Here is a 72,089-nt window from a genome sequence, read left to right on the forward strand (position 1 = left end):
CGCTCTTGCCAAATGACCTCTGCCTCTCTTACTTGACAGGAAAAGTAAGGACCCTCCTGAGTAAAGAGTCTCTCAACTTTATCCCCAACTTTCCCCCAAACACAGAGCACATCCACCTGCTGATGCCTTCTCTTCTGCAGTCCCCCCTCCATCTGTGCTACTAATTTCATCAGCTCCATGAAGCGTGCATTACCTCTGAATTCCTATTATGTAATTCAGGAATCCGCATACGTTGGCACCTCCGTACTAGCCATTCCAAAGCCACTTTCTGTTGGCTTTCCGTGGCTTTTATCACAAAGCATCCTAATTTTCATGTGGCTCCACTGGACTGCATTTTTCCTTTCTTATTCAGTCCTCTGCCTGCCCCACCTTATAACTCCCACAGAAATAACTCTGGCTAAGATCACCAGTGAATTTTTATAAGTCCTAGATTGGCTATTGTTTGTTTTTCTATTAACTGATTTCTTATCAACACTTCTTGCTTCTTGAAATACTGCTTCCTATTGGAATTTTTGGTAATATATTTCCTGGTTCTTTTCTTAACCTTAAAATTGTTGTTTTTCCTAAGCAATTCTGTAGCACAACACTCAGACCAAAGTCCAAGTCCATAAATCCATTTTTTTTTTTCCATTTGGTTTTTCTCCTTGGATGATTCTCTGTATCCTAAAGTTGTCATGTCAAAAGTTGAATTTGTCATGCTTCCCTCCTCACTCTGGCTCTCGGATTTATCTTTCTTTTTTTCTTTTTTTTAAATATATCTTTATTGATTTCAGAGAGAGGAAAGGAGAGGGAGAGAGAGAGATAGAAACATCAATGATGAGAGAGTCATTGATCGAGCCCACAAACCAGGCATGTGCCCTGACCGGGAATCGAACCCCAATCTCCTGGATCCTAGGTCGATGCTCAACGCCCGGCTGGGCCAGATTTATCTTTCTGTGTTAGTCTCCCATAGTTCATTATTTTATTACCCACTCAATTACATGTGATGGAAACCTGTCATTCTAGATTTCTCTCTCCCTCTTGTTTCCAGAATCTTAGCTACCCAGAGGAATTCAATGCTTCTCAAGCCAATTCAATTATCTTTATCCTGCCTATTTCTTCAAGATAAAACTTTGTGTATCTCTTCCCTAGACTGTTACAGTGACCTCTAACTAGATCCCAGCATCTGTTCTTATGCCTCTTAAAACTATCTTTTATCATTTTTCCAGCCAGAATAAATTTTATAAATTAGAATATAATTGTTAGCCCCTTGCCTCTAAAAATGTCCATTTTCTATAGTATAGAGTAAATATTTCCCCAATGACACATGCGTTGCCATTATTGTTGACTGGGCTCAGTTTCTGTTCCCTACATACCTTGGCACCTCCATGCTAGCCATTCTGAAGTATCCACATTGATGCTTTACTCGTCCTCAGTCCAACTCATAAAATCTTTCTCGTATCTAATTTTACTTCTGTGAAGTCTTCCTCTAAGCCTCTTTGATCTCTCCTTTCTTTGGATCATCTCTGTTAATTATACATATCTACAGAATAGCATTTAACGCACTGTATCACATGTAATTATTTATGTCTTCTTTTGTACTTGACTTTAAATTCCCCCAGGACAGAACCAGCCTTACTCATCAATGCATCTTCCCCATATTTTTTGTAAGTAAACGGCATACGGGTTTAGTTTCTTTACAACCATTCCATTAAACTCAGTAATTCCAAAGTCTTCATCTACAATATCTTCAAAATGAGGAAAGCACTTTTATCTCACAGACCAATTATAATCAATACAGTGTAGCAGCTGCATAGAACCCTCTATTGAGAAGGAACTTTGAAGCTACACCCATGTTCAGCTGGAGGGCATCGTGGTCAATTAGCATGAGCCTGGGAACTCTCTTTTGTTCTAAAAATCATTGAAATTCAGTATCAGTTTAAAAACTCTTGTGTCTTACCCACCAAGAGAAGCAGAGTGGAGTTGCCTCATGGACAGTTTATAGCAGGTGATCATAACAGACACTGAAATATTTACCAATGTGGAAAAATGCCAAGTTAACAACCATTATCAGGTGAACTTGACTCAATGAGCAGTGAAAAATCCCTGAGGCAAAAACGGTCCATTTCCTCATCATTGATTTTCAATGTCTATTGAACCAAGGTTTAAAATTTTCTATTGCACTTTCCTGGTGTGGGTAGATTCCCTCATCCAGCAGATTCCATGCTGACGTCAATTACTCCAGAATTCTAGAGAACTACTGAGGGATACTATTGGATTCTGTAAATTATGTATAAAATATACACATAGATTCCAGCTACGTCTGGAAAAGAACTCTCTTCCTCTCCTCGGAACAAGTCCCAGATGCCATATTGACATTATGTGAACTGTTTCCAAAGGAAATATGTTTATTTTATGTTCTGAAGGTGGCCTATTTTAGCATCACATGATACTGACTGGATTTTTTTCTCATGGAGTTTGCTATGTTCATAGTGCTATTCTCATCAATAGGCCACGTAAAACCTTAGGGAGCCCTACATACTGCTAATCACTTGGTCATCAAACATAAAAGCTAATGCATCTCCAGTAGCTAGGTTAGAAAGGAAGGGAAAAATTGAACATTTCATTTTGTTACATGGAGTGAAATTCCAAAGGGTTAGTAAAAGCAAGAGACAGAGAAGCAAAAGTGGTTGTCATCTTTAAGTAATCATTATTACTGATCTCAAATTGGAAGACTTCTATGGTGACATCGCAATGACTATATATACTGCTAGTCTGTAAGACTGTAGGATACTAATATTTCTTTATTACTTATGGTGGTCAACAGTGCTAAGAACAATGCCCAGAATGTATTGCTTCTCACCTAATACTAATGGAATGCATGAATAGAATCATTCACCTGTGCATATCTGATTGGACTAGAGTCAAACTTGAATTGTAAAGCCATTTGAACAGTTATTTGTCAGTAAAGATAAAAACAACAAAAAAGGGAAATTCATCTGAATTAAATCCATAGCATTTATTTAGTGCTGATATTTTAGCCCAGAAATAATTTGCAATCATGAGGAACACACACAGATTCATTCTTGAAATATAGGTACATACACATATACACATGCAAATGAAACTTACCTTTTGCTTTGAAGCTTTATATTTCATCCCGTTTTTTTTCTTGAATTCTCTCATTGAGAAACAGAACCCTCTTTATGTGTTTACGTTTCTTGATTTCACCAAAGAGATGAAGTCCTGTTCAAAATCATGTACAGCCTAGGGATTATAGTCAATAATATTGTAATAACTTTGTAAGGTGACAGATGGTAACTAGACTTATCCTGGGGATCATTTCATAATGTATAACACATATTGAATCCCTATGATGTACACCTGAAACTAATAAGATATTGTATATTAATTATAGGCCAATAAAAAGAATCATGTTTGCTGAATATATCAGAAAACCACTGAAATTCAGACCTGATAATGCTTAAACCATTTTCTTCTTTATAGGCTTTCACCATAAACTAATATTGATAGGAACTGCATTAATCACAGTGGAGGCTTTAGTGTGGTTTTGCTAAGTCACCTACACCCATTGCTTTCATATATTAAATGGTGATACTTTAAACATTTTTATTTACATCAGTGTGCCTAAAAAGGAAAGAGAATCTCATAATAAACAGTATAGTTTGGAGGATTCACTTGACAATGGTTCAAGTGAAGTTAAAATAGAATGTTAGAAAAACCAGCTCAAGTCATTATATTATATTATATTATGCCCTAACAAAGTTAGTGTTTAGATAGAGGGGAAAAAGTCCCTCTGAATTCTCTTAATAAAGATTAATCCTGTAATTAGCTCTTCTTAATGCCTGCAGAGTTGATAGTCGCAAACAGTGGCTCTTAACCAGAAACACGGGCAATGTCTAAATGGGTCTATGGGCATCCAGTGAGTACAGGCCAGAGATGCTGCTAAACAAACTGCAATGCATAGGACAGTTTCCCACAGTCAAGAATTTTCCAGCCCAAAATGTGAATTGTGCTGAGTATGAAAAGCATTGGTCTCAAATATAGGTTGGCGAACTGCAGCTGTAGGATTAAATCTGGCCCACCTCCTGTTTTGAAAAGACCCATCAGCTAAAAATGGCTTTATAATATTTAAATGGCTGAAAAATTACATAGTATTTATGACACATGAAATGTATATAAATACAAATTTCAGATTCTATAAATGAAGTTATAGTTTAACAGAACCACACAGAAATTTTGACAGGAAGTCGACAGCCCACAGAGCATAAAATATTTACTCTCTGGCCCTTTACAGAGTAAGTTTGCCAACCCCTCTTCTACAAAGTGCAAAAAAAGATTCTTCAGAGTAAAGCCACCAGAGTGTTCAGGGGTCTGGAGGCTATGAGGTAGTGAGATGTTATATTGCTTTTACTTTAACCTTGATTTTATTGGTAAAGTGAAAACAAAACTTTTTATATCCATACTTTCTTCAGTCTCCATTCTTAAGCTTTCCATACAAGTGAAATCGGCGCTCACAGCCCGTCCGGAGGTCGTCGTCTTGGTCTATGCACGACTGGGTCTTTCAAGCATGGTTTGTTGGTCATGTTTCCTCCTGTCTTTTGTCTGTCTGTCTGCTTTTTTACTTTTGAGGAAACCTAATTTCTGTTTCTGCTAACATTCGTTGGCTATGGTAGGACTGTATCACGCTTTCTAGCAAAATGCTATGTTGAACTCTGAAGCTGGGGCTGCTTCACCCCCACCCTGCCTGGGCCTTGTGAGTTGAAGGCCTTGTTTTCTCTTCAGGAACATTGCCTAAAACTTACTCATGAAACCTTGATGTTGAATGAATCATTGTGATGCTGACCGTTCTACATAAAATGTTCCTGGTGTACATGTGTGATGCTGATCTTCAGATTCACGCTTTTTGCCCTTCATTTCTGTTATACTTTCTGGTGGTTCTAACTCTTTGGCTTTCCTCTTCATTTACTAAAAATTTAAGCTTTCCTTTCAATTATTGGAGTTTCCATACCTGTCTACCATATTTTGTGTGTATTTCTAATTCAGTGGTTCTCAATTCCGGCTGCACGCTCGCATCACCTGGGAAGGTTTGGAAGATCTCAGGGTGCAGGCTGTACCCCAGAACTGGTAAATCAATACGGAGCGAGGCAACCAAGGCACTGATATTTTTAAAGCTGCTGCGGTCCTTGCAGTGAAATCTACAATTTTCATCTAATTCGATACATTAGTATTTTGGTTTGTTTTCATGGGGACTCAGGCTCCCTTTGCACATTCTGTTGTTCTGCCTTCTTGTCATTTAACGCTGTCTTATGAAATTACATTCTTATTAAACTCTTCCGGAGCTTGGAGCTCACCTGGGTGACTCCTTTCTGATATTTGGATGGAAATACGGAAGTTGGCGTGAACCTGTTAGGGGACAGAGAAGGAAAGGGGTGGGTGCTGTTTCAGAAGTGTTGTGAAGGGAGAGAAGGAAGCGTCACTGTGGAAGTTATGTCCGAGCACTTGGACGTAGACATCTGAAGCTTACATCAGGTCCTGGGCGCAGATGGGAGAGTCATCTGTCTTCCTATAATTTGAAGCTCAGAATGAGATTAATTTACAAAAGCTCTCCTTCTCTAGTCAGAACTTTTTCATCCCAAACTCCTAGCCACTCTGGGCCTTAGAGGTTCCAGCCTTGTCCAATAATACAGTAACTGATTTATACTTATATGTGCGTGCAGGCTCACACACACACACACACTCTCACACACGCACACTCACACACACACATACTCTCACACTCACACACGCATACACACGCACAAGCACACAAACACAAATGCTTATTTCTAAAGATACACCTACTTTATGAAGAAGCTTCATGGGGATAACACACGAAGTGAGTTCAGAGTCGCCTCCCCCACTTTTCTCCCTGTGTTCATTTTCACGTCTGGAAAATCATCGGCATCCCTCACACCCAGCTCTGGGGAGGCTGCTCGGCTGGCAGAAGGCGGTTGTCCAGCAGTAAAGGCTTAAGCAGAAGACGGCTGGAGCAGGCCGCATGGCGCAGCAGCTACCAATCAGCCGTCTTCCACTGCAGATGCTCCCTGGCCTCTTCCCTCCTGCGCAAACAAGCCTGTCGTTCTACCAAATAAACACAGGGCAGAGGTCTGAAAACATAAAAAAGGAGACATCTCAATTTATAAATGGGAAATCCAGGCCTTCTCTAAATGGGTTAACCCATAAAGTATATTAGGTTTATGAAAAAATGATTAGAAAGATAACCTGCAATCTTTTATGAGTAGATACAGTAAAACTGCATTTATTTTACGACTGTCATATCAAGAGTGACATGTTTGCATTTATTGGATGAAGCTACAAATTGATGAGCCATTTTTATTTATGGAGTATTTTACATACTCTTTCCTATTGTGATTTTGTTTCCTTTCCATTAGCTTCTTGCTCTTACACAGGTCTCTTAACTAACATTGATTGAGTAACATCCACTATGGCCAACTCCTGGAGTAAAGGCTCCAGAGAAACAAAGAACATAGCAGTGCTTCTACCCTTAGGGAAATTATATTTTGTTAACTTCATTTACATATTGGCGATACTTTTATTTATTTGTAAGCTAAAGGTCTTTTCTTGTTATATTTAAAAGACACTATATATTAATATAAACCTTCAGATACATAAGAATTTTAAAAAACAGCATTTCCATTGAACTATGTTTCAATTTCCCCCAAAAAATTGATCATATAAGTTTATTGAATTATCTAAAATTCAGGTATTATATTTCATCCTATTTTTCCCCTCGGGATAGTATAGTGGCAGATGAGATTCTAGTCAGTCCTAACTTCTGTTACATAAGATTTTGTTAAGGTTAAGAATTACCTTTAAGGTAGCAAAAGACATTATTTTATATTTTCAGTGAGTTTAAATTAAGAAAGCATCCACCATTTCTGAACCTGAAGTCCTATGCATTACAAATTTAGTAATTTGATATAGTATAAATGAAGCAGGGGATGGTAAAGAGCATAAACATTTATTTTAATAAATTCATGAATCTTTGGGGGGAATAGAGGGAATAGTTATTTTATTTGAATTCTTATCTTGGCTTTCATGCATTTGCCTAAATTATTAAACATACGTTTTAACATAAACCAGAGAAGTGTTTAAAATTACATAGGAATGCTAATCATGGAAAAAATTACCTTTCAAAGCCAAGACGATAAACACAGTATCTGAGAATTGCTTTTTAAAATTTTATGTCATGTTTCTCATAACAAGTGTTGTAATAAAGTTTTTATTGCTAAAACTTAATACAGAATTAGGTCATTCATAAATCTGATGCAATTAATGTTTCAGGACAAAATAAAAATAAAGATCTGTTATTCTTTTAATAAATACACAAAGTATAAAACACTTCTGTTATAGCTCTGATCCTAATGGCAAGATCCTTTGTAAATCTATGAACTGCCTCAATAACATTTTACACTTTTTCCCCTAAAAGCTACATTTACTAAAGTTTTATACATTTTTTCATAAAATCTCTTAGATAACTAAAGTAAAATTGGACATTTACTCAACATAAAGTGTGATAAGAAGTTTGATAAAAAACCCATTAGATTAGAAGCACTGAATAACATATACCATCCCTGTTTTCCCCATTAGCAGAATAACAGAGATATTAGTTACTAAGCTAATGTTTTTGGATGAATTAATGAATGAAAAACTATATGCATCTACTGTCTAAAAATGAAAAGATTTCACTGCACTGGTGTAGTTAAGAGACATGCGCTTATTTTTTCAACTGAGAAACCAATCTTCCATTGGCATGTATATAAAACCAAAGATTATACACTGAAATATTATTCACATGATTCTGATCAGCTAACTAGAATTTGCAGTTTATGATAAACTTTTCCTTGAATCAGCAGAAGAAACTCACCTAAACTATGACATTATACCATTTTTCAAAGTTTTTCCAATTCAGATTTTTGATTTCTGTGAAAAGTAATATTCCTATCTAGATCAGCAGTCAATAACTTTCCCTTCATGAATCAAATTGTGCAGTATTAGTATATTTTAGAAATCATATTTTATTTTGTCAAATTTCTGATTGAACCATAGCATTCCCAGGTTTTCATGTTCCCAGTTCCTGTCATTGGAAGGCCATGTGAGAAAAACATCCTATGGGGCCATCTATAAATATAAGAGCTGACTTTGGGCTCTAGCTTGGTTAGGAAACATGTTGGATGGGTCATGAGGGATTTTATGGGTTGTAAATATAATGAAGACTCATAAGACCAAGAAATATTATTTTGTGTCAACATTTTAAGTAGAAAGAACCAAAAAATTTTCATCTGAAATATATCAAGCAAAATATACCATCTCTGTTTGTTTTGGTTTTGCCTCAGAAGAAAACTCTGACATAAAAATTTGAGTGCAAGTAGTTTATTGGGAGGCGGTCTGTGATGCCAGGAATTAACAGTGCAGGGGTGAGGAAGGAAGACGGGAGAGAAGGGAGCAAAGGCTGTGTTCTCAAGCAAGTGGCATTGTGGACAACTGGAATCTGCCTGGATGGGGAATTCTGGGAGGTAGAACCCACCTCAGATTTATTTTAAACAATCCCAAACCACTGGAATATTTACCCACTAACTCTGTAGCCGCCTTTGGTTGAGGGCTGCTAACAATCTGGCAGTGCTGACTTTCAGCAGCCAGGAAATAAATATGACCGGGGCAGTGTCGCCAGCGTCCACAATAGCTGTCCTCACTGTGTGCAGGTGATTCTGAGGGGTCCGGGGTGGGCATTGATGCTACAGGCTACACAAACCTTGAAAACCTCTGGTGATCTTGCTGCCAACCTGATGGCGTTCCTCCTTCAGCCTCAATCACAAAGTCTAAAAGGAAACGTCCCGCTCTTCTTCACCTGAGTTAGCTCTGTGTCATGTCTCTCCTTCCTCCCATGTTACGGCATCTGTCTTTTAGCAGGTTCAATGAAAATATATTTGGGTAAAGAATTTAAAGGCTTAATAATTTTTGAAGGAATGCTTTAGATGATTTATCTTACTTTGTAACCTTAGAAGGATGTATGAGTTTACCATAGTTATTTTATCTAAGTTAGCTGCAATACATCTTATATGCTTGGAACTATCAGATCGGGTCTCCCCGCTTTCAACAAAAAGCTGCCTCTCTTATTGACGAAACATTTCATTGATTTTTAAACAGCTTAGGGATGGGGAGTTCATATGACTTAATTTCCACTCTCAGTAAGTCTAAAATTTAGGTGAAGGGGGAAAAGTCTTATTTATTCAACCAAAATGCCATACAGTGCATAGTAGGCACATGTAGGTGAGGACTGTGCGCTGTAAAAATGTTAAAGAGACAATTTATTAATACAAAATCAAGGCAAGATAATTGAGACGGTCGTACTGGATCTTAGTGTGAAAGTGTAGGTAGGCACAGATACATGCTGGAGGGAAAGCTTTCTGGTAGAGCCAATAGAATCAGCGAAATCACAGAGACGCACTCCAGGAGCTGTTACACCTGAAATAGCATCACTTGGGGTCCTCCTTTCCAGGTCATCATGATGGAGTTTCCTTGTGGTTGCTCATGTTAGACTTGTTTTCTATGTGTGTGTTAAGTAATTCTTTTTCTTACCAATGATTTCCTCATGAAAGTGATTTAGGTTTGAACAAAAAGAAGTAAAGAAATCAAATCATGAATAAAATCTCTCCCACAATAGAGATTAAAACTACATGCACAGTCATCAAGGCATCTTCAAGTGATGCTCACTTATCACTAGACCTGAATCCCAGTCCTGACTCTGCTAACTAATCCATTTAACCTTCTGGGCCTCAGCTTCCTACTGTGGAAAACTAGAGTGTCTGACTATGTCCTGAAAGTTTACGTAATCTAAAATCTCTAACAAATTAGATTATATTTGCAGTGCGTATAAAGAAAAATATAGAGGCATTTCTATTTACTGCAAGTCAAAATATTTGTCTGATAGGCAAGAAATAAAGAAGGCAAAGTAAAGTCAATACAGAGGATTTAACGTTGGTAACGTGCATCAGTAAATAAGCAATAAATATAGAAGACCTAGAGAAATTGCGAATGATGTTTATATTCACGTATATTTCCTGGTTCACATGCCATCCCTTTTCTACTAAAAATTGCTTTCTTTAATTTTGTTTTTGATGTAACAATGTTGTTTTCTGTTGGGAAGGAAAAAAACCTCATATACATAAAACATTTTTTTTAATATATTTTTATTGATTTCAGAGAGAGAAAAGGAGAGGGAGAGAGAAAGAGAAACATCAATAATGAGAGAGTCATTGATCGGCTGCCTCCTGCATGCCTCCCACTGGGAATTGAGCCTGCAACCAGGGCATGTGCCCTGACCAGAAATCGAACCTCAGTTTCCTGGGTCCTAGGTTGCCGCTTAACTGCTGAGCCACACCTGGCCGAACCATAAAACATTTCTAATGTTGCTGTTGTAATTTTATAGTGATATAGGGGAAGATATATTATCTAATTTACCTATGCCCCATTCAAAAAATTCTATTTTCTAAAATCACGAATAATTTATAAAATATTATATATAGGATTATATGAATATGTTTCATATAGGTCAAAGCAATATTAAAAATATATAATCAACACTCTACTAAGTAGACCTGAGTTGTTACAGAAAAGGGGGGTGTATATTTTTTACAGATAAAGAACACAGACCATAAGGAAGTGAAGTTATTACTTAAACACGTTCCTTACAATAATTTCATGTTTTATATTTTGTTTAAACATATATGATATTACTGCATTTCATTTAGAATTAAGGAAATGCCAGAGGACCCTAGAATAACATTTAACAAGGAGAAGTGTAGGAAATATGGTCACTGGCCTTCCAAGTTAGGTTTCAGAGATGCTGTGGTTCAGTGAGGGGAAAAAACGGTGACGTAGGAGGGAAGAGGGGAGAGTGAGTTCCAGCGGATGCACTTCACTGACCAACAGGGCGACCTTCAAAACTGAGCCTAACCACTCTAATTCTCACTCGCCTCAAATGGGGAGAAATGTGTGAATGACATCTAAGATTCCATTCAGCTCAAACATGTTATAACCCTGTTTCAGTATATCGAACGGTTTGGGGCTTACCAGCACCATATGTCAAATTCAAAACTGTTTTATATATGGAGACTTATTCTTTAGAAACAGTTTCATTTTGCCCAGGCTGGGTGGCTCAGTTGGTTGGAGCAGTGTCCTGGACATCAAAAGGTTGCAAGCTCGATTCCCAGTCGGGGCACATACCCTGGTTGTGGGTTCATTCCCCAGTCTGGGTGCGTATGGGAGACAACGGATCGGTGTTTCTCGCTCACATTGATGTTTCTCTCTCTTCCTCTCTCTCCCTTCCTTTCTCTCTAAAAATCAATAAAAACATATCTTCAGGTAAGGGTTAAAATAAGCAAGCAAACAGACAAAAACAGTGATAGTTTAAATCTTGTTCCAGAGCTACATATCCAGCCAGGATTTGCAGTTACAAAAACTGATACCTGACTTAATACCACCCAGAATCCTCCTGCCTATTGCTCGCAAGGCACCATTCCACACAAAAAATTTACAGTTTTGTTTTTTTGATATAGAAAAAAGCCAGCTGTCTCCCTGGCATAACTATGGCACACACTGCTGCCCAGTTACATCAACGTTGTAATTTACTCTCCAAATCTTTGACCAAGCATTTATTGAGCCAGAACTGTGCTCAGTTTTATGCAGGTGTCATCACATTTTCCCCCTCACAGCAACACTGAAAGTACTGAATCACTGTCACCATTTTATACCCAGAAATGAAGGCTGAGAGATGGGAAATAAATGGCCTGTAGTCGCAGAACCCAGTTCTGTGACCTAAAGCTCATGATTTGTGAGGAAAGGGCTAAAAGATGACTCTGACTTTAAGCCTGAGTAATTAGAAAGATGATCACGTAATTAACAAGTATAGGGAGTGCCAAGTGGAACATTTTGGTGTCTGTTAAACATGTTAAAATGGAGCTGCTAAGGGGATGTTCAAGAGAAGGGCTCTTCCAGTGAGCTGGAAATGAAGAATTATATTCTGACTGGAGAAGCGATCAGTTGTAGATACAGTGTTCAGTCCATCCTTACCTCCAGATTAAATAGATCTGGATACAAGCTGGAAGGTTTCATTAATGGCTTCATTCATAAGCCAATATACATGTGTACATACATGTAACATAACTATGAACATACATAAAATGAAGAGCAGTGAATTACAGTGCTCATTCTTGGTAAATTACTGTTGGTAGGTTGCCAAAGTAAATAAAAGTTTATTTACCAAGGGGTCTATTCCTCAGTTTTTTAAGGCTGAAAATCTTGATTATATCCACACAATGAGATACATCCTATCATTCAAAACTGGATTCTCATTATCTAAAGCTTATCAGAGAGAGATTGATGTATAAACTAACATAATATATTATTGATTTTAGTTCACCACTGTCATACATACCAGAAAGCTCCTATCTATGTTAAAAAATATATAGTTTTCCTTTGGGCCAAATTACATGGAAAAACATATTTTTAAATCAGGTAGTTGCTTGTTCAGAATGGTATTAAGGCAAGGAGAGCGAACCACATAATATAACTATATAATAACTCTAATCCATCTCCACAATGAGGTATACTTGCCACAGTGTCCTAAGTGCTCAAGTTCATTTAGTAGGACAGACATATCCCTAGACAGTTTTTGAATGGACATTGTAAAAGTATCCCTCACACACTCTTACATTCAGATCTTGAATGTCTGGAGGTTCCCGAAGTAGGGCCCTGTGTCCCCATATTCTATTAACTGAATAGAGCCCCCTCCCTTTAACTGAGACATTCCTTTCTTTTAACCAATGATTTAATTTATTGGGGGAACAATTTAGACTAGTCACATTTAGATAACTATAATCTCCATCACACAGCGGGTGGTAAATATTATAGCCAGCGAACCTCACAGGCATCCACTTTCATTCTCGCTTTTACTCTGTGTCATGAGGACAAATACTCCCAACACATTCCTGATGGTTAGTGTTGGGAGGAAGAATTTTTCCTCTGCCCTTCTAGGTTCTTTGGCTGGTCTATAAGCAAATCATCATAAGACAGATTCACAGGGGGGGAAAATGAGTTACGTATGTACGGGGAACCCATAAGAATATGAGACCCACAGGCGGTCAAGCTATTTGAGGCTTGTGTGCCGTCCTGAGCTAAGGAGAAGGCAGTAAGGTTCTAGGGCTTCAAAGGGAGGAAGACAATTGACGGGGATGGGAGGAGCCAGTGTTTGTCATGTCATGCAGACATGATGAGACACTGAGAGGACACCCATCTCCAGGCTCTGCCGCCTACCATCACCAGCCCATAGTCTTTGTAGTTGTCTTTGCTGATAGATCTTTTCTTGGAACAGACCCTCCATCTAAATTATTTTAAGCAGGTAAGGGAGAGGTAAATATTTTTCTTGAATCTGATGGGTCTCGATTAACTTCAACTCAAAATTGTCCAAATTAAAAAATGGCGCATTTTGGAGAGAGATATGTTGAACACCTTTATGATTAGTAGTACTAATGGGGATTTTTGTTTTTCATCTCAATTCTCACTCTTTCCTGTTATTCATTCTATTTTTAAGTATATTTTGCAAATTTATGGTCTAGCCAGTGTGTGTGTTTGATTCCGTGTCTGGAAGAGTTCTGTCTCAGAGCCACTTTTCTCTCTTCCCCGAAATGGTCCAAGTACTAAGAGAGTGATGCTAAGTGGTGATATCCAATCTTGAGTGTATGTAGGAAAAATATTGCTCATCTTTTGGCATGTTCATTTATTCCTATAAAATAAATTGCATGCTTGCCTAAAATTTAATAAGAAAATGGTCTGACTTGTTCATTCCATGTTTTATACCTTATATGTAGAAAATATTTTTAAATGTGCTATGCATCTGCTATCATATCTGCAGATAAAGGAGAAATCATGGGATAAAAATAAGAAAAATAAACATATCACAATTATCGTATTTAAGCAGTTCCTGTGTTTAAGGTCAAACATGAACAGAATGAAAGGATATATATAATGTGAACTATAATTTTGCTGTAAATAATTCAAGAAGTAGGTAGGTTAATGGGCCAAAAGGAAGAAAGAGCAGCTTAGCTCAAAATTGCCATGGAAGACGTAATGGGTAAAATGAAAATAATATTTTTTTCTTGCTGTTTGAATTCTGGTTAATTGAGGTATTGAAAATTATAAGGCATAGAATTCCATCACTTTTCTCTGTCTTTAATAGTGTGGGTGTGTTTGTAATGATTTTAAAATAAGAGCTCAGTGGTGGTTTTTCGATACAAAATTAAATGCAAGCAACGTTAAAATAATTTATGTAAATCAAATAAATGCAGTTCATGATGCTGTTTCATTATTTTCTTAGTATAGGTTTTCAAAAAAAGATTGCACTTTTATCACCATGCTTTGTTCTTGAATAATTATAATTATTGAGAAATTAATTTTAAAGGAATGTAATTGAATTTAAATTTGAAATACTAGTTTTAATATATGAAATAAGAAAGTGACCACATAGACTAGCATATTTTCATTGTAGCTAAATAAGCGTGTTCCTTCCAATCTGTTATTCATTTATTTCCTTCCATCCCTTTAACGTGTGAGCTATCATGACAGAAGTATCAAGAAGAAAATGTATAGTCAGTTTTAGGGGGCTCTAAGGGTTTTAGTAATAAACACTTTCTATATAAAATTATCATGCAGGTGGGAAAAAAAGGAATTCATCTCTATTCATTATCTCATCATTTTTAAAAATTTACTATGCAGGTTGTGGAAATAAGCTATAAAATTTTACATGTTTGCAATTGTTAAAATGTTTTATTGGGACATATAGTTGGCAGGCTCCCCCATTTCCCTTTAGTGACTGAGGCTGTTGCTTAAAAGAACAGCCTGTTTCTCTAACGATGAGTAGTTTCCAGTCATTTCCTAAGTAGTAATGGAGAGACATTGCCCCCAGCAGGGAAAGAAGAGAATAGAAATACAGATCTGTGCTAGCAATTCTCCTAAAAGGTGATGGATGTGAGTAGGGGAACTGCACACATTGGCAAGAACTGATCTTATGAATAAATATGTAATAGCACCAGCTATCGAGTCAGAGCTTTTTAAATCATCCGCATTTTTAAGATCAAAAACATCTTAAACTCATTTTAGATAGATATATTGAAAATTAAAGTTAATGTAAAATAATAGCACATAGTTAACATTATGCATTTATTTATATATGGAGACATATTCTTTAGAAACAGTTACAGTTCGCCCAGGCCGGGTGGCCCATTTGGTTGGAGCAGTGTTCTGTACATCAAAAGGTTGCAAGTTCGATTCCCAGTCAGGGCACATACCCAGGAAAAACATTGCCAATATTTTATAGTAATTAAAACTGTTACAAAACTGTTCTAGTTTTGTTACATATCAGAACTTGGTATAAACTCATAGATGCTAAAATAAGTTAATTTTTTGGTCAGTAAACTTTATGAAATCAGAAGTAACTGTGCTTATTTACACATTTTAGGAATTATCTCACTCCTAAAATGTTGATAGGTTGCTTTAATTTAAATCTGTGGTGTCCTTTTTCCTCAATTATAAAGAAATTATATCGTGAACATATGAATAAGTGGATTTGATGTTTCCTGCTCTGTGACGTTGTTTTCAAACATTGTGCCACAATTACAATGAGAATTAAAAATTAATTATGCATTGCATAATTTATTGCCACATTTTAGGGTGTGTGTGTTTTTTGTTTTTTTTTTTCCCCTAACTTGCAAAAGGAATGAATGTTTCAAGGCATATTTGATAGGGTCTTTTAAAGTTTTCTCTCTCTCTCTGGCCTGATTTTTCCCACCCTCTGTCTAAAATTGAGAACTTTTGAACATCTCAGTGTCTGAGACAGGATTGAATTTATGTATGGTTGACATTTAAAATAAAATGTTATTGCAGAAAATGTCAGAAAGTGTAGAAGTTAAGTCATCTCTTAGAGAACTTAATATGCTTTATAACCCTGTAATTTTTATCAGATTTAAAAGATTCATTCTGTCATAAATAAATGATGTTATCCATAAACTTGAACTTTCTCCTGGAGTAAACAGTCATTGAAAAATAGTAAGTTGAGAGGTAAAGAATTTAAATGGTCTATTTAAATACTTTAGGATAAATAATAGGTGTACTACTTTTGTTTGAAAAAAATTTGAAGGCTCCACTATAGGGCAGTGTACACTTGTGCTTAGAATATCAAATCATACATATATCTTCTAAACATAGGAAATCTCTCTGATGGATTGAAAAATATGTACTCTCATTAGAAAGCCATTTATATTTTTATGGTTGAGTTTTTGAATTGGAAGGAGACAGTGTAAAATTACTATACTAACGTTCAAATGGAGAAACTCACTATTTCTGTCACCCTTGGCTCATGGGAGATATAAAAGAATACATATCCTTGTTCTCAAATTACTTACAAATCTAATTGGGAGGATTAAACACACACATGAAGGAAACTGCTCAAGATTCACAGAAAATCAAAAGTAAAATACTACAGCTCCAATGCCTAGACACCAAAGAAGTACTGATAAACATGTAGGATTTAAATTTATAAACATTGCCAACAATATCTCTATCTTTTCTTATTTGAAACTGCAAATTTCATAAAGGAGGTCTTTGCATATTTCATTTACTTGTTAACTCTTTTGAGTATTTTGTGTGGTAGTAAGAATAAACTTGTGCATTTTATTATAAACTTCAACAGACAATATTTTGTAAATATTTTGACTAATGTAACCATCACATTATTTAAATATTTTTAAAATATTCAAATAGCATTTGTTACTGCTTAATATTTTTTTTTGGGGGGGGGGGGCTGGAAATTACGACTTCAAGTTTCCTTAAAGTTGTTACATTTATACTTAATATAAAGCTATGTGAAGATGTCTGTCTATTTACATTTTATTCCATGGGAGATCAGTAAAATGACTGCATCTATAGAAGACAAACAGCATTGGGTCAGTTTCTTTTTTACTCTGATAAGTTTCCCCTAATGATACTCAGATTCTTCAACATAGCTGAGCTGAATATCAGGTACTTCTGGTCCTATTAATCTGGGAGCTTGGAGATTTGGAGCAAAGTATGTCTCTCAGTGTCTTCACTCGGTGTCTTCATTTCCTCTAATGTTGTACTAAAGTTGCTAAAGTTTATTTTAAATATTGGGAACTGTTATGATTCTCTATGTGGACAGAAAGAGTTTTGACATTCTTCTAGCTAGAGAGCAAATGATTGATCTTAAATACCAGCAGGCCAACAAACAGAAGGCCTAAATATGTTTGTGAGAACATAGACAAGGCTATTCCTCAGACACTGTCCAGGTAGTTGTTAGGGATCATAAATGAGGCAGCTTTAATCCTGGCATCCACTGTAGTCCTTTGGGACTATCTGCTTCACCGTGTGGAGCCTTCTACTTGAGAGTAAAGCTTGGTTTCCTGTGGATGCACAGATCTGGGAGGAGTGTGATTTCTGTAGGATATTGGGAAGGAGGGAACAAGCAAAAGCTATGTAGCAAAAGTGATTTAACATGAAATGATCCAAGATATAGAAAATAAATGAAAATAAAATTGAGCTCTAGAGAAAATCTCAGCACTTTGAACTGAATTTCTTAGGCTTCCAGGCTCCCTACCCCCAACACCAATCATTAGCCAATGAAGACATTTGTACATGAAGTCTCCTCTTGTTTTTCTCTTTTGCCACTGTCCCCCTTACCTATAACATACTCAAAAGATTTTGTGTCTCTTTTTAAAGTAAATTTTAGATTTTTAAAATGATAGTAAGGATATCATTTAGCCACCCATAAACACTTTATATATAACCCAAAGTGTTAAATTCTTACACCTCCTAGGGCACCAATTCAGCTATGTGTTAAGAAGAAAAAAAGACAAGTGAGAATAAGTTTTGTAAGTCATCATGCAACAACATAGCACACTTAATTAAATGAGAAAGTTCCCTTAGCAGTGATACATTTGTGGTGAAGAGAACTTTGCCCCCTGGTGAATGAAAAATGTTTGAATTAGGATACCACAGCCACAGTCTGTGAAACCTGAAAGTGTCCAAATAAATTTCTAATTATAGAAAGATTCTCATTAAATAGTGAACAGGTATAATTACAGAAAGGTTTTCACTTAATTAGAATCTCATCAGAGCTTCCATCTGCATTGAGATTTTGATAATAGAGGTCAGGACCTTTTGGTGTTGTTGGGGGAAAGTAGGTCAAAAAAGTGATGGAGTTATGGATCTGTCATGAAGTTTTGGGCATAAATAATTTCTATTGAGTTCTGGAAAAATCAGACAGAGAATGAATGTGGTCATAAAATGTAAAGGGTAGGTGCCAGCATGAATCACACTGAGGATACCTGATGAGCAATTATGCTCTTAGCATTACAAATTAAATATGACCTGGCATGCACATTGTTGAATTGTGTATATTTCAGGGTGAGGAAATTGCAGTACTGAAAGGAGACAAATATGTTGAACTTAGAGCAGCAAATTTGCTGTTTAATGCAAGATTCTGTGTATGGAATCATAGTCATCCTGCCGATAAACTTCCAACAGCAGTTCCCCAGGAAACCATAAAACAATTTAATTTGAGAAGAAAGCTTAAATTGAACACTGTAAGTTGATATTTCATGTTAATTATAGCAGTGCATGGGGATCTACTTATTATAACATGGACAGTAGACAGACAACCTTATTTCATGCTTGCTTGTTTTTGCATATAATAAAAAATTTACCATTCTAAATAGCATACCCTTTACTTTTATAGTGTTTTAAATGAGTGATTGTTGTTTAGATGGCTTAATTTAAGTAACCATTTCTACAAAGGTAATTTCTTAAACATCAATGCTTGCAAAGGAATAAAAACCTGGCTGAATACCAGGCATTCATCTAGGCAATGGAAATATAATCATACATAAGCTATAGTTTTTACCCAGAGGAGCTCACAGACACATGTACAAGCGATTTTAATACAGCATTATATATCATATTAAAAAAAGAATATGTAAGGTACTAGGGAATCACAGAATAGGAAGAGAGTGAGACTTATCTTGGCCAACTATACAAAAATGGAGAACACAGTTGTTCATTCAAAAATATTTGTTTGTTGAGACAGTACTATTTATCAAGCCCAATGCCTTCCTGCCATCAATTCATAATAGGCACCCCTTCTTTTGATATCAGGTCTCTGAGTTAATTTTAAGTAATAGAGACCTCATTTGATGGCCCAATATCATCTAAAAGAACTAGGGGGAAAGGGTCAAGCTAGACACAGTACATGGTATTAACTCCTGAGGATTAAATTCCATTTCTCATGAATAATAAGGACCCCCACCCAAACCTTTGATCACTTATTTCTCTTTGTAAATGTGTTGGTACATTTTTATGAAATCAAATGCATATAAACTTATTCAGCAAGTAGCTTGTTCAAGGCATTGCACTCATCTCTGAAGAAAAACACAACTGGACCCCGGCCGGGTGTGGCTCAGTGGTTGAGCATTGACCCAGGATCCAGGTGATCAGGGTTCCTGGTCAGGGCACATGCCTGGGTTGCGGGCTTGATGCCCAGTCAGGGGCGTGCAGGAGGCAGGTGATCAATGACTGTCTCATCATTGATGTTTCTATCTCTCTCCCTCTCCCTTTCCTTTCTTCTCTATGAAATCAATAAAGATATATTTTTTTAAAAAAAGAAAAACACAACTGGAAAGTGTCATCCTTTCCCTCAAGGAATTTAAGATTGAATGGGGAAAACAGACACATGAATAATAAATCCTGACACACACCAAAATGTATTAAGTGCTGAATCAAGGTACCAGTAATTGGTTGTGGTAGAAAAAATGCTTCCCATTTTAGCTCCATCTCCCTGGCCACTAACTTTGTTTAGGCGCCTATATGTCTAGAGAACTGTCCTGCAGTAGAATTCCAACTGCCTCTCTTGCTTCTTCTGGCTTAATTCTCCCCCCGTATAATCCACGCTTAGGATGACCACACAATTTGCTGCCCAAACCAGGGCATTTTTGAGAATGGGGGGGGGGGGGGAGGTTAATAATTACACCAGTAGAGCAAGCATGAGCCAGGACTATCGCAGGCAAATCAGCCTGAAAGATGACCCTGCTCATACTTCACCCTAGAGCCAAAGTGAGCATTTGAAATGTTATCCGGTGATGTTTCACTCACTTAAAATCACTCACTAGTTCTTCCCCCTTTTTGAAGAATGCCAGCCTTTCTCCTGGGCCAGAAGGTGTCTTCTTGACCTGGCATCTCTTCCTGTTTCAGTAGAATCTCTCCTAATCACATCCCCCAAACTTGATCAATGGCTCGTGGATCTCCTGTGTCCTTCTGAGTTTCCCATTTGCAATGATGTATTTGGAAACTATTTTTATTGGTTGGGCAATGGTTACTATACTTATTTGTAATTATTCCTAGACAATAAGGTTTGTTTTTAGGACAAAGATATGTTCTATTCACAAATAAGTATTTAATTAATATTTCTGGACAAAAACAAACGCATGCATGTTTTATGATGTAGGTTGAGAGACAAAGGTGATATTCCAAATCTCATCGACAGGGTAGTGTTAGAACTGAGCTTAAAGAAAAAACTTTTCACAGGGTAAAAATGAGTAAAAGGAGATTTTTGAAACCAGAATAATTGAAAGGACAGGCTACAGAAGGATTTATTCACTTAGAAACATTTTTACATTGAAGTAAGTTTTGAAAACATTTGTAACTGTATAGGCAGAAATAGAGTTTTCAGTAAGAGGTTCTGAGAAAGGATGAGGTCTGTGAATGCAGAAGCCATTTACCCCCTTTCCAATATGCCTGGAGGTGCAGCTCAAGAATGGTCTGCAGGGATCTCATAGTGACTTTTCCCTTAATCCTAAAGGGTAATTGTTTTGTAATCCTGCGCACAATGCAACGTAAGTAGCTCTGGTCATCTAGTGGTAGCGCCAAATGCTGAGACCTCCCAAGGAGTTTTTGGCCTACCAGCAACTTCATAGGATTAGGAATAATATGTAATCTGACTCTACACCCTCAACTGAGTGGCTCTATCTTGTGATCCCATGAGGGTTTCAATTTACAGGTGCTGAAAAGGAGACACACTGTCTTTCCTCTAAATCAGTTCTGTCTACTTTACTTGCTACTTAGGAGAATGGCATCCAGGCTATTGCCACACAAACAATTCTAGAGACCATGCCTCACCCCTTCCTTACTTTTATATGTGTTATGCTCTTTGAGGGCAGTAAATTAGGAAAAATAGGAATCATACAAAAACTGCTGCTGACATCTGCTGTTGCCCTAACTCCCTGAGAAACAACTTCTGATATCTGGGGAAATACATGTATTGATTTAATATAAAACAAAAAACACTGAGAGAGTTTCCAGGGCAAATTCTATTTACACATACTGTGTCAACAGATAATTTTTAAAATAAAAATAGCCAAAATCTATCCATGTGTATGATATAATCAAAAATGTGTGCAGGCACATGCATAGTTATATACAAAAATATACTTAACATCTTTCATGCACATTGTATTTCTATAGGACTTTACACTAATGTTTGGATCTATGTTTTTTGTTGTTTATTATTATTATTATTTTTTAATTTTGTTTCTTTATCTATATTGTTGAAAATATTACAGATGTCTCCTTTTTAACCCCATTTATCCCCTCCACCCCACATCCATCCCATTTCCAGGCCTTCCCCAGAGCAGTGTCTGTGTCCATGGGTTATGCTTACAAACATATAAGTTCTTTGATTAGTCTCTCCCCCACACACACTCCCCCCATCCCCACCTTCCCTCTGAGATCCCTCAGCCTGTTCCATGCTTCTATGTCTCTGTATCCATTTTGTTCATCTTTATTTATTTATTTATTACATTCCACATATAAGTGTAATCATGTGGTACTTATCTTTCTCTGACTGGAGTGTTTCACTTAGCATAATACTTTCTAGTTCCCTCCATGCTGCGCCAAAGGATAAAAGATCCTTCTTCTTTATAGCTGCATAGTATTCCATGGTGTGAATGTCCCACAGCTTTTTATCCACTCATCTACTGATGGGCACGTGGGCTGTTTCCAGATCTCAGCTATTGTAAATTGTGCTGCTATGAACATAGGGGAGCATAAGTTCTTTGTGATTGGTGTTTTGGGTTTCTTAGGATATATTCCTAGAAGTGGGATCACTGGGTCAAATGGCAGCTCCATTTTTAATTTTTTGAGGAAACTCCATACCGCTTTCCATGGTGGCTGCACCAGTCTGCATTCCCACCAGCAGTGTACCAGGATTCCTTTTCTCCACACCCTCATCAGGACTTGTAGTTTGTTGATTTGTTGATGGTACCATTCTGACAGGTGTGAAGTGATACCTCACTGTGGTTTTAATTTGCATCTCTCTGATGATTAGTGATTAGCGAAGTTGAGTATTTTTTCCTATTTCTCTAAGCCATTTGCATGTCCTCTTTGGAGATGTGTCTATTTAGGTCCTTTGCCCATTTTTTAATTGGATTGTTTGTCTTCCTTTTGTTAAGTTGCATGAGTTCCTTATATATTGTGGATGTTAATCCTTAATTCAATGTGTAATTGGCAAATACATTCTCTCACACAGTGGGCTCCCTTTTTGTTTTGTTGATGGTTTCTTTTGCTGTGCAGAAGATTTGTATTTTGATGCAGTCCCATTTGTTTATTTTCTCCTTAGTTTCTCTTGCCCTAGGAGATATATCAGCAAACATATTGCTATGAGCAATGTCTGAGATTTTTGCTGTCTACGTTTTCCTCTAGGATTTTTATGGTTTCATGTCTTACATTTAAGTCTTCTATCCATTTTGAATTTTCTTGTGTGTATGGTGTAAATTGGTGGTCTAGTTTCATTTCTTTTCATGTACCTGTCCAATTTTCCCAACACCATTTATTGAAGAGACTGTCTTTACTCCATGTTATGTTGTTGCCTCCCTTGTCAAATATTAACTGACCATAATGGCATGGGTCAATTTCTGTGTTCTCTGTTCTTTTCCACTGATCTATATTTCTGTTCTTGTGCCGGTACCAGGCTGTTTTGGTTACAGTGGCTTTGTAGTATAACTTGATATCTGGTATTATGATCCCTCCAACTTTGTTCTTCTTTCTCAAGATTGCCGTGGCTATTCGGGGTGTTTTTTGGTTCCATATAAATTTTTGAAGCGTTTGTTCTAGATCTGTGAAATATGCTGTCAGTATTTTAATAGGGGTTGCATTGAATTTATAGATTTCTTTGGGTAGTATGGACATTTTAATGATGTTAGTTCTTCCAATCCATGAACATGGTATATTTTTCCATTTGTTTATATCTTCCTCTATTTCTTTTTTCAGTGTCCTGTAGTTTTCTGAGTAAAGGTCTTTTACATCTTTGGTTAAGTTTATTCCTAAGAATCTTATTTTTTCGTTGCAATGGTAAATGGGATTTTTTTTTTAGTTTCTCTTTCTGAGAGTTCATTATTAGTGTATAAAAATGCCATCAATTTCTGGGTGTTAATTTTGTATCCTGCTACCTTGCTGAATTCATTTATTAAATCTAGTAGTTTTTTGATGGAATTTTTAGGATTCTCTATGTACAATATGTCATCTGCAAATAATGGGCAATTTTGTTTCCTCCTTTCCAATTTGGATGCCTTTTATGTTTTTATTCTTGTCTGATTGCTGTAGCTAGGACTTCCAGTACTATGTTGAATAAGAGTGGTGAAAGCTGACACCCCTGTCTTGTTCCTGTTCTTAGGGGAAATAGTTTTAATTTTTGCCCATTGAGTATGATGTTGGCTGTAGGTTGTTGTCTATGACCTTTATTATGTTGAGGTATGATCCCTCTATTCCCACTTTGCTGAGAGTTTAATAAAAATAGATGCTGGATTTATGGTATACTTTTTCTTCATCTATTCATATGATCATGTGATTTTTGTCTTTCAATTTGTTTATCAAATGTGTATCACGTTTATTGATTTGTGAATATTATACCAGCCTTGCATCCCTGGAATAAATCCCACTTGGTTATGGTGTATGATCTTTTTAATATATTGCTGGATTCAATTTGCTAGTATTTTGTTGAGGATTTTAGCGTCTATGTTCATCAAGGATATTGGCCTATAATTCTCTTTTTTTGTAGTGTTTTTATCTGGTTTTGGAATTAGGCTGATGCTGGCCTCATAAAAAGAGTTTGGAAGTGTTCCTTCCTCTTGGACTTTTTGAAGTAGTTTGAGGAGGATAGGTGTTAATTCTTCTTTGAATCTTTGGTAAAACTCCCCTGTGAAGGTAGGCTTGTAGTGCTATGACCTTCCCTCTCAGGACTGCTTTCATTGTGTCCCAGATTCTCGGTTTCAGATCCTTGATTTGGAGTTGTGTTTTCATTTTCATTTGTTTCCAGAATTTTTATTTATTTATTTCTTGATCTCTTTGGTAACCCCTTCAATGTTTAAAACATGCTTTCCAGCCTCTATGTGTTTAAATGTTTTTTATTGTTTTTATTGTAGTTGATTACTAATTTCATGCCACTGTGGTCTGAGAAGATGCTTGATATGATTTCAAACTTCTTGAACTTTTAGAGACTTGTTATGTGTCCTAACATGTGGTCTATCTTTGAGAATGTCCCATGTGCACTTGAGAATAATGTATATTCTGCAGTTTTGGGGTAGAATGTTCTTTAAATGTTACTTAAGTCCATCTGATCTAGTGTGTCATTTAGGGTCACTGTTTCCTTGTTGATTTTTTTTCCTGGAAGACCTAACCAGTAAAGTCAGTGGGCTGTTAAAGTCCCCTAGTATGACAGTATTACTGTTGATCCCTCCCTTAAGGTTCTCTAGAAGTTTTTTTAATAATTTTTTTATAAATTTTATATGCTCTTATATTGGGTGCATATATGTTTATTGGGGTTATATCCTCTTGTTGGATTGATCCCTTTAGTGTTATGTAATGACCTTTCTTGTCTCCCATTATGGTCTTCATTTTGAAATCTATTTTGTCCAATACGAGTATTGCTACCCCAGCTCTTTCTCCATTTCCATTTGCATGGAATTTTTTTTCCATCCCTTCACTCTCATCCTGTGTGAGGTTTTTTTTCTGAGGTGGGTCTTTTGTAGACAGCATATATTTGGGTCATGTTTTCTTATCCTTTCAGCCACCCTATATCTTTTTATTGGGGCATTTAATCCATTTACATTTAAGGTTATTATTGAAACATACTTATCTCCTGCCATTTTGTTTCTTTATGCCTATGTTTCTCATTCTCTTTATTTCTACTTCTAATTATAGCAGTCCCTTTAACATTTCCTGTAGTGCTGGTTCTGTAGTGATGAACTCCTTTAGCCTTTTTTTGTCTGGGAAGCTCTTTATTTCACCATCTATCTTGATTGATAATCTTGCTGAATAGATTAGCCTTGGTTTCAGATCCTTGTTTTGCATTACCTTGAGTACTTCATGCCATTCCCTCTGCCTGTAGAGTTTCTGATGAGAAGTCAGCTGACAGCCTTATGAGGGCTCCTTTGTAGATAACAGATTGCTTTTCTCTAGCTTCCTTTAAGATTCTCTCTTTGTCTTGAATTCTTAGTGCTTTAATTATGATGTGTCTGGGTGTGGGCCTCTTTGGGTTCTTGCTTGGGACTCTGTGCCTCTTGAACTTGTGTCACTTTTTCCTTGACCAGGTTAGGGAAGTTTTCTGCCATTATTTCATCAAACAGGTTCTCTAACCCCTGCTTACTTTCAACCTCCTCTGGCACTCCTATAATACAAATATTGTCACGTTTCATGTTGTCCCACAACTCTCTTAGACTGTCCTCCTGTTTTTTAACTGTTTTTTTGTTTTTAGGTCTCTGATTGAGTGATTTTTTCTACCCTATCTTCTAATTCACTGTTCCGCTCCTCAGCTTCCTCTAATCTGCTATTTATTCCTTCTAGTGTATTCTTTATTTCTGCTATGTCATTCTTCATTTCTGACTGGTCATTTTTCATAGTTTCCATATCTTTTTTCATGCTGTGGAGCATCCTTACAATCCGTATTTTGAACTCTGTATCTGAGACATTGCTTATCTCCATTTCATTTAGCTCTTTTTCTACAGACTTCTCTTGTTCTTTCATTTGGGGCTTTTTTTTTTTTTTTTTTACCTCCCCATTTTGGCTACTTTTGTTTCTAAGTGTTAGGTAGATCTGCCAGGACACTCAGTCTTTTTGGAGGGTCTCTGGTACACGCCAGTGTCAGACACAGTTTGTGACTGGCCCTGAGTGCCCTGTTTGGAGCTATCAACAACCCTAGGCTTGACGTCTCCACTGCTGGGGCTGGGTGTATTTGGACAGGACCAAGATACACACCAAAGTCTGCTTTTCTAAGGCCGGGTCCTAAACAGATCAGACAAAGACTCAGAGAACCCTGAGGTCTGCCTCTGCCTGCAGACTGATTAATCTGATTCCTTAATGAGCCGCAGGCTGTAGAAACTCCACAGGTTGGGGAGGTTGGTTGTTATCAGTCTCTTAACAAGTCTCAGGCTGTAGAAACTCCTATGGGCAGGGCGAGAGGCTTTCCAGCAGGGTGGGGCAATTTCCTTTCCCCCTAGGCAGAAGCAGCAAATTGTCTGCCCGAGAAAGATGTCCTTCACAGCCTGGGGGAATGACTCCGCACAGGAATCCAGAGGGGCGTCCCCTGATCTCACTCTCCAGAGCCCACAACCCCCAACTCTCCCTACACAGCTCCAGTCTACTCTCCTCCCCCTCCGCTGGAGCCCAAGGTGAGTGGCTGCACAGGAAGCTTTGTTTGTTGGCCCTTTAGGAGGGTGCCTGCAGTTCCAGCTGCCTCTCCCTGGCAGACAGAAACACAGCTGCTTTTCACAGCCAGATGTTATGTGGGCACCTTTCTCAGGTCTGGTGCACTTCGCTGGGAAGCTCAGCCTGGGTTTTGGGCCCTAGTGTCCTCAGTGAGAACCCCCCACAGCTGAGATCTCCCTTGGGACCTTCAGCTGCTTCCTGTGGGAGCCCAGCTTGTGGTTTAGGCCCCAGAGTCCTTAGTGGGGACCCCCCACAGCTGAGATCTCCCTCGGGACCTTCAGCTGCTGCCTGTGGGAACCCAGTCAGCCCTCTTGTGTCTGCATGTCCTACCAGTCTCTGTTTGGTCTCTCCTTTTTCTCCTTGGTTATGAGGGTGCTCCCCAGCTCGTCTTCATTTGGTTTTCAGGACGGTTTTTCTATGTTTTAGTTGCAAATCCACATTGGTCCCTGGAGAGTGTCAGTATAGCTCCCACTCAGTCTGCTGCCATCTTGGGTCTTTGGATCTGTGTTGATACCAACAAGAGAAATAAGCCTCTTTAAAATTATGTTTGTAACAGCAATAATTATTTTAATGTGTAAACATGAGAGCTACGTTGGTTTACTATTATATGGTTGTTAGTGAAAGTTAAGTTCATGAAGAGAGGACAAGGCAGTTCTGTTTTCAAAGTCAACATGTCCCCTCGAGAACTGAGGTCTAAATGCGCTTCCGTGATTATAGAAGCAAAATGTATGCAAGAAACCAAACATGTACTTTGTGTGATACAAAGATTCCTTTCAAACAAAATTATTTTTTCAAAGATAAGCAGCATAGTGTTGATAACTTTTGATTGCCACTTTAAATGTCCTGAACACTTTCCCCTTCCCCCCAAAAAGATTCATTTTTTACATTATGTTGGAGGTTGATTAAATCACTAAATCTAACTACAGCAGGAATAAATGCACAATAGTAAACCTGGGAAAGAACTCAGGAAGTTAGCTGTTTCCTATACTCACATCAGAGATGTCTAATCTAAGACAGGATAGACAGTGAGTGTTCACTTATTTAAAAATCACTCAAGGTTAAAAATCCAGAACTTTTCGGTAGCACGCATGCTTCCTCACCACACTGTGCTTAGAGGTGGCTCTGGAGCTGGTCAGAGTGAATGAATGTCCCCTGTAGCATTTCTAGTTAGACAACTGGGAGCACCTGGCTTGACTTTTTAAGTATCTGTTACCCAGTGTATACAAGGAGGCGTGATTCCTACCACATAGGTTGTGGAGTCCGCTCTCTCATAGTACCTGCCACTCACTACACACTCAACAGTGAAGCCAAATTTAGTCTTTAGGAAAATGTTTTTGCAGGTTTTGTGACAGTAGTTTTTAGAAACTCCTAATATCGGCTAATTTTTATTTATTAAAACTTTTCTTTGGAAATATTTCCATCCCATTTTTATGTATTCTTATTTTTCTTTTACTGCTAAAAACCATTATGTGCTCGATGTAGTTTATCTTATACTTGCTTTTTTCCATTGGTCAAACCTGATAGTTTAGTAACTGTTCATTTTTCACTCATCCACTCACTCATTCTTTCATTCTTCCATTCATTCATTTAATGAATCCACTCTAGACCCACTGCTCTTGATTTACAACAACGAATAATACTTATCCTTGTATCTCTTTAGTTACTTAAATTATCCCTAAGACACTTGAAATTAAATTTATATTTAGTTTTTATTCATATTTATTCAAACTACCCATCACCAGATTTTTTTGCAAATTATGCTTACGTTGTATTAGTTGGCTTTCTCTGGAGAAACATACCGACAAGGGTGTGTGTGTGTGTGTGTGTGTGTGTGTGTGTGTGTGTGTGTGTGTGTGCATGTGCATGCATGTCTAAAGGGACACATAGAGAGAGATGGAAAGACAGAGAGAGAGAGAGATACAGAGAGAGACCAAGAGACAGAGATTTATTTTAAGGAATTGGCTCACGAGATTGCGGAGTTCTTGGTAAATTCAAAATCTGTGGGGTAGACTGGCAGGCTGGAGGCCCAGGGAAGAGTTATAGTTCAAATGCAAAGGCAGTCGGCTGGCAGAGTTCCTTCTTGCTCAGAGAGATTAATCTTTGCTCTGTTAAGGTCTTCAACTGATGGGATGAGGCTCATCCACATTATTAAGGATTACCTGCTTTATTCAAAGTCCGCTGATGTAAATATTGATCTCATCCCCAAAACACTGTCACAGAAACATCTAAAATAATACTTGTCCAAATATCTGGTCATAATTTCCCAGCCAAGTTGACATATAATATTAACCACAAAAATGGCCTTTTGTAAAAACTAATAAATAATCTTCATGTTTATTATTGAACATATTCTGTCTTCATAATTATAGAAAGGTCCTTCCTATGTTTGTTCATAAATATAGAGGGACTAGTTGTTTATTTTCAAATAATACTTTATAGAAATAAAAATCATTCTGATTCAATATAGTTTGTACCAGAAAAAGTTTTCATTCATTACCAATTTTAACTTTAAGTACAACAGATATAGACTGATGCACACATACTTTATTATTTTTTTTTCAAGTATACTTTAAATAAATGAAATTTTATTTCTGTTCTTCAGCATTTCCTTAGTGTAACAACAACTTAACTTTCTCTCTCGTTAAATCATTCATTCTCTTGTGGGAGAATTTTAATGTTGAGAAATTATATTCTGAATAAAAATGCAAAATATATCTGAGTAATTATTGAGTACACTAATAATTATTGAAAACAATAAAACCAAGTTTGACATTTGCTATCCTAACAGATTTCTACATATTGGTATGGAAGATAGAGCTGGGTTGAAATTCAGATTTCATAACTTTTAGTTATAGATTTAAAATAACATTTTAAAGAGACATGTAGCCTTCCCAGCTCAGTTGTATTCGAAGTTCTTCTCTCCTTAGTCATGGAAACGTTGGATAAGACACCTTTCAGAGGGAAGTTTGGTCATGTCCCTGGCGAAATGATCTATTAAATCATGTGGATCCCCACTCAGCTGGCTGCAAAAGGAAGTACAATTCACTGTAATCTTGAGTTAAGAGGGATATATTTTAGAGATTTTTCTTCAAGGATATGTAGTCCATTTATTCTAAAATATTGTAGGAGGCAGCCTATCAATGACTCTCTCATCATTGATGTTTCTCTCTCTCTCTCTCTCTCTCCCTCCCTCCCTCTCTTTTCCTTTCTCTGAAATCAATACAGATATATTAAAAAAAAAAAAAAAAAAGTAAAATATTGTAAAAATCTACCTCTTAAACAACTGAGGGAGCTGAGTAACACAGTTAATTTTGCTGCATCCTCACATATGACTAGAGTCCCTTGGTATCTTTCAGTAGTTTGAGGAGTGTTATGAAAAGCATGTAATCATTGTGGGTCTGAAATAAGAGTGATGCCATGGTTTTAATCAACCACTTGAGCAATGGGAGAAATTTCAGTGTAGTCTTACATCAGAAATACTTGTGGTGCTTTTCTGGGCTGATTTGGTGCTTTTCTAGTTTCTTTTACTAAATAAAGCTTTTAAAATGTTTGACTTGTTTGCCTGGCTGGGTGTGGCTCAGTGGTTGAGCCTGGACCTAGGATCCAGGCGATCAGGGTTCGATTCCCGGTCAGGGCACATGCCCAGGTTGCGGGCTAGGCAGGTGATCAATGACTCTCTCATCATTGATGTTTCTCTGTCTCTCTCTCCCCCCCTCCTTTCCTCTCTTTGAAATCCCCCTCCTTTCCTCTCTTTGAAATCAATAAAGATACCTTTAAAAAAAAAAAAAGTTTGACTTCTTAGATTTATCTTTTCGCACTGACTATCTGAGAATCCATAGCCAAATGTGAGCTCCATATATACTTATGCTAATACTATTACTAATATGCATTGCTGAAAAATCTCCCTAAAAATCTTTTTAAATAATGCAGATTATAACAAAATTATACCTAGTGTTATTCCTGGCTCCTTGTTAAATCTAGGTTTTTCTTTTGTACCATTTTTTTTTTTTTTTTAACCCTCACTGGAGGATATTTTTTTCATTGCTTTTCGTGGGGGGTGAGAGAACCATCGATGTGAAAGATATACATCGATTGGTTGCTTCCCGAATGAGCCCCGAACCAGGGCAGGGACCGAGCCTGCAACCGAGGTAACTGCCCTTGGCTGGAATTGAACCCGGGACCCTTCAGCCTGTGGGCCGATGCTCTAACCGCTGAGCCAATGGTTAGGCTCTTTTTCACCATTTTTAATTACTGCTGTTTGGTTACAGGTAAGGTAATTTTGTACTGCTTAAATCCCTTTGTGAATGCAGCTCCCACTAGAATGGAAATTCAAATGAGGGTAAGTGCTTTGTCTGTTTTACTCACCATTGTATTTCCAGTATTTAACCCAGGTGCTCAAAAATATTTACTGAATCACTGACTATAAAAGTGCAGGTATAAATGAATATATACAGTTACCTTCATACACACACAACTGCACGATAGAGACTAGCCAATGTAATATTCCTATAAGGATATTGAGATATACGCCTATCTAGCAGTGTCGCAAGGGTTACATATGTAGGTGGGGGTGACGCAACAAGTGTTCTATAAAGTGTAAGGATTATATTCTGACAATAATTAGACAAGATTCATTAAAAAACATTGTTCTGTAGTATGTCACTCAATGGAAAATGAAACTACAGGGCAGAAAGGGAAGTGAGTTTCTATTAAATCATTTTTTTTAAATGTTAGCAGTATCAGTAATACAAGAGAACAAAACAATCCTGACGTAGTAAACAGAGATGAACAAGCTAAGAGAACATAACTGATGCAATGGCGAATGTGTTTTCTTGACTTTTAAAATAGATGATTTGTCCTGATAGAATGGGATTGTTGTCACTAGCAAGATGCAAATTTAAAAACATTCTAAGGCTGCACTAACAATAGCTGAAATGTATTAAGCATTTTACAACTCACAAGATACTCAATCATAGCAAAATGCTTTCACGGTGATTATCTACACTCTGCAATTAGGATAAGCCATATGAGTCTACTGATATTTGACTTTTTTGATTAACAAGCCAAAACACAATAAATAATAATTTTACACCAGTGTAAAAGTTCTCAAAACTTTCATAAAGTCCATAACTTTTTGACACTTTATTTTTAATGTAAGCTATAAAATCTTGGGTCCAAGAATGTAATGTTTACCACTGTCTTTAGTAGACGGCCTATGTTATATATTTGCTAAATGTTTACTGAAAAAGTAATCTCATTTGAATTTTTGCAATAACCATAAGCAAAATAATGCAGATATGATTTTTCCCAATGTCCTTTGTTTAGTTTTGCTTAATAGGCTATTATACACATAACTCTTTGTTTTCATGTTGGCTGGTTGTGAGTTTAAGCATTTTTATTCCATTGATGATGCACATAGAACTGGAAACCCATTGACACTGCTTTGTTGAAAAAAGCAAGTAAAACTGACTGATTTCAGAACTCAGACACCTTCCTGATATATATGTATATTCTACAAGCAATGCCTTCAAGATCATATCACAAAGCAGGGTTACTTTACCTCTTAGGGAGAATGTATCTGAAAAAAAATTACATTGGATTAACTGTGAGCTTAGTCACCAGGCATGAGACTCACAGCCCTCCTCTCGGGCAGCCTCTGAGTTAGAAATCTTTTGCAGCAGATAACTGCCCTAGCAACAGATGTATTTTGTGAGAGGAAAATCAATCACTCGGATTGAAAGTAATTTTTCTAAGAGAAATGGAATTGAGATACTGAAATTCAAGCAGACTTGTAAAAACAAGATTTTCCAACAGACACCGTGTGAGGGATGGAAGCGGATCTCCCGTTAATGTGCATTTGGTTTTATCTGTGGCGGGCAGAAGGGGATTATTTAGTGAACAGTGCCCTCTGCGTGTGCGATCCCCGATGTGACAGCATCGGGCCCTCTGGGAAAACAGGGATCCGGAGGAAGGGACACTCAGACAGATTAGTTTATATCTGCTAAGCATTTTTATGAAGGAAAAGTAAATCTGGGGTGGGGAGAGGCACAGTGTAATTAGTCTCTCTAATGGAAAAGTGGGGGCTGATGAGAGTCTTCTGTTAATGCACTCGAGTTAGTTATAACCGAATTACTGCGAATGCGCAACAAGCCCTTCTATTATTACTTGCCTGGCTTTGTCTCCTTCGTCAAAGGCTCCGGCAGCCTTTTCTTGCTGAGCAAAGGTCCCTTTGGCAGCCCCCTTTCCCTGCGGCCTGAATTCCCGGGCCCTGCCCGACCGCCCAGCAGGCACAATTAAGCCTGTGCATTAGCCCTTCAGTGGGCGGTGGAAGCTCTTGGGGAGCTTTCTGTAGGGGTCTGCACGGCGAATTTCTCTATTTTAAGTAAGCTGGAGCCACTGTTTAACAACCCGAACAGCCTGAGTAACTTGAAATCACAGAAACACAACAAAATCAGAGGAGGAAAGAGGGAAAGACCGCGTTGGCGCGGTTTTGATGGGCCCTCCTGCTCCTGTTCCTTCCGTGCGCCTGGAGGAAGAGAAGGTCCCCCAGCAGGGGCAGGGCGGGTGTCGGCGCACAGCCCCGGTGGGACCGGCTGGCGGTGCTTAGTTTCTCTCTTTGACCAGAATAACTACACTGGCAAGGGAGGGCGAACAGGGACCGGGAGCGATGTATCGATGCTGGGAAAGAAAATTCCGATCATTTGGCAAACGCCACCTGCTTGTAATGATGAGTGTAGTTTGAAGAAATGGTTTGTGAATGCATAGCATGGTAGTCAGTCTTCATTTAGCTAGCACCTAGGTACTTGGCAGGGCTACAATTTAGTTGCAGGGATATGAAATCTCATAGAAAACGTGATAAGGTCTCTGTGTTTTGTGTTTTCCATGACTCATCAACCACACACTGACTGCATCACTATATTGGGATGGGATAGGGGAGATTTGCATTCTAGAAAGAACTATAGATGATGACTCTTTTCTGTGATAAAATTTGGAAGGGAAAACCGTTGATCTGCATGTTATCTACTTGGTTAAATGTAATTATTAGTGAGGACATGGCTTTAGGGTCAGAGGGTTTGGAATTCATAGGTTCCTGATGCAAACCTATTTGACAAAATAAGCAGATATTCAAATGAATCCGTCAAACTTTCCTAAGCCCTTTTCTTTCTTTTTCAATATTCACTCTTGAGTTCCAATTATTGTGCAAAGCCCTGGAGATACGTAGACAAATGTCACTTGGTCCTTGCCAATAAGGAGCCTGGAGTCCAGTGTCAGAGGCAAGGGAGTGACAGACTGTGGCGTTTTCTGGCTGGTGGTAAGGAGCATGGGCTGCATGGGGAAAGAGCTGATAGGCCCCCTAGAACCCACGAGTGCTGACTTGCATGGCATCGAGGGGACGGGGGTCGGGATCAAGCTGTGTCCCGCAGAGCAGGTAAGAGCAAGACCATGAAGAGCCTGGTGTTTCAGCCCAGTGATGGCAGATTCCTCCCAGGGGGCAGTAGGGCAAGCCCGCAACTATTTAAAATGCTAGACCTGCATTTTAGAGAGATCATTTGAGTGACTGTGTATAGATCAGAAGGGGAAAATATAAGCATTGCTTATATATATATATATATCCTCACTTATTGGTAATTTGTACATATCAGAGTGAATGGATCACATTTTAAGAGACTACATTTTACAAATGAAGGTCATTAGAATATTTTAAAATATTCATTATCCAAAATTGTTAATTATATGATGTAAGTTTAAATATCCTTGATGATTGACCTATAAAACAGTATATACATTATTTGGTCCAAAATGTACTGTATTGTTTATTTTCATAGCATTTTTAATAAAGGTCAAGAAATCAATTCATTGAGATTCCAAGCTAGGCTCTTGTTCTGTTGCTGTAATAGAGATAAGGCAACATAGAACAAGACATAAAATGAGACCAATGCCAGCCACATCGCCCATATTTCAAGTGGGTACCAATATCACTTAAAAAAAATAAGTATAATAAATTCTACATTTTTCATAGGCAGTAAAAATAAAAGGAAAAATTGTAAAGACTACCAATCAGGAGACTTGGATTGTAGATCATACATGAACAAAACAACGGTATAACTTTGAACGGTTCCAAATCTACCTGAGTTTCAGTTACTTTAACTCTAAAAACCCCTCTTGGAAATGATGACAGAGTTATATTTAGTTCTCTAATAGTAATGGGATCTATGCAATTAAATCTGCTTATAGATTCGATATGCCCGAGTAGTGTTTAATTATCTCAGAATCAGAAATAAAGATGATTTTCAATTACAATTCCACCTAGAATGAACATTTCCCTCAATTTTAAGTAAAACATTAAGTATAATAAATACTAGCACTATCTTTTCTGAATATTTGGGTTCATGTGCAGTTTAGAAGGCACTTATCTTTGGCAGGAATTTTCTTGTGTGGGAGTTTTCAGACCCATCTGAAACTTCAGTGGAAAACGTAGCACAATAAATCTTCACTTAATTGCTTTTCTTTAGTGTGAAAATATGCTCAGTTCTTACCCAGAAAATCTATATTTCCTTGCCCAAATCATCCTAATGTTTAGCATCCTGACTTGAATAGGGGAAGTACCTGTGGCTCGCATGAGTGCATGTGGACGAACCTTTGACTACTGTTCCATATCTAAAGACCACTGCTCGGGAATCACTTTGAGCAAGGAAAGGCTATGTTCTAGCATAGGATATTTCAAAATTACAATTGCTCAAGTAACCTGGAAATATCCCATTAATTTTGAAAATGTAATTTTGACAGTTCTACAAAATCCCTTGATTGAAGTGATAATTAAGAATAAACATTAGTACTATTACTAGACTCTACTGGAAGCTCTTTTGAAAGCATTTTAAGGTAATGTCATGGCATAATTAACAATTTTTGTGTAGATTATGTTGTATATATAAATAATACTGACAGGAGATTACCTATCATGTGCTTTGTTTCGAAAATGCTAACTCAGTCTTCATAGAACTGATTACAGCAACATCTGAATGCCTCATGCAGGGGAAAATAAACCAACAGAAATTAAACACATGCACATGCAAATAGGTATATCGGTTTAACAATATCTTAAGTGTTATAAGTAGTGTGACAACTATAGAAATTTTGGAAATAGTAGGTAAATAATAAGAAATATAGAAGAAAATTTATCTATTATCCCAACTTGCAGATATAATACACTTTAGTATATATTTGAGCGCAGTGTTCAACCATCAAACAAACATACACACATAGACATTTTAAAAATCAAACGTAGACCCTGTGCTTTGGACATTGTAGGCCCTATGCTATGCATGTTATTTATCACCTGCTTTTGTTTATTTATCAGTATATTTCCAAATCAGTATATGTTCTGGTACTACAGCATGCTAAATAGCTTCGGAGTTTCCTATTATATGGGTTCACTATAATTAACCTAAACAATAATTCATTATGCATTCACTTTATTTCTGAATTTTTTTACTGCATGATGCCATGAACATATTTGTAGTTGGATCTTTGCACATGATCATAATTTTCTTAGAATAAAATTTTAAATGTTAAAAAATATCTAGCCCAGCCGGTGTCACTCAGCAATTGAGTATAGACTTATGATCCAGGCCGATCACGGTTTGATTCCTAATCAGGGCACATGCCCGGGTTACGGGCTTGATCCCCAGTAGGGGGTGTGCAGGAGGCAGCTGATCAATGACTCTCTCATCATTAATGTTTCTCTCTCTCTCTCCCTCTCCTTTCTCTCTGAAATCAATAAAGATATACTTAAAAAAAAAAAAAGACAAAATCATAGAGAAATAGTAAGCAGAAAGGGGAATTGGGGATTTGGAGCATTTGAGTAACTACTGGAGGGGAATGAGGGACTGAGTCTCATAGGCATCTGTGGAAAGAGCTCTTCAGGTAGGTAGCAGCTGTGGTGAGACTGGTGTGGTTAGAGCCCATGGTAGGCGGCCAGCCATGTAGCATCAAGTGAGATCAGAAGCCATCAGAGAGTCTGAAATGGTGGGGAAATAGCCACCTAAGTTGCATGTGGCTGGAAATTGCACTGTCTCTAACCTTGAGGATAGATTGAAGGAGTAGGGTAACCACAGGTCCGGGCTTTTTGGGAACCCCACTCAAAGAGCCCTCTTCTGCTGCCTCATTGGAGATGGCTGATTCACAGAAATGCTGACCATTCTCCATTCGCATCAGTAAACAGTAACCTGGGAATGTTGCTTGCACTGAGGACTCATTTCACTGTTTGTTTGTTTGTTTGTTTGTTTGCTTTGTCTGGCACGTATATTAACTATGAGATGAATCAGAAACTTACCTCAGTCTACGGAGGAAGTGTTTCTGCTGCCAAATCCAGAAGCTCACATGCGAAACTAAAAACAGGCCCCCTACAATGTGGGGACTACCTGTTTCTGGAAAATAGCATAGGAATCTATCATTTCCCCACAGCATAAAGCGCATGGTCTGGTGCAGAAGGCATGCTCAACAATTGACCTGTTAGGCTCTCCCCCGAACCAAGCCGGGGGAGTTAAGGAGGCCCTGGCAGAAGCAGCCTTAGCCCTTGTTTGGTGAGTACTGTAGAGCAAGATGTGAGCTCAGCCAGAGGCCCGCTTTGATGGCTGACACGAGGAGGTCCAACTGGGCAGCCCCCCTGAGACATGCTTCGGCAGCTTTTTGGTGAAAGGTAGACAGACTATTACACCCAATTGGCTTTTGTCTACACAGGCCGGGGCCACTGCCCTTAAACTCAGAGACAGTTTCAGACAAGAAAAGAAGACACAGTGCAAATCACAGCTTATCTTTGGAAGCCTAACTAGAGATTTGTTCAGGTTGAGAAATCCTTACAGAATTCTTCGGTTTATCTGAATTATTTTTCCTCTTGGTACAAGATACATGGCTACAATTATTAGTAAAGTGTTTGTTACTATAGTACGTAGGACATAATTGTCAAACATTTTGCTTAAAGTCACTGAATAACTTGTACTTGCAGTTTTGACCACTAGCAAGGAAGTCAACTCTCTTAGCAATTTGTAGGAACTGCAGACATATGAGCCCTGGATCCTGAGAAGGATTTAAACTGGCAGGTATTGGATTGATTCTGCTGCTAATCATATATCACCCTTTGTTTTGATAGCCAACAAATCCATTAACCTATCTGAATTGAGGCAGTTAAGTTATAATTACATTCTTTATTAGATTTCTTTGTCTAGATTCAAACAGAAATGACTGTAAGGGCACTGTCTTCTCCAACTAAAATGTAATTTCCGGAGGTTCTCTGCCCCAGCCCTTAGCAGAGTTTTGGCTCATGAAGGGTATCTGGTAACATTTAAATTGTGTATTGTGGTATAAAGATATTACTGAAGTAGCTTTGAAATCATTTGGCATGATGTACTAACCAGTGAACTGGTTACTACTGCTGTAGTTCACCAGCTCAGTCCTGAGAACAGCATTGTTTAAAATAAGTTGATTATATCGGCTTCAAAAAATATCCCTGTTTTAGGCTCTTTGTCAATAGATACATAGCAAATATATTTTATCTGGGAAACCTAGTTAGCAAATGAATGGAAACATTTGAAAATGTTGATATTATGGTTTAGAATGAGGAATTGTTTCTTAAATTTTATAAGATGGAAACACATCTTTTCCAGCAACGTTGGCTAAATCAAGGTTTTATAAGTTAAATTTTAGATTTATCACACTTTGTATTATGAGCCTTGGCAGACAGTTGATTTAGAAGAGAAACTGGCCTACTGAAAGCCCTGAATTTATTGTTTTCCAACTGACCACAAAGAAATGTAGATATTGGAAAAATATATTTATTACCAGCAATATTAGAAGTATATTGAATTCCTTATGCAAGTATTTCAAAGATATTGTCCATCATATTTTACTTTTATTTTATTAATTGAACAAACTTGCATCTTTTTATTTTATTTTATCATAAATGGGGACAAAGCTTCCCTTTGTTTTCTCTTGTGTCTGGAGTAAATGTAATATAGACTATTATCTTCGGAGTATTTTAGAATGACCTTACAGCCACGTTGAAATACCATTTATTTCAACATAAATGATACAGGTGACAAAAATTGAGTTCACAGTAATAAGGTCTTGCTATATTATATAAATATGCATCAAGGAAATATATTGCCCTATAAGGTTTAAAAAGAGGAAACCTTTTTAAAGGGTAGTATGAGAGAGTATTATTCCCGAAAAATTTAATCAGAAGCCTCATTATATTTGTATAGAATTTAAAAGAAAATAGAAGGGTGACATGGTAGGTGCATATATTATTTACAGCAAGTCCCAGGTTAGTTTAGAAAAACCTTACCCTCAATAAACCCTACAGCTCATCTTTGCTCCCAGTAGCAACATTTATTGGAGAACATGATTTCCTTAAAACTTTTTCAATTAATTTCTTTGTGTTAAACTGTGTAATTTAAATCCTGCAGTTAATTTATTCCCAACTATTTGATTCCTTGGAGAATCTCTGTAAAAGGAAGAATTTAAAGTTGGTGAGATAACCTGAATTATTTAGTTTGGAACTGAAAATTTTCTTAGATGCTTAGAATAGGTCACCCTTTCAAAAATATTTCCATGATAAATCCTAACACATGTATACACATAGCTTTTAAAACATTTGCTTTTTTGAGACACTACATAATTTCTAGATTGAATCCAAAATATTATACAGTAGTTAAGTTCCAGACTACATTCCAATCCAGGCTGTGCCACATAGGGTGCCTTTATCAACGTCTCTGTGTTGATACCTCCTTCAGAAAGTTATGGAGAAAGTTGAATGAGTGCAGTAAGGTGCCTAAACCAATTCTGGCATATGGCAATAAATTAATAAGTATTGGCCACCATTTTGAAATACATACAACTGCTAAATGATGCAGAGGATACAAAGATAAGAGAATCATCAACTCACAGTCTAGTATGGGTTGAGTAGGATCATTTTTTCCTTCATTCAGTGAATGATTAGGGAGCACCTATTTTCTATCAAGGATGAGACTGCAGTTGTGATAAGCTAAAGCCCTGGGACTCATAGGTGAGATGATGTATGAATAATGACAATCCAGCAAAATAACAAATGACCTCAGGTCATGCAGGGTAGAATGAGGACACCGTGGAGAAGTAATTCTGCCATCTCAAAAAATGTCAGAAACAAAGACATGCCTGAGATGGATCTTAGAAAAATTACTGGAAATCTGCCAGTTGGACAGAAGGGAGCCAGGTGAAGAAAGAACAGGTGTGAAAAAACCCGCAGCCTCAGAGAAGGCGTGGCTGTCAGCAGTGCACAGGCGATTCAGGGGGGAGGGCACCTGGGGGCCTGGCAGGTTCCCACGCTGGGAAGGGAGCCTCGAGGACCACCGGTGGGAACCTGAGGGCGTTGATGCAATCCACTGGGTGCCATGGAGTTCAAGAAAATTTCATGTAGGCAAGTGATGTGATGAAATTTGTGTTTGGAAACTTGACTAGCCACAGTGTACAGATGGGACTTAGAGGAGAGGAGAGGCAAGCCAGGTTGGCCAATGTTAGGAAGTCATCGTTTTAGGCTAGACGATGACTGATAAAAGCTTGTACTACGTGGGAGGGAAATACGTTTACCGATTACTTACTAAGTTCTGAACACTGTTTAAGACCCTTCCAAACATTATCTCACTAAATCTTTACCAGGATCCTCTGGTGAAGGTTTTGGTGTCCTTATGTCCAGTTATGATGGCTGGACAAAGCTGAGGCTCAGAGAGAAGTATCTGGGTCAAGATCATGTGCCAGCACAGACTGGAGCCAGATTTTAAATCATAGTCAGTCTGGATCCCAGTTCTTTCCTCCTTTCACTGTATCCTCCTGCCTCCCAGAGTCCTGATAGTAGAGATGAGTAGCAAAAATGAGCTTGAAAGATATGGGGAGTTCGATTTTATAAGGCTCAGCTGAGATGTCCAGTTTGTAATTAGAAATTAAAAAGAGGCCTGTAATGTCAGCTAAAAGATAAATTAAAACCATGGTAATGTGTAACATTGAAAAGAGGATAATACGGGAGAAGTTGAAAATATCACTACCTTACAGGCAGGGAGAAAGAGAATCCAGAAACAGATACGGAAAGTGAACAGCCGTGGGATGCCGTGGCGCCGTGGGAACCACGAGCAAGCATTACAAAAGGCAGGATGCAATCAGGACACATACACAGAGCGGCTCGCTAGGCTACTGAGTAGAAAACGCGGCTCCGGCCCATGGCTCGGAGGGCTGGCCGTTGTCCCTGGAACGGAAAGATCACAGGTCCCATTCCCCTCAGGGCACATGCCCGCCCACATGGAGGCAGCCAACTGATGTTTTGCAAGAAAATGTTTCTCTCTCTCTCTCTCTCCTCCTCTCCCTCCCTCTCTAAAAATCAATAAAAAAGGAAAAAGAAATAGAAAATGTCCATAAAATGTGGGCGACTGAGACATACCTGAGCTCTCCCCTGAGCAGTTTCGGGGGTGGCTGGGGAGTGAATGAAGAGGGAACGCGTGGGGGAGGAAGGTGTAGAAGCGCATTCTGTTTCAAACACTCTGGCTGCAAAGGGGCATAAATAAACAACTTACAGGAGAGCTGTTTTTGTTTACTTATTTCTTTTCAGATAGAGTTGAAGTGCAGTGGTAAGGAAAGTAACAGGACGCTTTTCTGTGATGGGAAAAGAGAAAGAGATGAGGCCCTTCGTTTGAGGGGAGCGTGGTGAGGAGTTGAGGAAGTTTCCATCCTAATGGTACTGTTTTCTCTCGAATGTTGAAAGGGGTAGGTCATCCGTTAAGACAGGGATTCGAGGAGAATTTGGAGGGCGCTATGATCGGACTGTTTGTGTCCACCCCCCAAATCCATATGTTGAATAATAATGCCTAAAGCGATGGTGTTAAGAAGTGGGGGTCTTTGGGATGTGATTAGTTCACGAGGGTAGACCCCTCAGAAACGCGATCAATGCCCTATAAGTGAAACCCCACATTGCTCTCAGGCCGCTTCTGCCATGTGAGGACAGGATAAGGCATCTGGGACCCAGAAGAGGGCCCTTTACCCAGCCCTGCTGGCACCCGATCTTGGACTTCTAGCCTCTACAACTGTGAGAATTCCTGCTCTTCATAAACAACTCAGTTTGTAGTATTTTGCTTAGCAGCCCAAACTGCGTGAGACAGGGAGCGTGAGAAAGAGGGAGTGTTAAAGTGGCTCATATAGAAAACTGTGTCCTAGGAGCAGCTAACACACAGTGTCTGTTCCCTGCCACACGCTGTCCTGAGTACTGTGTAATGTCAGCCGTCACACCGACTGCGTGAAGTAGGTTCCGGTGGTAGCCTCGTTTCACAGAGTGGACAACTAAGGAATTCTTACCTGTCCGAGATCACACAGTGTACAATGAAGGAGACGGTTTCTGAATCCCGTTCATAACCCAGATCCTGAAGAGAACCCAGAACTCCAGAAACTGTCCTGCAAGATCCAGTGAGAGAGATGTCATAGGAAAACAAAATAATAGTACACAAGAAATTCTAGTCCAAGACAGAGTGGGATAAAGAACAAAATCATTTGAAAACTGGTCTTGGGCTTCAAAGACTAATGGAAATATATCTGGAGTTATTAGCTAATACTGTAGTTAAAGGCATAAAATTACTACTAGGACACAATAAATAAACACACAGAGAAATATTACACATTGGGCTGCCCATTATATACAATCCTGACTAAATCCTTAGACTAATTATTCCATCTTAGACTTCAGATTCAGAAAGAAATAAAGTAGACTTGGAAAAGATTCAGAAGAAAGGTATACATGAATATGAACGTAATGTATAAAAATATCTCACATGAGTAGGGCCATTTGCTATAGTATCCACTCAAAATATACTAAGAGAAAATAAATTTAAATGTGAGCTTGAGAGACTTGTGTTTAACACAGAAGAAAATATCAGTTTGTTGTTTGAAATATAATTTACTTTTAAAGAAAATTCTAGAAAAATTCTAAGTTTTTCTAGGGAACTGAGGATTATGGTACTTACGAATTACTCTACCACTTTTTATCTCTTTTCTATTTAAGTTCTTTATATTTCCTGTGTCCATCTCTTCATCTGAGAAGGGGAATATGAGAGTATCTACTGAATAGTACTCTAGGACTAAATCAGTTAAGACATTTAATGTGCTCAGCATAGTGGGTGGCCAGGAGCATTTAACCTATGTTAGCTCTTCCCCCTCTCTTTCTCGTTACTGTTATTATATTTGAGAATATTTATTTTCAATAAATCTCTCTTTATACCCCTAATGAATATTGAATTAGTCGCCAGAGAAAATAAATATGTCTGCATTTAAGATAAGAACTTTATGCCCATATATAATGTTCTCTAGCACTGGTGACTTGACTGCTTAACAAATTAGTCTCTAAATAAAAAAGATTTGAATTCAGTTGTGGAGAAACAAAACGCATTCACAGAAACCAAATGGGCCATTTTTCAAATGCTAGAACTGACTCTAATTATTTGCATTTACTGTGATTGCTGCCTTGTATTTCGTGATCTGCATTATCCTCTTATTACCATAAGACCACTGCTATGGTGGAAAAATGTATTTTATGTGATTCACAAGGAACAGTTGGGGAAAACAGCTCTTCATTTGCAATCTCTGCTGATACTTGGCAATCATTACCAAAGTAAACCTGAAGCATCAAAGTCATGTATAAAGATCATGCAAACTATGTCCCTCACTGCCTGTGCTTTGTTCTGACCACTAGGGGAGAAAAGTCACTGTAATTTAAGAATCACGATGAGAGTGGGAAGCAGGGGATACCTCATTCTGGCACCTGTATTTATAAATCGATGCCAATTATTTAAAAAATAAAAAAATCACACATTTTCTAAAAAATGAATTGTCCATCAAGGAATGATCCATCATTTAGAAGTGCCTTCTATGTGCTTAGCACCAGCCAATTCCCGTGTTTTATAAACGATCTACAGACCACATGAGTGTAGGATTATCAGAAAAAAGTGTGTTGAGTTTGTAGAGAATTCCCAAGCCCATGAATATGGCAATAGCAGTTGTAGACACCTTTCCCCGAAATGTAGCAAAATATATCCGGAGACTTTCTGGGAACCCACTTGGTATCCTAATGGGTTACTTGTAGATGTGACCAGAAGAGGGCAGCTCAGCTCATTTGGAAGATTCCAGGCACAAGGGTGGGCCCCATCTCAAGATATAGAATGGTCCCTGCACTCCAATTAAATTCATGTAAAACTTACAGTTGTGCCACGTCGTTGATCTTCAGGGTGAACCTCAACCGAGAATGCTGTCAGAGCCAAGATTCACAGGACTGGTTCTTTTATGTTCAGATATGAAATATATGGCATAAAAGAAAATGAATGAGAGAAAAGGGTGAGTTGTAGACTTGACTTTGGGGAGCAGCCACAGAAAAGGTGACAAGCACCGGTACATAATGCAATGGAATCCAATTCTGAATTCTGCACCTTTGATCCATGAGTTGCACTAAGCTGTTACAAGAATAAAAGCAAAGCCTGGCCAGTGTGGCTTGGTGGTTGAGCATTGGCCTAGGATCCAGGAGATCGGGGTTCGATTCCTGGTCAGGGCACATGCCCGGGTTGCGGGCTCGATCCCCAGTTGGGGGCGTGCAGGAGGCAGCTGGTCAGTGACTCTCTCATCATTGATGTTTCTCTCTCTCTCCCCCTCTACCTTCCTTTCTCTGAGGTCAATAAAGACATATTAAAACTAAATAAATAAAAGCAATGATTCCCTCCCATTTTAAATAAACATAAGAAAATGGATAGACTCCCTAGTTTAATTGTTTCCTATACAATTTTCTTAAACCCTTGGCGTTTGCCTTACAGCGCAAGCTAGCAGATGAAAACGAGTGAACAAACAGCAAATGAGCGTTACCAGGAAACTCAGCAGCCGTCAGGCAGCTTGCTTTGTGCGTGTGGACACGCCTGCTGGTGGCTGCGGCTCTGTACTGGATGCATACAGTACGACCCTCTTTGCCTGCTGCTGATTTCTGTGACTGAATTAACTCTGTCAGTGTTCCACAGAGGGGATGCTGTTTTAACAAAACAGGCCATGACTGGTAGGTTCGGTACCACCTGAAGGAGTTTAGGGACGGGGACTCTAGGGAGGCAGCAGGGAGAAGAGCTGTGGCACCAGGACAGAGGCCCTCGGCCTCCATCAGGGCCCTGGGGGGGGGGGGGGGCGTGCGGGGAAGCGGATGCTCTTCGCGGGGGAGCCTTGAGCATGAGGGTGACTGTCAAGGCAGAGCAGGGCCCTCCTGCTTCCGCCACGGGTGGGTTTTCTTGAAATGTCTATAGAAAATGAACTCAAACATTGCATAGGAGGCCTAGCCTGCGGTTCTGGTTTTTAACATCCCCGATTGTAAAAGACAAGCCTATTGTTGTATTTTTCAGAAATGTAATTGGCACCTGTGCAGGTGCTGAGATCAATTGATTGGGCATTGTTTACCTTTGTTCACCTTCCCGTATCAGGACGTCAATCGCTGTTCCCAGCCTGGGGTACGCACTTGTCACCCTGCCTCCTTGCAGAGTACTTTTGGCCCCTTTGGGTAACCTCAAGGCCGGATGTTTCGGGCTGGCCCTGCGCATCATGTTCTGTGACGAGGGGGCTACTCGGGTGAGTTCTGAGCAGGAGAGAAGGGAACTTGTCTGTCTATTGATCTTCCTCAGACTGTGTCTTCCTTTCCTGCTGTTACATTCCTGCAAATTCTCTTTCATTTTGAACGAATTTTTATCGGAGCCATTTTCTAAAATGAGGGCTTTTTATTTTTTTATTGGGTATCTCTTGTGTCACCCCTCCTTGTCCTCTCCCTGCCGCCACCCCTCTCGTTCCGTGTTCTTAACTTTCACGCACCTTTTCCTCGACCAGGTGGCCTTTCGTGAGCCCCTGCACCCAGATCCTGTGCTCTCTCATCTGTTCTCCTTCCCCGACAGCAGACAGGGGAGATCATGGTTGCTGAGCACACGCCTGACTCGATGGCTTAGTGGGTTGGGATGGTTTTAGAAAGATGAAAGGGCCCATGACTTTCTTATGAATCGTCTCACTGAAGACCTACAGGAACCTCTGGTGCATCCTGGTTTCTCAAACAAAAGCACCTCTATTCAGGGTGAATTAAGACCTGCGGCTGCCAAATGAGACCAAAAATATTATTTGTCAAATTGGGAGTTGAACAGTTTCTGGTTGAAATGTGTTCTTATGGTCATATCATAACAATGCCTCTGTTTCCAGAAGCTTCTGTCTTGTCCACTCTACACTCATCATGAGATCACCCTCCTTAAGACAGAACTGTGCTGTTTGTTATCCGTGACTCAGGACTCTGCCCCTGTGCCAACTGTCCTATTATACCAATTTGTTGACTTACATCTGTATCTGCAATATATTGTACAATTTTTGAGCAAAGCGAATATAATAATCTCTCTATTGCAACTTATCTCTACACATATCTCTACACACTTCACATATATATACACATCTATATTACATGCTGATATATACATGTATATTACATGTTAATATATAACATGTTTAACAGCACATACTATGCAATTGGTAGATGCTTATTGAATGTTTAGGTGTTTATAAATAAACTTTAATATTAAAAAATACTAGTCGGAAGGCAGGGGAAGCAATGGACCTAGAATAAGGAGTGTTGGTTTTTAGGCTCTGACCCTGTCCCTAAAATTCACTGTGGATAAACCACTTTCTCTCTGGGCCTCACTGTTGTCATTGGAAAAATCGGGTTAGAGGAATGAAAATGACTAGACCCCCTCTCAGGCCCTTCAAGACCTAACACACTCTTTCCTAGTCATCACGTTGAGTGCAGAGGCAACGGAAGTTTAGCCGTGTGGGTAAGAAAGGTTTTTATGAAAATAAGCAAAATTAGATATGCAACAAGGCAAGGAAAACACAGAGATTCACCTGACATGTCTCCAAGTGTGTAGAGCCCTGAAGAACACCTGGGTCTGTGTGAGTGCAGCAGGTTGACCCCCCCCCTGGAGCTGCAGTTTGCAGAGAAGCAGCTGGCACAGTGGGAAGATGAGGGTTGGCTTCGCACCAAACCCGCTTGGGTTTCAGTCCAGATTCTCGCTCTGATCTAGTCACACAATTTTTGTGTGTACTTCTGCTTAGTGAGCTGTCAAATGGGGCTAAATACCTATCTTTTGGGTTGTTTTAAAAATGTATAGGTCATATATACTTCAAGTACAGCCCTTGATGAATAGCAAGCACTCAGTGAGTCACAGTTATTACTATTATGGAACTGAAATTAGTGCAGCCGAGGCAGTAAATCTGCCTTAATATATCACCTATCCCTGAAGGTGCAGGAGAAGGAAATTATTAACCCTGTTAACCACCCAAGAAATTAAGAGTTCTCTCTCCAACCCTCTGATAAAAGGCCAATTTTCAAGCTTTCGGTGTTCGAAGATTATTTTTATTCTGACAGTGCTCTAGTCCCAGTTATGAACCCTGTCCAAAATAATGATTATGCAGGGACTATGCCTAATGATCCTGCACACATCTAAGCAGAATTTAGGGGAACTGAGATTTACATTAAGCAAACAAATAAAAATAGATCAGTCTGCCCAACTGTAGTCGGGCAGTGTGAGTTTAGCATGGTTCCCCATCCCATTAAATACACATGGAGTTGCTGAGGATTCTCGCTAATGGGTATGTGCTACGTGTCAGAGTGCAAAACATCCTGACCTGCAAAAACTGTCAGATATATTTTCCAGAATAATATTGCTAATAATTTCTGATTACTAAAATGGGTCACCATAAAGAGAACTTAGCATATTAGATATTCGCTGTATAATTGAAAAAGATGGTCCTACCCGGCCCTATTTTACAGTTGTAGCCATAAGTCTTACTCATGATATTTACTCATAGTCTAAAACCATCATAAATTAGTCCATATGCTCTTTCCCTTCAGCAGGGTACCCCATTTGAAATGTATGGAAATCAAACAGAAAGAGCTCATTTCTTCCACATGTTTTACTCATTTCTTTTGTATTCCACTGTTTTCATAAGGAGATACTTTGTTGGGCACTTATAGGCAAATATTATTTTTTCTCTTTACTTATAACTTTGGTTTTAGGATTAAATTAATAATTTGCGAGTATGTTCCACAAATTATTTCTCAGAAGACTGCTTCCCTTGGGTGGATATCTGTGAAAACAGAGAAATTAAACACTCAAAATTAAAAACTTTAATTTCATCTCATGTATTATTTTTCTCTTCTAAAAATAGATCAAATGAATGAAATGCATCCTTTTAGCTATTTCGCTGCCTGCAGTTTTGAATCAATGCTAAATATTCGCTCTGTGAATTTTCCTTGTGGTTAAACAGCGAGCTTCCATTGCTTGTCTTAGTCGGGGTTTTAGCCCGCTCCCTTTGGCTTTGCCATTGTCCCTAACTGGTCTCGCTATGCCAGTCTGTCCCCCTACATTGCTCTCAAGGTTCTTGTTCTAACACATACCTGGCCACGTTCATTCCCAGACAAAACCTCCGCCTTCTACACTTGCAAAATCCAAGCTCCTGTCTTGGTGCCTTAGTGTCCTCCCCAAGGACCTGGCATTTATTCACTCCCCGGCTCGCTTCTTGCCGCTCTGCTTCAGGACAATGAAGATCTATTCCCATGAAAGCACTGTCCCTTGAACAAACATCGTTTTCTTTAACAGCCGCATAATTTTTATCAATTCTCTCTTCCTAGAAACCTGCCACTCCAGGCCCTGCGCCAGGTGGGGAGATTCTGTTCCCCTTTCACAACTAAACTGAGCTCAGTGCCACCTCCTCTGTGAAGCCCTCATTTACCATAGACTCTTTTGGCCTCTTGTGGCATTTGCTCTCCCCCTCGCCGCACTTACCGAGACATGCTGCTGGACCATCCTACTGAGTTGTGGCCTGTCCTTAAACCTCCCTCTACCCTGCGATGTCCTCAGAAGCAGGGCATGTCTACTGTGATGCCGGCGCCTAACATCGCAGACCCCCCCCGGTGCTAAGGCAGCTTAATTGTTCCTTTTACTCCGTCGGCACCTCACTTTAATTTATAGGGTTATTATTGTTTCTGTTGCCACATAATAATTAGTTTATCATCCTGTGAGATTCGCATGAGTGTGTGTGTGACTTGGGCAGCATGTGCATATCTTGGTGGCTCCAGCCGCTGTAACAGGATACCACAGACCGGGGGGTTGAAACAACAGAAATGTATTTTCTCTCAGTTCTGGAGGCTGAACGTCCAAGATCAAGGTGCCAGCAGGGTCGCTGTCTCATGAGAGCTGTCCCTTCGGTGGCCGAGAACCTCTGTCGGCTGCGGCTCAGAGGCCTCTCCTGTGCGTGGAGAGAGCAGGGTGGGGGGGCCCGCCACAGTAGGGATTTCGGCTTTAACGTGGGAATCGGGGGGCACATGCACTTCGCCCAGCACAGCCCACGGTTGTAGAGTCTGCCGGCTCGAAGCTGCGGTGCCATAATCACTTTAGGACGCGACGGAGACGGGCAGGCTTTCGCAGGCGGAGTTTTCAGGAACCGAGAGGAGCTCGGGGGCTTCCTGCGCATCCCCCGCTTACTTCATTAAGGTGACTGCACAATTTTTTTTCTTCTAAAATTGGAAGCAGCTCCTCTTTGCACAATTTATCTTTGTCAGGCTTCCTCTGCTGTTCAAACGCTTTGCAGCCACTTTGATTAATTCCGGGGCTTGATGCTCAGAGTTCCGCTTTGATAAAACAGGGAATCATTTTGTATAAAGAATGCACGCATTCCTTTTATTTATTATGGCAACCAGCTTTAAAGTGTCCCTTTCCTCTGCCATTTGAGGTATCTATTCAAGGATTGCTCCTGCTCGTGGTAGATCATCCGCTGTCACTCTCGATGTCATCTGAAGATTCAATAAAATATAAATCTGCTTCCTTTCCCGATTTCATAAATCACAGTCTCTCTCATTAGTCATGGGTTGCAGGGCTTCCAAATCCCATTGTGAAAAGCCGGGAGACAGATTATTTCAGAAAGTACTTTCTTAGCGCTGCGTTCAGGTGGAGGAGCAGCCGCGTCACCCCCTGAGCATCCGGAGTCGCGGCCCAGCCCCTCCCGCGGGCCCGGGCGGCTCTGTGGGAAAAGTGGGGAATTCGGTCCATTACTTGGGTTATAATTAATATGAGAGTGAGTAATAAAAATGACCTGGATAATATCCTGTACTTGCTTTGATTAAGGTTGATACAGTTCTATTTCTTCTTAGTCATAGAATTAGGGCTTATATAATGGATCCTGAACTTGTCCAAGTGTCATAATCTAGTAAAAACGCAAACCCAGCCTCTGTGTGCTGCCCTTTACAGTTTTATAGCTTTCGGTGTAGACCAGGGTCAGGGAGCTCTGCGTCTAGAAGTTACGATCGGTTACCAAGCTTTAACGATGCAGCAGTCACAGGGCTGCCTTGCAATATTGAAAATATATGTCTTTTGGATTTTGCAAGATGTGTACCTTTAATCAATTTTAATAAAAGTTTAATTCATATGATTTAGACAGAAAGGGCAAAGGAGAATGTGACTATCTGATGAAAGTAATCACCTCCAACATTGAGCCATGTTCCATTATTACAATTAATTGGTTGCATATATTCTTAGTTTGGGAAATGTTTTTCTTTGTAGATTTATGTAATAGTTTCCAATTTGATAAACCCTCAGGCACAAGGAGATCAGGAGCACATTAAACATTAAGTGAAGAGAAAATTTAATTTTCATTTTGTTCTTTTTAGTGGCAAAAGGATTATTTAAATTGATGTGGATTTTATAGGTTAGGTTTTCAGTAAGTTACCATTGTTTAAAAAGTACTTTGAATATATAGCCTTCTGTAAAAATAGGTGGTTTGCTGCAGATTGGATGAAAAATACCATGTAATATTTTTTTAAATTAACACGTAAATGTATTAAGGCATGTGATATTATTTCTCATATGTCAGGATGGAAATGAAATCCTGAATAAGCAGTTAGATAGAAATAGATACATCTGCATCATATATTGCATACACACAAACTAATTACAGTAGCAGTATTTTAATAACATGTTCTTATATTTCCCCTTAATGCTGTAAATCTTTTTTAAGCCTATCTGTGTTCTATATGTAAACCACATATTCTCAGGTAGGGTACCATGAATCGATTCTCAGAAAATAAGATAACCAGATTTTAAAGATTATTATTCTGTTCCTTAACCCATTTTAAACAAAGAAAAAAGAGAGATTTGCTTTCTTGTTATAAATACATTCTCAATATTTCTGTTTGCCTTTGTGAACCGATGAGGAAGATTCTAAGTAAAAGTGTCGAGGAAGCATCGTCTTATATGAGAGCAGGTGGGTGCAGTGTATAGTGGGGTGTGGGATGGAGCGCGTTGGGGCGTCTGGAGTGGAACAGGCCCGGGGAACATGTGTTGTTCCGGGAAATGACAGTGCACGGGGTTCATGTATCCCAGCCTCTAGGGTCTGAGAGGGGACTGTGTGCCTGGCTGTGCCCGTCAGAAGGCAGCTGCTGATTCACCTGTACAGTTATATTTCAAGTGAGCTCTCTCTTTCACAGATTCCCGTATGTTCCTGGAACACTTCTTTGACTGTAGAGCACTAATGTTGTGTGTTACATGGATCCTTGGGCCTCTGTCTTCTCACAGTTTTGATTCAAGGATCTAGAGTTTCTTTCTGAACTCTACCTCTTTGCAAAAGTAGAAGTCATAGTGTTTCTTGGCTACCTCTTAACCTCAGAGGTAAAAACCTGAGTCTCAAATCACCTTATCAATCAAGGCCATTTCGTGAGGACATAAGGTGACATAAATGGCCTTTCACACTATCAAGCTTGTGAAACAACAAAGGATTTGTGTTTCTAAATTCTAACCTTCCGTTTACCTCACTCAATCTTACATAAATTTACTCCAGCTCCAGTCCCTATTTAAACATAAAGCCTGACTTACAGTTACACAAGAGAGGAAAAGTCTATACTTTCCAAGACATTTTAAAAGTTGAGGTAATCAGTAGCAATGCTATATATACACTAGTATGTGTATATATATCTATACTAACATTTGTATGTAAACTATATTTACATATTACATCTATGTTTGTATATAAACTAATGTTCACATAAAGAAACTTTCTTTTATCTGTTCATTGTCTTCACCTTTTTAAGGGCGAGTAGTTTGAGAAATATAAGAATAAATTTGATGTATGAAAACCTCTGGTCCTTGGAAAAACCAGAGGCTCCTCTTCTGTCTCCTTGCACCTGAATTGGAAATGAGTGTAAGACACAAAGCACAAAGGTGGTTTTTCTCATTCTAGCCTGTGTTAGGAGACAGTCTCTTTAACTATTCTGAGCACTTTAGGCAAACTATTTCCACTACAGGGACACTGTAAAGCAGTTGTCTTCAACACGAAACAAGGAAGCCTTAGAGCCAGGTCAGTCCTCAAGACCCTGTCTAGGGTCTCTGAGGTCGAAACTACTTTCATAATATTACTAAGGTGCCATTTACCTTTCTCACTTTCATTGTCTCATGAGCGTGCAGTAGGACATTCCAGAGGAATCATGATACGTGATGATGATAACATTCTGATAGTTAATCATATGTGTGTTTGTGTGTTCTTAGATTTTCTAGAATGTTCTAAGGTTCTAGGTATATTTCTGTGCATTTTTCAGAGATTGATTTCATTTGTTATTAAAATTTTTATTTCACTCCTACTAGCTATAACCCTTACTTTTGCCTAACACAGTGGTTGGCAAACCTTTTTTCTAAATGTCCAGGTGATAAATATGTCTGGCTTTGTGGGCTGTTCACTGTGTTACAAATGCTCAGCTCTGCCATGGCAGCTGAAGGCAGCCATAAATAATAGGTAAATAGGGCATGGTGGTGTTCAAGTGAAATATTTTCGGAATTTGGCATTATTAAATATATGGGCTTTGAAATGCGCATTTTATATAATTTTTATATTATGAAATACTCTACTTTGGATGTTTTTTCAATCATTTGAAAACGTACAAACCATTCTTATCTCATGGGCGTTTCTAAAATAGGCAATAGGCTGGCTTTGGCTACAGGCCATAGTTTGAAAATCTCTGTCTAATAAAACTTTATTTTAGAAATGTGGAAATTCTCCTTACAAATACATGGAAACACACTGTCAGAACACTTTGCTGTTTTGCTTATAAAAACTTTTCTAAATTTAAAAATTTTATCTAAAACATTATTTTAGAACTTAGTATTTGATTCTCAATAAAAGAAAATGCATTGAAAAGAAATGTTTCTTATGTTTAAGAATAATCAGCACAGCCCTGGCCATCGTGGTTCAGTGGATTGAGTGGCATCCCAGGCAGGGCATGTGGCTGGGCTGTGGACTGAGAGGCACCCCAGGCAGGGCACGTGGCTGGGCTGTGGATTGAGTGGCATCCCAGGCAGGGCACGTGGCTGGGCTGTGGGCTCCATCCCCAGTAGGGGGCATGCAGAAGACACCCCATCCATGTTTCTCTTTCACATAGATGTTTTTTTCTCTCTCTCACCCTCCCTCTTCCTCTCTCTCTAAAATCAATAAATATATTTTTTAAAAATAATAAACACAGAAGCAAAAGTTATTAAAGTCTTCAATAATTCTGTAGACTTTTGACACCAAGAAATTCAAAAGCTCTGCTCTAGAGGCTGCTGCAGGACATCCCCTTATCTCCCTTCACCAGGTGCTGGGTTGTCGGCTATCACAGATGAGACCTCCCAGAAACTGCTGTCAGGAAAAAAGAGTGTATTCACTTTCTGCCGCTGCCATAACAAACTTCTACAAATCAGATGCCTTAAAACGCCAGCATTGTGTTGTCTTCTTGTCTCAACGTTCTAGGGGACTGGAAGACCAAAATCGAGGTTGTTGGCAGCTCCATGCTCTCCGAAGACTCCAGGAGAGGCTCCTTCTTTGCCTCTGCCTAGCTTCAAGTGGTTGCCAGCAATCCTTGGCATTCTTTGACTTGTAGATGCATCACTCCAATCTCTGACTTCATCGGTACTTGGCATTCCCCCTGTGAGACTGTGTCCAAATTTCACTTATACATTAGGATACAGTCATTGGAGTAGGGCCCACCCTAATCAAGTATGACCTCATTTTAACTTCGTTATATCCACAAAGACCCCATTTCAAACTAAGGTTACATTTGCAAGTGCAGGTATTTAAGGATTTGACATATCTTGGGAGTGGGGGCACAATTCCAACCAGAGCAAGAGCCATCTCATTCAAGGCCACAGTCCTTCATAGGGCAGACTCCATCCAAGGACTGACATATTCTGGGGTCCCAAGCCCTCAGCCTTGCCTCAAGTTGTGACTTCTCCAAAGGGCCATCCCAGAGGTCCCTGGGTGATCAGTGGATGCCTGCCCTGCTACAGTGTAGAAGGTCAGTTCTCCTTCTGTCCAAGCCTGCTTCCTTTTGGGAGTGTTGCTCCCCAAACACTGAGTAAGAGTCCTGCATTTAAATTTCAGAATCCCAGAGTCTGTTTCCTGGGAAACCCAATATGTCCTATACAAAGATGCTTGTAATTAAAACACTCTGGTTTCTTAACCTACATTTTGTATTGGACTTTTGACCATAAAGACTATAAAGATTTCATTTTTACATTATAGCTTCAATGTAATATTAGATGTATTAAGACAATGTTAAAGGGGGTTAAGAAACAGATATGCCAAAGTATTTAGGTTCTGTTATCTTCGCTTCTGCTTCACCATCTCCCATCTCAAATTACAGTTAGTAGTTTGCAGCAATCAGTGGCATTATTTATTTTTAATGAATATTTACTTGTTTAATTTTATTGATGTTTAATATTGATGGTTTACTCTTATGATAGACCAAAGAGTAGCAAAAATAATCTCAGGTGTTATCTATTTAGACTTTGCATTCAATGAAAGGAGAAAGTGTTCAATATTTTGGAGAAGGGGACAGTACAAGTGTCAAAATATTTTATAGAAAACACAACTCTGGGAAAGTGTTGAGAGAAGTGTAGTGAGAGATTTATCAGAAGATCAGAGGAAGGAAATATGAGCAATGGGATAAAAGCAGGAAATAATACTTTATTGTTAGAATTATAAGTAATTTATTGTGACCATAGCAAGGTGGTTTGATATATGGTAAGAAATGAAGATTATTTTAGACCACATTAAGGGGTTTAGGCTTTAACTTTTAGATAACGTTGGACTCATTGAAGGACTATTTCAAAAGAAGTGTGGCATGATCAGATTTTATTTTTGAAGAACCTGTGTGTGTAGGAGATGCCATGAGATATAGCAAAATCAGAAATGAACCTACAAAGATGGTCTGAATTAAGATAACATGGCGAAGTGTAAGTGGAGGAGATAACTTATATAAGAGGTGTTCAGATATCGAAGGATCATGAACTGATGATTAAGTGAAGTGTTGGATGTGTGTCAAGGATGCCAGGTCTTGATATAATAGGGCAACAATGCTATTCATTGAGAGAGAAGTCATAGAAATGGGAAAGTGTTTGCAGAGGGCAATCATCAGTTTACCTTTGCACATGCTGACTTTATCTTGTCTATATGACATCAACATAGGCATGTCCTATAGACACACACATATACATATCTGTACTGTCTATATGAGTATGTATATTTATATATATAATATAGACATAAGTATATACATATTTAATTTTACTGCATGAATCCTCAGAACATTTTAGATGAACAGTAAAACATTTAAGAAAGAAGTTATTGCCCTAGCCAGTTTTGCTCAGTGGTTAGAGCATTGGCCCACAGATTGAAGACTCCCAGGTTCAATTCCAGCCAGGGTCACACACCTTAGTTGCAGGCTCCATCCCTGGCCCCAGTCGGGGTACATGTGAGAGACAACCACATTGATGTGTTTCTTCTCTCTCTCCCCCACTTCCACTCTCTCTGAAAAGCAATGGAAAATATATCCTCAGTTGAAGATTAAAAAAAAGTTATTACTCAAATATTTTGTAAAATTTTGACCATAGAACCCCCATTTTTATTCAAAGCTCTTATTAAAACCTCCTAAGATGAGGAATTTGTGCCTTAAATCTTCTCTCCATATGGTAGCCATAAACTACACGTGGCTATTGAAATTAAAATTAAACTAAATTAAATTAAAAGTTTAGTGTCTCAGTCACACTCCACACTCCAAGTGCTCAATCCCTGCATGCAGCTGGCAGCCATGGTATTGATGGCACAGGTATAGGGTGTTTCTATCACTGCAGAAAGACCTGTTGGGTGTCATTGCTTTAGACGGTGAATCACCATCCTCATCATCGACTCATCATCGTTGTCATCAGCATTGTGCTTTTTCCTTAATTAGGGAATTAAGAAGCCTCAATACGTGGACGCTGTATAGAAAAGTCTTCTGGGTAGAGGAAATATTTAAGACAGAGTGTTACAGTCCAGATACACCTTCAGATAAGGAAATAGAGAACACTCTAAAGCTCATAAATTTGTATAGAAATATTCAATTAAAATATGCAAATGATGTGAAGATGGATATGTTCCAAGCCCTGTCCTTAAGGCATATCTTCTAAGAAAAACAACAGTTTTGTGCATACATAGTAAATATAAGATATGCTTTTCAAAAGCTAAAACTTAGTAAATGCAGTGCTAATGCAGGGAGGATTCATTCTAAGGGGTCCAGGAAGGCTTTACTTCAGAGGTGAGAGCTCTGATAGCTGGTAAGTGGGACAGTCAAGTTGACAACTAGAGAGTTCAAAGAAAGACTGGGAATCGTTTTTTTTTAAGAACTAGGTAACAGTTTAAAGTTCCTTACAGGTATCTGCTTATATGGATTTTATAATCATCTTTATCTGTTACAATCATAACTCAATGCATATAATTAGGAATTCTACAGACTTTACAAATTTCTCCGTCTTCAAAATAATTGTACATTTCTTGAACTCCCACTAAGCTGTTTACTTTCAATTTGTGAGAGGTAAATTGGAAAAGTGTGCTGAACTGTTAAACTGATGAGTGAATAATTGAATGAAGATAAGAGGCTTTAAATTAATACTTGGAAGATACAATATTCATATCATTGAATGGACTTTATGGTAAAAGTTTTTATCCAACTACAACTGTGATACTTCATGAGGTTCCCCAAAAGCTACTGAGGATGAGATTGCACAGACTAATCCTTGATTTTCTTAAGTAAACATCCATTTAAAAACCCTTTTCTTTGTTTAATACGGAAGGTTCATGTTCATTTAAAGTTTAAGCATATAGAAGAAAATGTTTATTATTCTAAAGCTTTGTTTACCATGAGTGATTTGATTCCTTAGATATTAGATAGTGAATAAATTTGATTTTCAAAGTAATTATGACCAGCTGGACATCTTTTAATACAAATTGTGAAAAATGCCAATTAGATATGAAAATCGTAATTAAATGCTCAACATTATTATTAAGTACATAATTGAGGGAGGCATTTTTAGTGGGTCTTTTAGCAAACAGGTTGAATATCCATATTTTACACTCTAGGAGTTTTCATCTAAATCAGAGATGAGCGTCGCTGAGGGATGTGTGTGCCTGTGCCTGAGTGTGGAGGGTGTTTGCATAATAATCAGAATAGGTTAAAGACCTGTAATTTGACGCAGCATCCTTAGTATTATAGCAATCAACTGTAATAAGAATCTGGAAAGTAAAATTCTCAAACCCTTCTTGTCTGCAGAGTAAGAAATGTGAAGGGGCTGGGAGGTGAACTCCCTCTCCCAGCAGGAGTGAAGTCCTCAGGAGCCTGTCCGCACTGAGTTGAGGAACATCAACATAAGTCAACTACTCAGTGCAGACGGTTTGTAAACTCAGCAGCGGGTGATAAATAGCAAGTATAGTTACAATCTGGAGTCCGTGTCATAATGACCTAATAAAAGTAAGCTGAAATAAATGCCTGCCTAAATAAGAAAGTAGGATTTGTAGCTCAGCATTTTTACTAGTTTGGACACATCACTTAACTTCCTAAAATTTTCTAAATTTCCTGATTTGAAAAAAGGCAGAGGGGTATGAAACCTTTACATCCCCTCTCACTTCTAATATTCCACCATTCTAAGTCTGTAAATAAAGCTATGATTCCTGGTTGTGGCTCTAAGGTAAAACCACTTTAAATTTATTAGAAGGAAGATTAGTATACTTTCAAAAAGAAACCTAATGGAGCAACTGGGGGAGTTGGAGTACAGGTCCTGGTTGCTCTCCTAATTTTAACAGTTTGCTGCCTAAATTATATGTTGTTGTAAGAAATGTAAAATTTCTTTACCCATAGAATTCATTACATAGAACATAGTGTTTATTTATTTACCATTGAGTGAAAGTTGAGTGAAATTGAGTAAGGGGGTGCGGGAATGGGGTACTTTGAACGTGCAGATATTCCCCAGGGCTCAAACATTTTTACACTGGCACCGGGCCCAGGGAGCACTTAGCAGGAAGTGGTGGGGAAGGCGCTGGGCGGACATTAGTTGACATTGGATCTGAGACAGTCGATAGCAGCAGTTACTGAAAAAGTAGACATGAAATTGACAAGCTTTAGCAATAAACGTTTATTAGAATATTGGATGGTGTGGGACACACAGGACATTGGATTTAACCAAATGTAACAATAAATTTAAACCATGGAATAGAACCGAGTTTTGCTGTCCCCTTACAGCAGTATATAAAAGAACGCCCAAGTGTTTGTCCCCGGGTCCTGCTTTCTCACTTACCATCCAGTTGTTCACAGTGGCAAAGTAATTAACCATCAGGAGTAAAATGGTTATATCCGCATCAAAGAGAGGGATTTCTGGGTATTGCTCTTATATCAATAGACGTCTCCCAACTACCAACATGTATACCCGCACCATCTTCACCCGTCTCACAGTGGAAATTAGAGCTGGAGTGCGTTTAGAAGGGAGAAACTGTGAAGCCAGGAGCCAGAGTGCTGACGGGGCCAAAGGCGAAAGCTTAGAGAAATCCCGTGCACCCAGAAATGATCGTTTCTTGATGTTTTTTATATGGTCCCAGGATGAGCTTAAATGATTTTGGTCGCTTTACTCGCTAGTGTCAGCAAGGAGAAGGGTGGTTAACTGAGTCCACTGAGATCAAGGAGAGGGTTAGCGAAAAGCTCCAACACCACTTCGCTTGTACCCAGGAGACAACAGCTCCTGGGAGGTAAATGAACTGTAATCTGAACCTGTCACAGTTCGTCCTCAAAGGCCACCGGACACAAGCAAAGTGCCCTATTTATCCTCATAGCCTACAGCAACTGGGCGTTCTTCAGCTTTTCAAGCCTGGGAGCTATTCCCTTGTGAATTCTTAGATATATCTGATATATCATTAATATAGAAGTCACTATTTGCCAATCCTATTGATTCTCGGAAGCTTTCTAAGTAACTCGATGCATGTGAGAATAATTTTATCATTTGTGGTTTTCTGACAAAATTCCACATTCAAAAAGAATATTGTTTGTTATTTCAAGCACTGTAAAAGTGTTCTTCCGCGCATCTCAATAAATATTTATTCTTCATGGCGATACTTTCAATTTACAGAAACTTTGAGGGAAAACTAGCAGATACATCTGTTCCGATTTACACATTTTTACAATATGCTCTTTCCAGAGTATAATCATCTACGGCGATTCACCGTGGATTTGAAATGAAGGTGGTCAGTGCTAAAGTATTTCTGCATCAGTGATAGAAGCGGCTGTTCAGCCTGAAAGGTGTGCCCTCCATATGGCACCATGAGCCAACCTGAAGGACAGTACAGATCATGCCCCATGAATTCACCAGCATCCGTCTCTCATCCATTATATTTTGCTTCTAGTTTCTCGCCTAATAAACTTAGGTTTCATGTAGAAAAAAGAAAGTTCTTCATTTCATCTATGGCTCTTTCTCTACCTAGCACGCTCCACCCCTCTCAGAGCGAACTGTAAGGTTACCTGCACCCCCCATTGCCCGCTATGTCCTTACTTGGTGACCTTGCCTTTGTCCCTCGCCACAACTTAGAGTCCTGCCCACAGACCTTACCCATGACACCCGCATTTCCAGGTCCTTTGGTCATTTCCAGCATTGACTTTCCTTGTGCTCACTAGTATTTGACTCTTTGATAAGCTTTCTGACCCAAGCTTATTTCTTTATTGGGCTTCACGAGGCTCCTGCATTTTCTAGTTTTCTCCTGCTTTTGTTAACAGCGGTCTCTCCTGAGTTATATGTTTCTTCTTCCTGCCTACCCCCTGTGACTTAGCTCCAGAACTAAAAACTGAACTCCGTTTCCTAGACTCTCCCCCTTTTCCTGATGCTCCCCCCTTTTCCTGTGACCCCCTTATTTGTACTGTACGTCTAACTCCCACATTTTGTTATCCGGCCACCGTCGCTCTCAGATCTCTAGTTCTGCATTTCCAAAGGCTTGGGTTCCTTTTCCCCCCAAAATATCTTCTACCTCCACCCATTCTTCTGTTATGATGCTAATATAGGCTGTCACCTCATGTCAGATTATCAGCCTCTCTAATTGATGGGGTTTTTTTGGTCTGTAATTGTTAAATACTCTGATCCATTCTGTTCACTGTAACCCAATTATTGCTCACGAAACTCTTTAAATTATGTCACTCTGCTACTCAAAAATGTTCAGTGGCTCCCTATAGCTTCAAACTGTAGAATCCTGAACCTGGCGTTCAAAGCTTTTTGTCCTGTGACTCACACCTCTTCTGATCGCCCCATCTTCAAGTACTCACCTTCACTGATAGGTTTTCTAACATTTCTAGAACACTGCCAGTACTTTACAGAGCTTGGCAGACTGTGTCAATATCTGCAATAGATTAAATACAAATGCGGTAACTTCATCGAGATGAATTATTGCTAAACAGGTTGTTTCCTGCAAACAGCAAGTCCATGAGGTGCAAAACAGACATCTCTTGTACTTTTGGTAACATGAACCTTTCCTCTATTAATGTCAGGTTATTCATCCAAAAATTTAAGAGCCTTCTGTTCCTCTCTTACTTTTATAGTCCTGTACTTACTCAAGGTTTACTTAAAATAAAACGGTATAGTTGTATAAAATTATTTGGCTGTTATTTTATAAAGTGACATTTTTAGACAAAATGAGAGTGCTAGGGATCACTAAACTTTGCCAGAGAAATCTCATTTTTCTTTGCAGGGAGGTAAAAGGAATCACAAAGTCCTTCAGTGATGGAATCCAGTGGAGCCAAAATTACTTACAGCCGTTAAAAGACAGAACAAAAATTAATCAAGGAAGCACAAGAAGGGTTTTAGGGAGTTGTTCTGTGACTTGTTGTTGTTGTTGTTGTTGTTTGTATTTGCCTACAGAAGCCAGCTAGTCAGAAGAAATATTTAGAAATCCAAAGCCGATATCTCTATTATAATAATTACTACCCAAATAGTATATTGATGTGATTTCGTATCCTGATTGAACTTTAAAAAAGTGTTAGGTTTTAATCCCTTCTACTCTAATTACAATGTGATAATAAAGGTAAATAGTAGAATTTAAGACTTCTTATTTACAAAATTCAGCTTGGAATGACAAATCCCCCATTCTCAGATAATGACTCTAAAACAAATGTGTATGGGCTGAGAAAGTAAGTATATCCATCTGAAAGCAGCAGTATTGTTTGCAACAAAATGCTAAGAGCATGTACCTTGCACAGCAAGACATTTATAAGGCAGATGAAAGTATTGTTCTGAATCCTGCTCAGTGCACCAATTAAATAAGGGAAGGGAAAACTTGTCAATGCAAGAAATACACACTAAGAATATCGGTATCATAATTCAACGTGTTCTATAAGTGTTAGAGACCTAATGAATTTGATTAAAGCGGTTTAATTAAGGTATAGTCTGCTGTGTTGCCGCTCGCTCCCAGACAAAATAACTCCGCGCACAGGTAGGCCGCCCCCAGTGAGCTGTGAGTATCAGAGTCAGGGAAATTCTTCATTTTAATGAGCTGCGTTTTCTGAGCCCAGAGGACGCTCCCCTGACAGGGTGGCTGCAGGAGGCAAAAATGAAAGTAGTTGTTTCCCTTTGAGACACTGAAATGCTAAATGCAGTGAATGCCAGATATTAAAATCGTGGCGCTGAGATTCTTTATGTCTGTTCTGTCTTGCACTTGCCCTTGGGCAGGAAACGATGGTGAAAGGAAAAGCCCAGCAATTAAGAACATTATTTTCATAGTTAGAAAACTGTTACCCCTCCTCTGAAGGCGTTCAAAATAGCACAACCCATTTCTTTATAAAAGTTATCTTCTCATTGAGAAACGCCCTTATATAAATGCAAATGTTTAAATCATGTAGAATGTCCTTCCATTAATTAATGATCCGATTTGTAAGGTGAATACTCTTTATAACCTGAGAACAGAAATTGCACTTTTGCCGAGCTGGCATAGCTCAGTGGCTGAGTGCTGACCCATGAACCAAGAGGTCACCAGGGTGGATCCCCAGTCAGGGCACATGCCCGGGCTCCATCCCCTGTAGGAGGCGTGCAGGGGGCAGCCGATTGATTGATGATGTTTCTCTCTCATTGATGTTTCTATCTCTCTCTCCCTGTCCTTTCCTCTCTCGGAAATCAATAAAAACATATTTTAAAAGACTGTACTTTTATCGCAGTTTAACAAATTCACATTTCACATGACATGAGGGATTGTTATTTTAAGCATAGATACCATCAAATATAGTCAGGAGAGAATACATTCAGCATTATTTCATAATATTTTTCACTTGCTTTAAATAAGTTAGGATGTGGTGACAAGAAATTAAGTGTAGCATTCTGGCAGTTATTTTTAGGATATTATTCTTAGTATTAAAGAATATGGAAACCAGATATTTAATCATATGATACCAGTTAATACTCAGCTCTTTAAATCACCATCCAGATGCAAATACTAGTGCAAAACACCACCAAGAAACTGTAGGTTGGCAAGGAAAAGAAACCTGAAGCAATTATACTTGATTTGAATAAACATGTAGTGAAAGTGGGAAAGAAGTACATTCCAAATGAAATAAGCGTAATTACCTTCGTTCCTGAAAGCTTATCTACTTCTGGATTTGCTCCAAGGTGCATGTAACTGTCCAGAGCAGGATGCAGTTTGTTTCAGCCATTATGGGGAAAAAGACCCACAATGATTTATAGCTTCTAACAGTAAAAAGCACTGAGGTTGACTGAAGTTTCCTCAGAATTCTTCCCTTGAACTGATTTTCTCTACAAAAGATTGTCTTGCTTGGAAATCTCTATGATCTTAATTGTATTCTACTTTAGCCTAAAACTTTCCTAACAGTTACTACTGTGCACAAGTAGCATGTGCCCCTGTGAGTTTGTACTAAGTATGTGAAATCTTACTGGGAGACTGTATGAAGTATGGAAAAATCCATCCATTCACAGTTTCCTTCTGTAATTTTATACACTAATAATATGCCTTTCTATCCCTTTATCTTTTTTCCTAAAATCCAGTGGCTGAACAAGTAATGATAGATTCACAGGCTCTCCACTAATCGAGGCTCCCAGAGCCTCAGGGCCACAGGTACAATAGTTCACGTCCTGGGAAGAGCGCTGACTGCTTAAGAAATCTTTACCTCCCTTCTCCCACTGGCAGCGTTTCCAAGTCACTCAGGAATCCCCAGCACTTGTTTGGATACTAACAGGATGACCATGAAGGTAAAAGTAGCCCACAGCCTTCCACAAAAGGTCCAGTATACCCCTCTTCTGAAAAACTCATTCATTATAAAGGTGTTTGAGTTCATTCAGCCATGTACAGTTTAGTGTGATTGCAATGACCGGGGTTAATTTGCTTGTGGAGGCTTAGACTCGCAGCACCCTCCCTGTGCTGTCAGAATATCTATGGCTTTTCAGGTGATGTTATGACCAGAAGTGTTTTCTGAAAGACTGATCTTAAATATGAAATCCTGGGTTGATGGTAATAGCAGTGCTGAAATACCCATAATTTTTGCAGATACCCTTATTTATAATCAAGACATGTGGGCTCTGTTCCCGATATGTGCTACATATTGTATGACAAATTTAATAAAATGAGTCATTTTATTATTCATTACTACTTTCAGGGAAGGAGAGTCCAGCATTATCAGTCCCCAAGAAGCATACAGGATTAAATTAATTACTATGATACCTAACATTAGGGCGCTCAACTGTAGTAACTCAAGGTTTTTTTCAGGGTAGAGTGGTTAACAGTGGCCGTAGAGGTTTGTGCATAAAACTCTGTCTCCTTTTTCTTTTCCTCTGTAATTTCAAGAAGTCTTTACCAAAATCTATAGGAGTGTTTAAATAATAATAATAACATGGTTATTTTGTATGTTGCTTCACACAACTTAGATGCTAAATACACATTTAAATAATTACATAATAGCTTTGATTATTGAGTAAGTTTTGCTAGGTATTACTCAGGCATTAGAAACAATTAAACCCCTAAAATTAAAGATTTTATTCATCTGTACTAACACATTCTAAAATATTTAATAAATTAAAATTTTCAGTATGGAGTCCAAAATAAGATACTTGCAATTTTTCATGTTATGATTTCTTATGAAAGCCTTCTCTCTTGTAATTAATTCTTATCATCTTACTTAAATCTGTTTTTCTGCACCTTTCAAACACAATTTTTAAAAGTATTTTCCAATATCTTTCTTTGCCTCCTTTATTTTTCTATCTTGACTTCTCTGCATGCCTCTGTCATATAGCAAATGCTAATCAGGTTTCTACCATTTAAAAAAAACTGAACAGATGGTAGTTCCTTAGGGAATCAAAACAAGGTATTATCGGATGTTCTTATAAGCTATTACCCTGTTATGTTTCTGTGGCTTGATTACATTTGATACAGATTGTAGTTGCACAAACAATACACACTGATTCAAACCAACAAACAATTGTCATATTAATTTCAGAAGCTGAGATTCAAATTCAAATTTCTGTCCTTTAAAGAGCATAATTTTTGTATAACAATTGCCCACCAGGCAGAGCCACGCTTTTGAAAATCCACGTGTCTTCTCTTGAAAACACAGTAATGAACAAGAACCAAAATAAAGCACCAAAAACAAATTAATAAACAAACAAAAACACCTTTGGGCCTTATTATAGAAAATACATGTGATGTCCAAGGAAACTTTGCAGTAACACATTTTACATATGGTGGCAATATAGCAACATATGCAAAGCTATATAGCTCTTGGATGGTTAAGAGTAACCAGGGTCCCTGTGTAAATGATTTTTTTCAGTAGAAGAAGACCTGACTGTGGATAGCTAAAAAGACCATAGAGATTTGCCTGAGGCTGTTTAAAAGGAGCATGAGAGATGAACGTTGTTCCATAACCCCACGGAAAAGGAAGAGTTAATGATATTTTTAAAGAAGGATCTGGGGCTCAACACTGGAGGACACTGAACACAGATTATAAGACTGGTTCAGGAATCTTCCAGCAAAGTCTGCTAGGGTGACACTGAAACAGAGACCCCTAGCTGTCTGGGACACTTAAGAGAAATCACAGACCTTGTAACAGGAGGGGTGGCAGGAATGCGTTTCTCAGGCAGAGCAAGAACTGCTTTAGGATGAGCAGGAAAGCAATGTGCCAGGTCAGAAATTCGGGAGCCATTATACATTCGCCTGCATTCAATAAGCGGTGTTAATGGTGATGTATATACTGCTTAGTATGTTTAATTCTAGAACCTTTAAATTCTATTGTCACATTTAAAACATGTGAAAATCAGAGTGAGAAAGAATAGCCTAAAACATTAAGGTACAAATTCTATAACAGGCCCCTGTTCAGGGGAGTCTCTTTTCTATGGGTGACAATGATAATGCTTCGGCTTTTGACAAAATGAAACCCAGAATGTGCACTGCCCAGATGTCTGACCTTCGACAAATTGTGCAGTCTCTCTTGAGTATCTTAATATGCAAAGTGAGTGTGAAAACACATACGGTTGCCAGCTTTTTGTGCAAATTTACAAATTATATATACAGTATAAATATTCTAGTCCACAAGTGGCTTTCTATACATATTGCAACCTGCTCAAAATATGTAATTGTATTATGTGTGTTTAAAAATATATTGCAGCCCAGCCCATATGGCTCAGCATTTGAGCATCTACCTATGATCCAGGAGATCTCTGTTCAATTCCAAGCCAGGGCACATGCCTGGGTTTTGGGCTCGATTCCCAGTGGGAGGTGTGCAGGGGGCAGCCAAATGGTTGTCATCACTATGAAACTGAGGTTGGAGGCCCCATTGGGTTTATTGATAGCTGGAACCTTCCTATTATTTTCTCCAGAAAACCCAATTGTTATACAGGGTTGGGCAAAAGTAGGTTGGTTCATATGGAAAATAACACAATAATTAATAAATAACAATACAAGAATAAACTCTGTTTCATATACTCACAACTATAAGCCCACTTTGGCCCACCCCTGTATTGGGATGAAAAATCTGAGGTGCCATTATTCTCTCTGGTAATTAAATTGTTATAGCTTCCTAAAGTTGCTAATTCAATGCCAGAAAGGATTCTAATGTGGACTGATTGCTTTTCTGGGGATAAAAGAAATCTTTGACAAATTGAAATACCACACCAAACCTCAACTCCTTTTTATAAATGGGGCCAACATTCCACTCACGGGCTTGGTTCCCCAGAACCTCATACATATTCCAAGTGAGTTCATCCTCATTGATTCTGAGGCCTTTCAACTATCATATAACTTGACCAGCTAACATTTAATTCTCTGAATGAAAACTGTGTGTGCCCCTATATATTTTCTCAGCATCATAGAAATAATAGGCCACAGTGTATGTCCCGTTAGAGCCAAACAGTCTGCTTTGTTCACTGTCCTATCCCCAACACACATAGCGTACTGTGTAATCCCCCAACACAGGGTAGGTGGTCAATAAATATGGGCTGGATGAGTTGGTCATACAGAGATGCATGCCCTGCTCTCTACTGTAAAGAGTAAGTAGGAGGAACCGTTGGCCACTTAGCATTGGTTGTGTTGAAGAACCTACATAGGGTGTCGGCACCCTGTATGGATTCGTTTCCTTGTGCTCTAGTGATTGAACACAAATGAAACCCAAAACACAATACGGCCAGTCTTAAAGCTGTAATTCTCAAATTTTATATTTGTGAGAATCACAGGGAATACCAGTTTAAAAAGCAGAATTCTCCAAAGATTGATCTAGAAGTTCGGAGCAAAAGCCCAGGGATCTACATTTATAAAAGAGTTTTCAGGGAATAGAACTGAATTTTCTCCATGCTACCTAAAGACACTTAGATTCATCATCAGAACAATTACCAAGACCCATCGTTAGAAAAAGAGCAGGGTGGCACATTCCCTTTGTCCCCTCTTTCCTCTGAACACGTAGCACCTAAGCACATGTGGGTACTTGACAGATGAACACTTGTGAGGTTTGGGGCTGGGAACTGTTTGTTTTTTAAGCTTGTGTTCAGCTGGAGTGGTTTTCATCGTCTGTTTAATGAATTGGGCATGAACTGTCTCCGAAAGTATCCATCACAGGTCAGCAGATGGGCAGGGGATGTGCAAGGCCAGTGTCTGAGGCCTGAGGAAGGGGCCTCAGGTCTTGAACTAGGGACTCTAGCTGAGTGATACCGTAGGCTGGGGGCCCTGCTCCACCCGTGCCTCATGGAGAAAAAGAGCCTGCCCCCGGGCATTGCCCCTTGCCTTGAGGGAAGGTGGTGAGAGCCCTCAGACGTATTATTGGTTAATAAAGTTAAAACAGTAATATTTTGAAACAATTGGCAATTTTACTGACTGGGGGTGTGACTCGTGAGGAAAGCCGTTGGGCAGTCAGTCCGAGTGCAGTTGAGCCCTCTGCAGGCAGGTGCTTTTCCTGTGCCAGGTCCCAACCCATTCGCTCCTCTAACCACTCCGCCTCCCTCCCCCAAACTGCAGGGGGTCTTCCCCAAGTGCAGCGGGTTGTAGAGCACCGCTGTGTTTGAGCAGGATGAGAACAAAGCAGGTGAATGGTACAAGGAAGAATGGAGGACAGTCTGCAGCCCAGTAGCAAACAGAAGTAAAATCTCAGGCGCTGGGCACCATAAAGCAAGGGACTCTTGGACCCGCTGGAGGGGACGGTGGCCAGGAGCTCACTCTACCGCCCACTGCGTCCTGAATCTGCCTTTATTCCCTGACGTGGGGCGTGTGCTACTAAATAACAACAATTCCAAGGTACCAAAGGAAATAAGATTATTATTGATGTACTCTGCTTAAGAAAACAGGAGCAGTAATATTTTAAACAAACAAGAAATACTAAAAAAAAAAAAAAAAAGGAAAACAAAAGCATAGGTTTGCACATTAAGAACATTATTTTGAGATTTTTTTTTTTTTTTTTTTTTTTATAACAGTTTATTTGAGCCAAACTGATGACATGGGCCAGAGGGCAAGATCTCAAATCTACTCAAGAAATTTTTTTTAAAAGATTATTAAAATCAGGATGCTTTACCATTTAAATTTGTCAATTAAGTATAGCCACTTTCCCCTAAATTTAAAACATAAATATCACAAATTACACTTGATACATAAAAAGTTAGATATTTAATAAATTATGTAAGAAAGTTGCTTTATGAAGAGGAAAATGGAAAGGTTTTGTATAAGCACATTCCCTGTATATGTCTGGATGTAAAGACCAAGGTCTGAGCGTGCTGATGGGCAGGAACCAGAGGCCTGTATTGATCTCTAATGCGGGGCGGCCAGAGCAGAATACTAACGAGAGACCTTAGAAATAGCATCGGACCGTCATGAAATACGGTCCCCATTCTGAATTCTGCTCCCGTGGTAAAGCATAATCTCTTTATTAATTATTCTGTATTTCATGGACCACTAAGCAAAGCAACCGCATTCCGGATTCTAAAATATTCATTTTAACAAATTTACCTGCTTCAGACAAATCGTGATCTTCGCTTCCTTTCTGAAATGAGGAGACCGTTCAAGTCATATTTACAATATGGGGCATGAATATGGAATTAAGATGTAAATATTGACTCGATTCAATTTTGAGAGGAACGATTGTCATTGTCAATATGATCAGTCTCAGGACTAAATTGTTTAAAGTAAATTTTATCATTCTTTCCATTTTATATTTCCCTTCTTTTTATTGATGCAACGCTTTCCTTAGTTGCCCTACTGCTAGATGATAGATACATTTATGGATAAATATACTTTCTAAGGATCCACTAAACACTGCTCAAAAAATAACTGTGTAGAAGAATTCTAACTGTCTTACAAACAAGGGGATGCTTTGACATCTCCCTCCAGTTCCCCCACAATAGGGAGAGTAAAAGAAAACATTTGCAAAGCTCCTATCTGGGTTTGACATTGTTTGGGGCCCTTTTAAGAGAATTTGCATGATTTAACCACCCTAGCAGTACTGCAAAGTGAGTATCTGTTATTTGTAGTCACACTCCCTGGGATTTAAAGAGAAAATGTTCCAGGTCTACAGCAGGGTCAGGATTTGAACCTGAACCTGTCTGACTCTAAAATCCATACTTCACTCTCTCATGAGGATTAGGAACATCTCCCTGCCCTAAAATTTAGATTGTTCTGCCAACAGACCAAAATTCTGGAGATGTCTCCTATTCTCTCCCTCCTCACAGTCACTGCGGCATGCAAAGGGTGACACCATTTTCTAATTTTCTATTTGTCATTGTTGATGTTGGAGTCGTGTCCTCTAAGAACTCATATATTGAACTCCCAATTCCAATACCTTGGAATGTGATGGTACTTGAACATAGGTAATTTAGTTAAAATGAGGTCTTTAAGGTGGGCCCTAAGTCAATATAATGGGAATGTCCTTAAAAGAAGAAGTTTGGCCCAGCCAGTGTAGCTCAGTGGGTTGACTGTTGTCCCAGGCACCAAGAGGTTGCCAATTCGATTCCCGGTCAGGGCATACCCGGGTTGCAGGCTCGACCCCCAGTAGGTGGTGTGCAGGAGGCAGCCGATTGATGGATGTTTCTCTCTCATCAATGTTTTTGTCTCTCTCTCCCCCTCCCTTCCTCTCTAAAATCAATAAAATTATATTTAAAATAAAAAGTTTGGAGACACAAATTCAGTACAGAGGGAAGCCCATGTGAGGACGCACAAAGAGAAAGCCACCCACAAGCCAAGGAGAGAGGCCTCAGAAGAGGCAGCCCTGCTGGCCTGCTCATCTTGGACTTCCAGCCTCCAGAATTGTGAGAAAATGAAGTTCTGCTGTGGAAGCCCCCGGCTGTGGCACTTTGTTATGCAGCTCTAGCTGACTGAGGCAACCACATCTCTCAAGTCCGGATCCTTACCCTCCTCACTTGACCTTTTGCTTGTTCCTGTTTTAGTGAACACATACCACTTAACACAGCCCAGGCTCAAATCTAAGCACTTTCCTATGCTGCTCATGAATCCTCACCTAAACCTTAGGGACTGTGATTATTGAGCTATGATCTGAACACAGTCTGGTTCTAGAATCTGTCCTCGAGCCTGGACTTTGCTGGTTTAGAGACTTCAGTCATAGTCCCCAACTCTCTTTCTATCCATAAAACATAGCCTTGTCCAGTGGTCCTTTTGGGTTCACTGATCAGTCTTCTTAAAACACTTATTTGCACTAGTCTCATACATTAAACCCAAGCTGTAACAAAACTAAATTATCAGTCATTTTAAAATATTTTGTTTTTCTCATCTCTGCCTTTGACTTATCAAGCTCCCTTTTATTGTCACCTATCAAGATTCTGTTTAAGACACAGCTCATTTCCCTCCTCCGTGAAATCTGTTCTCCCAAACAGATGTTTCCTCTCCCCCGTGAGGTGCTTTAGTTCTGTTTACTACCTGTGGACACTTTCATTTTAATTTCCACGTGCCTTATGTCAAAACAAGGTTACAAGCCCGTTTAGGTCATAAGCTATGCGCTGTGCATATTGGTCCTCTTCACCCCAAAGCTGTGATCCCTGCATTAGAAGTCAGGTCACAGAAAGGTATTCTCTCACAGTTCTGGAGGCTGCGATTCTCAGATCAAGGCGTTGGCTAGTTTGGTTGTTCTTGAGGCCTTTCTCTTTGGCTTGCGGATGGTCACTTTGCTGCTGTGTCTTCACACGACCTTTCCTCTCTGCACAGGCATCCTCTTTACATTAGGACTTTAGTTGTATTGCATTTCGGCACATATTCATCACCTCATTTAACCTAATCACCTCGTTAAAGGCCCTGTCTCCAAATACAGTCACATTATGGGTAAAGGCCTCAGCACGTGAATCATAAGGGGACACTAGGGAGTCCGTAACAGTCACAAGGCATTTAAGAATACTTGGTGAATTTAATGCTGAAGCATACAGTGTGCAGGTAAATGTTTAACAGGCAGCTCCGGGGGAGCTTCGGTTTGCAGTGTTTTCAGGCTTCTCTGTTGCAAGTACACCCACGTGTCAGGATTCAGGGTATCGGCATGTCCACAAACTCGCCGTGTTAATCGAACCAGATGAGCCACTGTGCATGGGCCCCAGGCCCACTCACTGACTTTGCCGGGCCCTTTCTAGTCTGATGGTTAAAAATATTAATAATAATAATAAAAGTGAAAGGCATGAGATGCGCCATGTTCATTTTTTCTCACTTCTTCGTGTATTCTCCCAAAATGGAGCCTCAAACTCAGACGTCCGTCAAGCTTTTTAGGGGAAAAAATATTTTATTACTTACAAAGCTAAGTTTGTAGCCCACATGCGTCCTTGCTTCAGCAGCTGTTTGTCAGATGCTGCTGATCTCCGAGCGGGCGCCCAGTAACGTGATAACAGGACAGGGGAAAACTTCACGAGGTGACATTTTAACGGGCAGCACATTAAGTCAAGTCATTAAAAATGAGTCCCCAGTAGGCAGCTTAAGCGTTATAATTAAACCGAGTGGTTTAAGGAAAGCCTAACCCCATCAGCAGTGCTGCTTTCAAGGCCTTCTGTGTGGACAAGTTGCTGGTTAGGGAAGGTTCCCACTTAGCTCCAGTAGGTCGAGTAAATGCGCCCGCGAAGGAAGCGTCTCCTACTGGTGTGCGCACGCCGGCCTCGCGGGCACGCGGTGTGTGCACTCAGGCCTGATGCTGAGGATGTGCTGCGCACGGCCTGTGCGACAGGTCACGGCCACACTGCAGCAGCGTGGGTGCCTGGGAAGCCTTGGCCCGTGTCAGGCCGCGGAGAGGCGATCGGTCACCGCGGGCCCGCTGAGAGCACGCGTGCGGGGCCTCATGC

This window comes from Miniopterus schreibersii, assembly GCF_964146895.1.
Source record: "Miniopterus schreibersii genome assembly, chromosome: 2".
NCBI lineage: Eukaryota > Metazoa > Chordata > Mammalia > Chiroptera > Miniopteridae > Miniopterus > Miniopterus schreibersii.